Source organism: Apteryx mantelli, chromosome 3, assembly GCF_036417845.1.
Source record: "Apteryx mantelli isolate bAptMan1 chromosome 3, bAptMan1.hap1, whole genome shotgun sequence".
In the NCBI taxonomy this organism is placed as follows: domain Eukaryota; kingdom Metazoa; phylum Chordata; class Aves; order Apterygiformes; family Apterygidae; genus Apteryx; species Apteryx mantelli.
This window is the reverse complement of record NC_089980.1, coordinates 139,460,837-139,532,284: the sequence shown is the minus strand read 5'-3', so window position 1 is coordinate 139,532,284 and position 71,448 is coordinate 139,460,837. Positions and strand designations below refer to the sequence as shown.

The 71,448-nt window shown below is 51.1% G+C and overlaps 1 protein-coding gene across 1 annotated transcript; it reads right to left on the bottom strand.

Moving 5' to 3' along the window:
- Positions 1 to 15,303: 15,303 nt before the first annotated feature.
- Positions 15,304 to 54,521, bottom strand: SELENOI (selenoprotein I). The gene is made up of 10 exons (XM_067294482.1): positions 54,457 to 54,521; positions 34,047 to 34,115; positions 33,593 to 33,701; positions 31,544 to 31,618; positions 30,738 to 31,000; positions 28,806 to 28,914; positions 26,663 to 26,711; positions 26,014 to 26,194; positions 25,029 to 25,211; positions 15,304 to 21,611 (listed from the first exon to the last, which is right to left on the bottom strand). The coding sequence occupies exons 1-10, from the start codon at positions 54,502 to 54,504 to the stop codon at positions 21,495 to 21,497; spliced, it is 1,203 nt and encodes a 400-aa protein (XP_067150583.1). The 5' UTR covers positions 54,505 to 54,521; the 3' UTR covers positions 15,304 to 21,494.
- Between the last annotated feature and the right edge of the window lie 16,927 nt (positions 54,522 to 71,448).

Genomic DNA, 71,448 nt, shown 5'->3' with positions numbered 1-71,448 from the left:
CACCCTCACAGTGAAGAGGGATTTGCTTCTATTTAAGTGCAATTTCCTGTATTTCAGTTTGTGCCAACTGCCACTTGTCCTGTCACCCAGCACCGCTGAGAGGAGTCTTGCTCCCTCTTCTTTACTGCCCTCATTGCACACTGATAAGATCGTCCTGAGCCTTCTCTGCAAGAAGAAGGGCACAGTGCGCTCACTCCATGGGCCTTCCCAGGAGTCTGGAGGCAGAGACAGGGCTGACGGGTGCAGGTTCATGGCTTCCATCCAGGGGCTTGGTGACTTTGGGGAAGAAGAATCCCTCTCGACTCCCACTGACTGGTGCACAAAAATTTATTTGCAGCGGCCCCGAGGGGAGCAGGGCGTCGAGCTCAGCGGGGCGCTTGCTAACGGCGCCTGTGGTCGGGCGCTGAGCTCCCTCCTTGCGCGCCGCAGCGGCTCCTCGCCTGGCGCCTCGCGGGCGCTCGCGGCCTCCTTCTGAGGAGGGCGGCGCATCTGCGCACGGCCTTGCGCAGTCCTCGGAAGGCGCCGCAAGTGCAGCCCGGGCACAGCAGGGAGCCCAGCGCCGCTCTGCAGCCGGCAGCGTCGGCAGCGTGGGCAGCGGGAGGGGAGGGCGGCTGCGCTGGCGGGGGCCAGAGCTGCACGGTTGGCCAGCGTGTCAGGGCCGGGGGAGCCGAGGGCCGCGCTTGGCTTGGACCGCGGGGCTGCACGGGGGGCGCGAGATGCCGAGCTGCGCCTTGGCCTGCAAGCGGGACAGGTGCCCAGGCCCGCTGCAGGATGGACTTGCGGGCCACGTGCGCTGGCCAGTCCATGTGTGGGGTTTTGGGGACAAAGTTGAGCAGCTCGTGATCCTTGCTGAGGAACACGGTCCGCTTGACCCCGAAGCGCACACGCCGGCGTGCTGGGGGTGCCGGTGGGGCTGTGGGGTTGACCAGCTGTCCCAGCACTCCTGCAGGTGTGGGGGCAGTGGGCAGCAGCAGCACCGTGTGTCGGGCGGCAGGGAAGAGCAGGTCTCCGGTGTCCGTGTCCTGCAGGCAGGGCTCGTGAAGCTGTGCAGCGGGCAAGGCGTCCTTGCTTGCGAGGCTGGGAGGGAGAAAGGAGGTGAGGAGGGAGCGCAGGGCTGCGTGTTGTCCCCCAGCAGGAAGCCCTGGTGCCCGCCGTGGGTCTCCCCGTGGCCGTGGGGCAGCCCCCCTGCAGGCAAGGGCTCCGCTTACCCTGCCTGCCAGCTCCCTGCCGGCTCCTGCACGTCTGCCATGAGGAGGAAGGAGGCTGCTGGAAGAGGAGGCAGAGAGGCAGTGAGCGAGGGCAGCCCCTGCGCGCAGCCCCAGCCGGGGCAGAGGGTGGTGGGCGCAGGCAGCAGGGGGGTTTGTGGGCAGGAGCCGCTGCCGAGCACGGCTGCGCTCTGGCACGGGGCTGCTCACCTCTGGGCTCCTCCACGCTGCCATTGCCCAGGCTGCCAGCACCGTCCAGAGGCCCCTACAGAGGCCAAGCAAGCGGTGGTTAGTGGTGAGCAGCCAAGCTGTGCCTGGATCTCCCCTGTTTGGGGAAGGGCTGCGCTGGGAAGGCAGAGCTGAGGGTGGAGGCAGCTCTGGGGCAGGCCAGTGCGGGTGCCCTTGCTGCAGGCGCTGCTGGAGGGCAGAGCGGGCAAAAGCAGGCGCCTCTGCCTGACTCCTACCTTGGGCCAGCGGCTCCTCACGCCCGGCACGAAGACCACCACCATGCACAGGGCCGTGACGATGTTCCAGGCCCAGGGCACGTCGAGCAGGCACAGCAGCAGCAGGCTCAGTGCCACGAGCTCGCACGCGGCTCGCACGCGAGGCTCCATGCCGCCAGAGCGAGGGCGCCTCGAGCGTGCAGCCGGCACAGCGCTCTGTGCCCACGTCCTGTTTGCAGAGGTCAAGCGAAAACAGAGCACGCAGCTCTTAGCAGGGCTCCCCTGGCAGCGACCCTCAGCCTCCCCGCACAAGGCAGGGCAGCAGCACCCAAACTGCTCCGCAGCAGCTCCCTTCCCGTGCCCGTCCACCAACCTCCCCGGCCCCGAGCCTCTGCTCTGCTCTTGGGCTCACCCTGTGCACGATGCTCCGCGCCCCAAGATTGACAGCGTCAATCTGCACCGGGAGAAGCAGCAAAGGCCGCCGAGAGCAATCCTGGAAGAAGAAGGGCACAGTGCAAGGCAAGCGGCAGCGCATCCCTGCGGCTCGTGGGGCGGGCGCTGCCCCCGGAGGGAGCCTGCAGGGGTTTGTGGGCTCCGCGGAGGCCACCCAAGGCAGGCAGAGCGCTGCAAGGGGAGGAGAGCCTGGGCAGAGAGCGCAGGAGGCAGCTCTTACCCCGCTGCCTCTCTCCTGGGTCGCAGCGCAAAGCCGCGCTCTTCACCCGCTCGCTCGCTCGCTCGCTCACGCACTCGCTCGCTCGCTCGCTCGCAGGCAAAGTGACCCCGGAGGTGCCCCAGCCCCACCTCCAGAAAGATTCCGCGTTGTGATGCGATGGCGACAGCACGGCGACACCCCTGGGGCGCGATGGCACCTCCAGACCTCGGCTGACACCGCTGTCCCCCAAACACCAACAGTTCCCAGCGCTGCCAGAACAAGCCCCACACGGCTGCGGCCGGCAGAAACCCCAGCACCACCCGAGACCCGTCACCTTTGCCAAGCCCATAGGAAGGCGGTGGCCTTTTCCTGGCGGTGCCAGACCCCTGTGTCCTGGCCATGCAGGCAATGCCAGCAGCGATGTCTCCCCGAACACGGCGCCCAGCGCCAGCACACCGCGCGCTGCCCCCAGGCTCCCCCGCGAGCGGGCTCTCGTGGCACGCCTGGGTCGCAGTGAGGGTCTGCTCCGCATCCGTGTGCAGCTGAGGAGCTGCCCGGGCCCTGGGGGGGCATGGAGAGGGAGGCCCTTTCCCCGGGGCTCCCCGCATGGCTGGAGAGGCAGCAGGCGGCCCAAGGCCTGTGCGGGAGGCCTGGGAAAGTTCCCGCTTGGTGGTACAGGCACCCGCGACGCAATGCCCGACTCAGGGCTGCTGCCTCCAGGCAAGCACCACCCGGCAGGACGCTCGAGGAGCCAAGGGCACGCTGGCAGCACGCCCGGCTGCAGGGTGCCGCGGGCCCCGTCCTGCTGCAGCTGCCTGGTGCCGAGGGAGCCCGTGTGCCCGTGCCCTGGCAGCCACACGCTCACGCCTCTGCCCGCAGCTCTGCCCGCGCAGGCTCCCTGGCTGCTGGGAAGGCAGCTGCTGCAGGGATGGGCACTGGCCCTCGGCCCCCCGCCACGCTGCGCCCCAGCTGGGTGCACATGGGCCCAGGCCAAGGAGCCCTGCCCCAAGCCGTGCCCAGGAGGCAGCAGATATTGGCCAGGGCAGAGGGCGGCTTGCTTGTGAGCTGCCTGCGCTGGAGGCGCGGGGCCTCCAGTTGTCAGCACTGAGGGTGCTCTGGGGCAGCGGGGCTGCAGGGCTGAGCCAAATGCTGGCCCGGCCACTGTGGGAGTCGGTCTGCGATGTGGGGCTGGAGGCAGAGGCAGGAGAGCAGCCAGCAGCATGGACACGGAGGCGCAGAGCAGAGAGCTTCGCTCTCTCAGCCCTCCTCGGAGGGAGAGCCCAGGCAGCTTTGCAGCTTGCAGAGTTGGTTCCCTCTGCTTTCGCTGTTGGGGAGGCACCTCCGGCTGCCTGAGCTGCCCACAGCCCTGTGCAGGGCAGCTGGTGAGCGCGGGAGCCCCCTGCATGCCTGCGGGGCAGGCGGCAGCTCTGTGGCACACTGCTGGGGGGCTCGCAGGTCTGGCCCAGAGCTCGTGGTGCCTCACAGCACAGGGGTCTGGTGGAGCAGGGAGCATCAGGATGTGGGCATTGGCGCTGTCATTCTGCTGCTCACCTTCCAGGGAGTCTGGAGGCAGAGACAGGGCTGACGGGTGCAGGTTCGTGTGCCTTTTGAGGGGAGCTGGTGCCCACTGCCGTCGAGGCCAGCGGACACTGTGTGCAAGACATGTCAGGGGAAGGAAGGGAAGGGAGGGTGTGGTGCTCTTGAGGCAGGAGCTCTGGTCTTGTACGAGGTTGGGACTGGAGGGCTGCAGAGAAGGAGTGACGCCAGTGGTGGTGGTGATGGTGGGCAGAAGGCAGGGATGTGAGTGGCTGGGCCTGGGAGGAGCGAGTAGACGATCTCCAGAGGTGCCTGCCAGCCTCAGCTGCTGTGTGCCTCTGTGATTCGGTGAGCCTGTGCGGTGGGTGGCCCTGCAAGGGTCTGAGCCGTGACGCAGCAGGGAGGGCTGGGACAGCGCAGGGTGAGCAGGGTTGATGCCCCCGCGCTGCAGCAGTGTGCGGAGAGACCCCCGAGACGGGAAAGGGAGCCCGGCCAGGCCTGACGCCCGACTCCAGAGCTCTCTTGGGGCACCGACACCTCGCGGAGAGACACCGTCTGCTGTGCATTTCGCAGCAAAACGCTCTGGTCTGGTCTGGTCACCGTCGCAAGGAGCGGTGCCTCTTTCTGGGTGTCCCTGGCACCGAGGGCTCAATGCAGCGTTGGGCTGAGGGGAGAGTCGCAGGCTCAGTTGCAGATTAGGGAATCCCAGGACAGGAGTTAGAAATCTTCAAGAAAAAGGCCAGGAGAACTTCCCATCGCCTTAAGTATCTGCAAGTCTGATATTTTGAACCTGGAGGGGAAGAACAAAAACAGAACTGCCGCAAGAACAACCATCTCTGCTGCTAGCAGAGGCCCGTGGTGGCCTTTTGAATTCAGAATTTACTGTTTCCCTGGGACATCTCCTGAAATGTTCTCCTCTCTCCCAGTCTCTGAGCTCATCCGGTGCTTCATTTCTAACGAGCAGAGCCAGATCTGCTCAGGAAGTGCAGCCCAGGTCTCTGGACACACCAATGACACCTGAATCAACCAAACCAGGGTCCCCTCCAGCAGTCCTTCCCATGACAGGCACGCTCTTCAATCCCCACGGGGTTTTTCTCCTTGAGCGCTGAGGCCATGGGCCAGCACTTCTTCATTCCAAAAGCTCCAGCTTTTTCATGCTGAAAAGGATTCCCACCGAGAGGACCTCCATTTCAGAACTACTGCCAAAGAAAAGTGTCTGTGAACTGCCCAAGCATGAACTTCAAATGCAAGGTGCTCTGTGGCTGTTAAAAGCCTTTCTTGCCTCGGGGTTTAGTGATTTAAGGGTTGTAACAGGCCCAGTGGTTTAGCTTACAGCCAGTGCTCTAGATCCAGATCCCTCTTATCCTGCAGCATTGCCCGCTGGAAACGTGCACCTGAATTTAGGTCATCCCTCTGGAGAATAACCAAAAGGCCCCCCTCCCCCCCGAGGCTTCAAGCTGCAATGAAGGGGGCAACCAGGTGGCACCAAGGTCTTGCCCAGAGCGATGAGCACTGGCAACCTGACATCATCGGGAATCCCAGAAGACTTCCCCAATGGGCAGCGCTGAAACCCATGGGAAACTCACAGCCCTTGACTAAGGCTCTGCTGCAGCCAGCACGTGACTGCGCAGCTATTGCTGCAAGGAAACGAGAACCAAAGCAACGTTTTCTCTGTTGCTGCTCACGTGAGGGGTAATTGTGGGAAGAACCGCGGGAGGTAAAGGGATTGAGCGTGGTGACAACTCAGGCAGCTTTTAGGAATGCCTCGGTTCAGGCACACAGCAGAGGGTGCTGCAAACACACGAAGAGCTGGAGCTTGAGCTCAGAAAAGCATCTGCGCTACTGCCTGGCAGTGCTGGTAACAGGAGAGCAGCCCAGAACAGGGCAGCGTGGAAAGAGCCACCCACCGCTGGAGCAGGAGGTGCTTCTCAGGGACCACGCTCCTGGGTCTCCAGCGTCTCACAAAGTCGGGTGCCATGGAAAAACCTCGAAGAGGTTATAAAACACGAGTAAACCACAGAGCTCAAAGAGAAATGAATTCCTACTGGCTTTGGGAGCGGAAGCCCAGCATAAGCTCCAGTTCATCTGTGCTCCACCAGCAACGTTAGTGGCTTCTAAGGAAAGTGGGGTAAAACACCAGACACGCAGAATGGGAAGGCGAGATTAACATTCGTGTTTTTACTGGGTGCTGCCAATAGCAGGCTTTTGTAGAAATGGGGGGGGGGGGTGAGAAAAAGCAAAAAAACATCTTGCAAAGTTTGGAGGGGCCCATAAGGAGGGGAGGGATGTATTTGAAACCACTCCTTGAACGTGGATCACTGGAGGGTTATGAGCAGAGAGGCTGTGAATGGTTTGGGTAGAAGAAATAAGAAAGGAGGAAGTGCTGGCAGGGACCGCTGCTCTGACATTGAAGAAAATAGCTACTCAAGACTGAACACCATTTACAAGCTGCTGACACTTCTCCTTTGTCACTAGATACTCAAATGGCCATTTTAAAGAAAAAGAGCCCTTTCCCAGGGAAATGCGAGCTGAATCAGCAGTTCTGTGGGTAGCTCCAGGCTAAAGGATGCCAGGTTTTAGCAGTTCACTGAGAATAATGAGATAATGCAAGGCAACTGAGTGGGATAAATCACCTGGGATGCTCAGTGAGGGACGAGGAAAATGAAGCTTTCATTCTGCCCAGAAACCAGCATCGTTTCAGGCCAGACATCAGCTGCTGCCAAGAATAAAGCCGAAGGGAAAATAAAATACCCTGTAAGTCTGAGGGATGGTTATTTGCTTTAATCTAATTTCTGCTGACTACTGAGAGAAATGATTTCACAGCCGTGAACATGTGCAGCTCTGCCTGGGACAGAGGAGCCAGGGCAGCTCTGCGTGCTGGCTCTGCAGGAGCAGGAACACTCCGAAGGTTTCTTATCCCACGTTTCTGCGTCACACGCTGGGATGCAGGTCAGGCTCCTGCGCCGTGGGACTGAGCACAAACCTGAGCAGAGGACCTGGCTGGAGGGGCAGGAGGGGACGCTGCTAGCAGCCTGCCTCGCTCCTGCACCTCGCCAGGAGCGTCCCTGTTTGAAAAACAGTCGTTGGCTGCAGTTTCCGTTCTCAAAAACCCTCCTTCGGCACTTCGAAAGCCCTTTTGGCCCTTCTTGGCATGTTCACTGCGGAGGAAAGGCTCAATGCTTGTGCTGTCTCCAGCATCCATCCCATTTCCTGGGGGCCTGGGGCCGACCCTTGAGCTGTCAGCCGTGCCACGGAGCAGGGACCTGCTGGCGCCGACGGCACCGGGCGTTTGGATGAACATCGGCAGGAGGCCATGAGGACAAGGCAGACCTTGATTCCCAGGAGCATGCTGACACGAATAGACTTTGCAAGCTGCCCTGATGCTTCCCTGTGGAAATGGGGGTGAACTGGCAGTGTCCATGCTGGGCAGCATCTCCCAGTGATTAAAATCTATATGTAGAAACCACGACGTCGGCATTTGAGTCACGCGCGCAGCTCGCAGCACCCCCAAGCCCTGTGTCACTGGGGCTGGGGGGTCTCAGTTCCCTCTGGACATATCGACCAAGCCTCTTCAGGACAGTTTCTTCATCTCCCACTATTCAAGTGGATCCCAAGTAGGTGAAATTTTTCACCACAGTAGCTTCTCTCCTCAGAAACAGCTGAATCTGTGACCAGATGTTTCCAGCAACGTAACTCCCCAAGCCCAGGCTGCAGCCCCAGACAGCAGAGAGCGGCCGCGACCTGCTTCATGCAGGAACGGTGCTTTTTGCAGCCAGAGGAGTCAGAGCACCCATCGCCATGACCCAATCTCTTCGACTTTTGACTTCTGTGTTACTGATCGTCCATTGCACTATTAGTGCGTGCAGTCCGTGAGAGATGCAGCCGTGAGGCCTGAGCAGACGCGGCTGGAGGGAGCAGGCAGCAAAAATCACAGGTAGAGGGAGATGTTATGACCGGCTGGTGAGCTGGGTGGGAGCTTCTGCCCCTCGGCAGGACAGGGCTGCAGAAGGAGGAAAATTGCAGCAAAGGAACAAGCTATTAAAGGACAAGAGATAAGCCAGAGTCAAACACAAACCAGCCAAGGACATGGAGCCCCTCTGCTGCCCCTCCTGGCATGGATGTTGGGGCCCTGCCCAGAGGATGCTCCCCAGACATGCTCTGCAGGAGCTGCTTAATGGAGAGAAATCCTCAAAAAGACATGCGATGTGCCCTGGCTGAGTATGAACACTGACACTTCAGGACCCAAAACCCAGCGCTGACCTGCTCCCGAACCTGACCTTGCCAGCCTCATACAGCTCCCGCCTGTCAAAGGTTATTCCCGACTGAATGACTCTTCCAAGGGCTGTGATATTACACCGTGACGCTGCAAAACCCTTGCTTGCAACAAGACCAAATGCCACCTTAGTTAAGCAGCAATGGGTACTCGCTGCTGCTCTTTGTCCCCAGCCCGCAGACACCCTGCCAGACCCTTGCCAGGCAGGTGCCGCGGCACAGGCTCTGATCTGGGCAGCTAGGGAAGGGCTTAGCAAGGGGGAGGCGGGAAAGAGAAGGGCAGTGACAAAGTTTGCTCACAGATTCAAGAGCTTGCTGCAGACCAGGCTCTTTCCTGCACCTGCACATTGCCCTTAGCCTGCAGAACACATGGCCAGGCAGGAGGCAGAGGGCTCTGGTGCTGGACACTTGGCCCTGCTTGCTGGAAGCAATGCCAAGAAGCTATCAATCAATCAGTCAGGTGAGTTTGTCCTCCCTCAACAGCTTGAACTAGGGATGCAGGATTTGCTGTCTGTCACAGGCACCTCTGAGCTGCACCCAGAGCTGCAAACAGCTCTGCATGGAGAAGGGAGCACAGATATGCTCTGATCTCCCCCACCAGGATACGTTGATCCCCAACAGTGGGAATTACTCAGCTCCCACTCTCCAGTGTTCCTGGAGGCAATAAATAACCTTATCAGCACTTGCAGCCGCTGCCCTGGATGTGCACCAGTGAGTCCAAAGGTAGGCAAAGGTGCCGCGTGGCCGGGAAGAGTTCACTTCGTGGTTCCTGTGGCACGGATGGTCAGACAGGGCTTCCCCACCAGCTTGCAGCCTGCGCCAGGCAGCTAACATCTGCACAGCATCTTGGGCGCGCGGAGGACTACCGAAACGCTGTTGTTATTAACAATCCCTTAAGTATGTTACACCTACCACAGCAATCCTCTTAGAAGAAGCCCTCAAGACAGCTGATAAAGGACAAGTCGTCGTTTAAATGCACCTAGGCTTTAGCCCAGGTTTAAAGAGCGTAGCCTAGAGCATGGGAAGAGGCCGCAGGACTCCTGGTTTCTTCTCAGGGTTTTGCCACCAGCCTTCTTTCCTCCTAGGACGGCTGTAACCTCTGAGTCCAAGCACAGTGCAAACAGGGGCAGCACTGCACACCTCACAGCCCTCCTACTTCATGGCCTCTCTCCCAGCAGCTCCCTCGATCTCCTCCTGCTCTGACACTGCATTTCCCCATGCAATAGGAAGAAATAGCCCTTCCTGGGCTCCCCACTTCACCCCAGCCCAGTCCCCAGGCTTCTTTTCCGGATCTCCTTACCAAAGGGGGAACATGCCAGTCTCCTCCTCCCTGCTCTGTCTGCAAAGCAAAGCCAGGTCCTGCATCCATGGCTCATGCAGCCCCCAACACCCTCGATACAACCCTGGGTACCCTCCAGGAAATCACAACAGCTTCCACCTCCTGGCCCAGAGTCAAGCAGGACATGGCATTGCATCTGCATCAAAGGACTCTGCTCTGTTATGGGGTCATGCTAGCAGCAAACTGCAGGTTGACTGATCATGGGCCCTGCTATTCCTATAGGCACCATATCCTATAAATTCCTTGCTCCTGTATAAGAGGAGTTTGTCTATGCATCCCTGTGCACTCCTGGAAGAAATCTTGGCCCCTTTGTCCTGGCTTTTCATCCTCTGCACAGGTTGAGTCCGCATCCTTCCCACCCTGCGGTGGGGAATGGAGGGGGATATGGACGGGACAGGCAGAGTTGGTGACTGTATCCTGGAAAGAGTCACCAACAGGCATCAGCAAGCAGGGTTATAGACAAGCCTTGGGGGCCTGTCCAGCGATGTGGCACCTCTCAGTCTTCCTGCTCTGGTCCTAGGAGAATAATCCACCCTTCCGTGCTCTCTGAAACAGCAGTGTCCCTTGGAAAGGGCTCATAGGATCATGAGCCACCTTTGCCCCAGGCCTCATCGCTTCTAGAGACCTTCACACAGACCCTTGTCAGTCCCTCTTCTCCCATGCAAGCATCCCCAGGGAGATGCATGCTCAGACAGAAAAGGGTGGAGGGGGCTAGCACCAAGGATTCAAGGTTTCAAATTCAAGGATTTAATTTCAGAAGGTCAACTGAGATTTAGCCCTTGGATTCAAGCTTATTCAAAGGCCCCCGGGAGCATTCCCAGCTCTTTCTCATGATCCTCCATCTGCGGGTACTGAAGAAGAAAACAGGAGTCCTCAGAGGAGAAAGCACATGATTTCTCCAAACATCGAGAAATAGATGAACTATGAGGGGGTGGCACAGGACAAGGATGCCATCAAAGTTCAGATGCAAGGGTGACTGGGACAGCACTGGGAACAGAGGGACCTGGCAAGGAGGACTGTAAGTGCTGGACTGCAGCAACCAAACAGCCCCATCTCTGCTCCTACCCAATAAGACATGGAAGAGAAGATGTGGATGAAACCTCCTTTGGTGAGTGCTGCTCCATTGCCCTCCTGGGAAATGCAACGGGGGGAGATCCTGGCACTTCCCCTCTCTCCGCTGAGAGATGCCAGCAGGGAAGGGAGACGGCCACGGAAGCACCTGACTGCCACCCTCCCTGCTCAACGCAGGCTGGAGGAGACACCAGACTGTGGAGGGGGACAGGCACTCTGGCCGATCCAACCCCAAAGACAGAAACTGAGCCAAGGCCCAATCTGGGACACAGCCCCATTGCCCCAGGGAGCACCAGAAGATGCAGTGCAATCAGACACACATTACATTACACTTTTCTCAAGAGAAGAAAAGCCAGATGTGATGGGAATGTGGAAAAGTCACTGCGGCAGCAGTGGGACTCAGGAGCATCCCAGCAGGGGAAACTCTGCGTGACAACAGAGCTGGGGCAGAGCAGCACCTGCAGTCCGGCCAAAACCAAACCTGGGTCAGCCCTCCAACATGAACGGCACTCAGCAGCCTGGGTAGGTGCCCACAGACCAGGGGTTTCCAACCCTCTGCTGGCTCCCTGCAATTCTCTGTGAGATTAAGGAAAGTACAGTGAAGTTTCTTCTCCTGTGATCACGTGAATCCAGGAACATGAGCTTGCAGGAAAAACACCAGGCCATGAAAACGCATAGCACAAAGTGAACCAGCGGGGGAGCTGCCCTTGCTGTGCCCAGCACCTCCTTCCCAGAGAACAGGCTGGGAGCCAGGTGTCACGAGCAAACGTGGGAGCCCTTGAAAGCTCAGGTAGATCTGCAGTGGTGGCAGATTCCATGTGACGTTGTCTGCAGGGCTGCGATGTCCCTGGCGGGGGGAGATGGCTGGCAGTGCACCAAAGGGCTGTGGGATGCAGAGCGGCCTCTTCTCTTGGGGAGCAAAACGGCTTCCTGGGACTCTCTCAATACCCACAGCTTCATCGGCAGGAGATTGTGGCTCCTGCTCCAACAGCACCATCCGTCACACACCTTTCTTTAGAACAATTCTTGTTATTTTAAATATAAACCCCAGCAGGGTCAGCTGGCTCCAGGAGGTCACCAGTGAGTCAACGCTGTGCCGGGGTGCAGAGCACCACCAGCCCCAAGCATCCAGCCTGGTGACTGACCCTGCAGGAGGCCAGCAACTCGTCGCTGCTTCCTGGCGTGGGGACTTCGGGAACCCACGTTACGGTGACCGGACACATGCCGAGCAGAGAAAAGCAGAGCTTTTCTAAGGGCAAAGCAGCCCCAGGCACGAGAGGACCAGTCTGAACATCGCCAGGCACACAACGTAAACTGCAGCAGGGGCTAAGGCTGAGCTGCAGCTGAAACCCCCGCGAAGACAAACCTTGTTCTCACCTCTGCTGAGCAAACAGCATGGGACCTCACCTTCACTGCAGCCAACAGCTGGTGGAGGTGGATTTTAGGGCACAGGATAGACATCCTGCACCTCACCCAGTCAGCTGGGTCCTCCATGAGTTTCCAGAGTAGAAGTAGTGCTTTCTGCACTGAGACTGGAGACCTCTTTGCCCTGGCCAAAGGCACCACCAGTCTATTCCTTTCCTTATAGATTTGTGCCACCACTGAACCTTCCTGGGCATGCTCAAGCTGCACACACAAAGCAGCAGTTCAGGCCTCTGGGTCTGACTCATCTGTGATGCAGTTTTGTGGTCACGAAGCATGATGCGCTCAGCCTCCAAGGTATGTGTTTGGAAGGGGGACAGCAGCTCTTCTCCTCCCTGTGGCTGAGGCTCACCGGCCGCTCTCCTTCATCCCTATCACAGACACAGACTAGCTGCGATTGGAAGGGACCTCTGGAGATCGTCTGGTCCAGCTAGGTCTCCCTTCTCTTTAACTGCCTCCCTCCAGTTCTCACCATTTACCTAGGTCCTTTTTTATGCACATTGGGCTGTGCCTGAGCAAGAACTGTGTCTCCCAATCATCTTCCCATCCCTGCCCCAGCAGAGTCTACCCGATCTGACCCAGGCCAGCGGGTCCTCAGCAGCCCTTGAGGACGCCGGCTCCACTCCCTGCCACCAGGATGAAGCGGGGTTGTGTCTTGCTGGGATATTTTCCCCAGTTCATGACCTCAGTCTCCCCAGCTAAAACAGGCATCTGCAGTTTCCAGCCCTGAGCATGACAGACGCGGGGAGCAGCTTATTCCCTTGTGCGAAGCTCGGTCTGCTTTTGCGTAGCGATAAGACTTGGATCACCCCGATTAGCGCTAAGGCACTGACGGTGCTGCTAAAGATCGCTGTGACCACGAGGAGCTTTGTCCGGGCAGAGCCAAGTCCTGACTTGTCTGCCTGGCTTACTAAGAGGATCGAAGCCATCAAGTTGTCACCAGGAAAACACCATTTCTAGTGTTACCCAACCTCTTCTTGGGGCTCGGAAAAGGCTTTTTTTTTTCCTGAGGGTAGTTGGGGTGAGCACTACAGATGTGACTGGGAAGGTATCTGGATGAGTGACCATGAAAGCAGACCACGACCCCTGCTTGGAGAGGGCAGGGAAGGGTCATCTAGCAAAATTCAGCACCTTTGTCCACTGCCTCTTTCAAGCCCCTCGCTTTGGAGCAGAGCCGTCCCCGGGAGCACCGGCAGCCCCTTCGCAGAGGCCCTGCGCAGTCGCCGCGCCAAGCGAGTGTGAGCGCTGACGGAGGGGGCAGCAGCGCTGGCTGAGCCCTGGATGCCGTCCATGAAAACTCAGCATCAACTGTAAGGGCTTTTTAGAGATTTAATCACTTGTGTGGGGCTTAGGGCTAACCCCAGGCACGTGTGTCGCAGAGCAGGTCATGCAGCCTGGAGAAGGGACAGATCCAGAGCTGCCTGTGCTCAGCAAGGCTGGGGCCAGCACCCACGCACGGGGCAGCCTCAAGCAGGTCCCACACCATGCAAGGAAAGGAGGACCTCTGCGTGCAGGGCAAAGCCCAAGAACTGCCCGGCTTTTCTGCTCTAGGAGGGCTGTGACCCCCAGCACGACCAGCTTTGCTTGCTGCGGAGCGAGTTTCCATGCCTGCATCCCACCTTCTCCCCCCAGCTTGGGGGAAGCAACATCCGCAGAAGAAAGAAAAGCTTCAGCCAAGCCCAGCAGAAAGAAAAGCTTCAGCGGCCTTCTGCAGTGGCTGCTGGTCCTCGTCCAGCCAGGCCCCTCACTCCCACCCCCTCCACCAGCGCAGCGCAGCAGAGAGAGGTTTCTCCCAGCACTTCTTGTCCCTGCGCCCTGCCCTGGTGGGAGAGGAGCAGGGCACAGTGCTTCCCAGTCCTATCGCCTTTCACATGCACATCCCGCTTGCCTCTCTGCGATAGCTATGCCCACACAGTTAGCTCTTACCCATTGCCTCCTCGGACCCACAGCTAACTGCTCTATCCACCTCGCAGCAAAGGAGGAGCGGAGGATCAGCCAGCAAGGAAGAAATCAGCTCTGCACATTGCCCTGGAGGTCACGCTCCTCTGCTTCATGCCACCATGTGTGCACAGATCATGCTAATGGGTAAGTAATAACTCTTACAGGGACCTAGGAGTTAATGCTGGAGCAGGGGACTGGCTGCAGAGGCAGAAAGGAAGAGTCAGAAAACATAGGCACTTGCTCATTGTACAGACTGTGGAGCTACTGAATTCAGGGTGCCCATCTGCCTCCTATGATCCTTGCTCTTCCTCACCCTGTCCCAGCTCAGGCTCTCCATCTCCTCCAAGCCTCCTCCCCAGGAGTGCAGCCAGCGCAGGCAAGCTCCGCAGCGGAGCCGCAGGGCTGCAAAAAGCACCAGGAGCAGAGGGTCAAGGTCTTCAAGCAGCAAGGATCTCCAGGGCCACTTGCAAACACAGCCACTGCATTTGTCCTCTCATTTCTCCAATTACTCTAAATTCAATTATTGTTGGAGCCTGTTCAGGCAAACAGGTGCCACTCTCCTCACAGGTGCAGACACCCCTCAGTGTTTGATAGTAAGTGTGACAGAGCAAAGGAGAAAAGCCTACAGCTGGCAGAGCCACTTCACTCTGGTGGGATCCGTATGATGGAAGAGAAACTTGCTTCTGCCTTGGAGAGGTGGGAGGAACCTGCAGCATTTGGCAGGCGGCTGTGCTAGCTCCCAGCCAAGACCACCTTCTCCTCCACTGCCTGCCACGTGGATTTTCAACACCCCCATCCTGATAGCCAGGCTGTTAGTGCCATGGAGACTGAGCCAAGCTACCAAAGCCCCCAGCACTTGGTCTTCCCCATACAGCACAAGAGCTGCTCCGACCTCCCACAGCACCAGGCTCCACACTCATCTCTCTCCCAGGAGAGGCTCATGTCTCAGCACAGCCAACCCACCATCATCTGCAATGATGCACTTAATGCACCAGCTCACTCCAGCGCCTTTCACTGCAAGTCCGTTGGGATGGCAAAGTTTCAGATAACAGGCTATGCTGCACCCACCCCGTACAAGCCTCCGTGCCCATGTTCCACCTCCCAGGCTCTCTGCAGCTCCAGTTAACACAGGCAGGCTGCCACCAGGCTGTGCGTGAGAAGGGGCGAGCAGGGCACAGGGGCAGCACCGCCTTTTCCTTGCAGAAATCAGAGCCCACCAGGAAACGCAGCCCGGTCCAGACAGCTCCCTCCCTTCCTTGCAGCAGCGTGTGAACAAACAAATATTGTTCAAGTTTCCACTTGCTCCCTGGCAAAAGCAGTTACTGAAAGCGAGGTTGCCAGGAGGAGGCCCTGAAGCCAGCCCCCTCCATGCTCTGCCCTGGGCACACAGAGAGGATTAATTGAAAAGACAGACAAACACCATTAAAAGGCTTGGAAAATTTTATTCTTTAGTGAACTTTAATAGATTTTTGTTTGCTTTTTACACAATAAATATCTCAGTAATAGCATTTAACAGACTGGAATTCAAACCCACTTCAGTACCTAAACTCCCAGCAATGGGACGACTCTGGTGAAGTGATCAGGAACCCCTAGGACCGTAGCAGCGCCGAGAACTGCTCACGGCTAGGTCTGCTTGTTTGATCAGTGTTTTATAAGGGAAGCAGACGAGCTGGTCCCAGCCCAGGGGTGGGCAGAGTCCGGCCACAGCCTCCTTGTACGGCACCTACAACCTAGCAGTGCGGTGCCCAAGCCATGCCAGTCCCCTGCTGACGGTGGCATCTCAGAAAGGCTCAGTGGGGAAGGGACAGAACCAAACCAGAACACCAACACAAGGACCAAGAGCTTCTTCGCACGTGTTGTTTTACGGTCGCCCAGACCAGGAAGTGGGACAGCAGACTGAGCCTGCGCTGCAGCAGCGACAGCCGGCCAACCCTGTCCCTACCCAACAGCGGGTCCGTGGGAGAAGGCCAGGCTGTAAAGGGCAACAGGTCCAGGTAATGACTCACTAGGGAAGTCTTTCCTCCCTGTTCGCTCCATGGAGCCCTTCCACAGGTTTGCTTAGCCTTCAGCTATAGGGTTACAACTGGAAAAGAGGCTTTGATACAGCGCTCACTCAAAAGGAGACCTGGGCTGAGAATATCCTTGCATGAATAACCTTCCCCTTCCAGACAGGGCTGGCAATGAGAAACATTAATCACTACTAAAACCAGAATGCATTTCAGTAAAAAGTTCAAGAAACAGTACCAAGCAAGTCTCCCCGCACAGGGGAGGCAAGATTTTGATTGAGGAGGGCCCAAATCTTGACCCACTGTTACTGAACGGCCACTGTGGATGCCGTTTGCCGAGACAAATGGCACCTTCTGGGGTGGTTTTGCAGCGAGTTTCGTTGAGGGCTGCAATCCCCTCAACACCTCCTTGGAGACCAGCCCGGAGATGCTTCCAGCCAGCCAGTGCTTTGAATACTTGCTCCCCGCAGACGTCGGGAGGACTTGCCCAGCCAGGACCACTGGAAGTGCCTCGGCAAGTGGTACCTTGTGGGTTTGTTTTGTTTTGTTTTAAGCCCAAAAGTAACTATACCAAACCAACAGCTACCACCAAAGGTCCTGGCAGACTAAACAAGGCAAGTTCACATCTTTGAACGAGGCCATCACTGATTTATAAGAAAAAAAGAAAAAAAAAGGAAATATTAGTGAGCTTGCTGGAATGTAATCGACACAGCCACAGCTCTTCCTAGGGATATCCTGGGCTTGGGGCTGGCAAAGCTCCTCTGCCTCTGCAGTCTGAGCAGTGCTTTTCTCTTCCCTTCCCTGCTGCTTGGGGCAAAGGGCACCAGGTGATGCTGACCACACCTGGCTGGGCCAAAGGATCATCTACAGACTAACAGAGGCCTTTTCCATAAGCAGGAGGTTAGTGCAGCGTCCATCTTCGCCATGTCCCAGGACAGCACTGAGCAGTCCGCACATCGCCTCGGCCATTGCTCCCGCTGCAGCGCTGTGAGGTAGAACAGGTGGGTAAGGCAAGCAAGATATTCAAAGCTGCAACTCCATGCCAGGGTTGCAGATCTGTGTTAGAGAAGCAAAGAGCAAGTGAGCTTTAGGCTCCATCTCAGCTCGATCAACCCTACTGACCCACAGAACCTAAGCACAACTGACACTGCACTAAAAGATTTTCGGATGGGGGTGCGTAAGGAAAGGGATCCTTCAGCACGCAACAAGAATTCCCACTTTCCAGGTAACTGATGCAAGCTAAGCAAAAAAGGGACAACTGGAAACAAGACTCTGTTTCAGATAAGTGACCTAAATGCAAGTTTGAAAAGGATACAAAACCCCTATGCAGTTTTGCCATGAGCTATGATCACCAGAGCTTTAGCTAACTGCTTGCATTTGTGCACAAAGCAACTGTTCTCTTGGATGCAATAGAGTAAAATAATAATAATAATAATAATAATAATAATAATAATCTTAGTTTCAAAAGCAACAATTCTCTAGAGGAGACTCTCCAGGTCTATAACAAGCAGGTACAAACGCTCTCCGAGGATAAGAATTTAGGGGCTTTGCTAGAACTGACCTGTTATTCAGAGGCACAGATCAAACCAGCTCTCAGACTAGAAACTACAGGTACTCAATGCTCCTGAAAAGTAACATCAGGCCAGCTCTATTTAAGGAGCTTAAATATACGTTTCAAGAGCCTTAAAAGCTCATGCTTTTAACATTCTGCTCCCATGACTCTGGCAGAGCTGCTTTTACTAGATTACTGACGTTTCAGAGCCAGAAGAGACTGTTACCAAGATCCTGTAGCAACTGAGACAGAAAAGAGGACTTAATTGCAGTGCAGACACATTGTGGGAAAGGAACCAACTAAAACCACAATACTTAAGTGCCTGATTTTCAGACGTTTGCAAGCCCGCAGGTCAGCTGCGGTATTTGCACTCGTAGGATGTTGGCAGTGTGACAGCCACCTTTACCCAAAGAGGTCCCAAAACCTACACTTCACCTTCAGCTCTGGCCCCTCTCGTTAATTCCTGAGCTGGGTTCCTGGATCAGCTCAGAGGCAGGAGCTGCAGATATGAACCATAAAACTGAGTTAAAAAATGGGTGGATTAACTCAGCCTGGAAGCGAGGCTGCCTCTCCACCTCGGCTACAGGATTCCTGCAGTGACGCTGGTTAATATGTCCCAGGCTTCCAAAAAAACAAACAAACAAACAAACAAACAAAAAACCCTGCTTCAGGTCAAAGGACCAGCCACAGCGCTGTAAGAAACACGAGCTGCTGGCAGCCCCAGCCACCTCTTTCCACAGTGCTAAGACGTGCCTGGAGCCCAAGGAGAGGAGATGGACGTCCCAGCAGCAGGACTCTGGCACAGGAGCCACACAACATGCACCGGCTCCTCTAGCCAAGGTCTGGGGCCTGAAGGACTGCAGCCCTCAACACCGTTCCCCAAAGCTAGTCCTGGCAATATTCTGGATAGAGATAAAATGTGCAGTACTGAAACAGATTTAGGAAAGCATAAAACAGCTTCACTATCAGCTCAGCAAGTTCTTCAGTAATTAAAGAATTTAAGAATTAAATTAAGAATTTAAGAATTTAAAGAAACTGCGCCTGGAAGAAGAGACAACACAGACCAGCTCTCATATACACGATAAGAAAAGTAAAAGGGTGAGTGCATATATTACCAGATCTGAATACGGATTCTGTCCGTTCCCAAGAGAGCACCATCATGCCAAAAGGACTGTCCATTAACAGAAAGAGAGGAGATCTGAAGACAGAATCTAACCAGCAAGGCAATTAAGTACTGCCATAATACAGTTACCCTCAGATACTGTTAGTGAGAAAGGAATAAATTTATTCTTAAGACTTAAAACAAAACCATTATTATTAATAAATAGTTTGTTTCTCAGCATGCCGCACCCCATCATGGCAAAATCAGTTTGGTCTTTCTATTCAAGTATTTCCATTCACCCAGAACCTGTGAGAAGCAGTCATTTAGTTTAAAATAGCCCAAACAGAAATCCACACAGCTTCGCAGCAGAACGTGTCAGGAACAGAGTCGGATGTGCACCGAGATCCAGGTCTGCTCTCACCTCGCTTTGCCATAAGCCTGCCTTGTGATAAGCAGCACTAGAGACAAGCGAGCCCGTTTTCCAGCACTGATTTTTAGTAGATATTTTTCTAGTTTGAAGGTGCAATAAATTAAGGCACCAAAATCCAGGACTCTCCAAAGATAAAGCCTGTGTAGATAGGAAGTGGTTCCAGATTTTAAGAGATGTCTTTGTCTCACAGCATGACAAATATTCGCAGGATTTTAGAGAGGAAGTCCTGCTTATGTTTAACATGTTTAACTTTCAGAAACAAAGGGTTTTGTTTTTTTTTTTTTCAGGGTATATTCCTATGTGAGCACTAGCCCACAGGTAGGTGAGACAACAGACAAACTGTGCGTTAGGGAGACAAAGTGACACCCCAAGATTTAAGATCAGGCATCTTCTCGCAGCATTAGCACTGGCCCAGTCCTTAGGGCCCAGCAGTGCTAACGAGAAGATGCAGGACAACACAAGCTCCAGCCTTGGGACCCCAGAACTCAACCGAAAAGTTGAGGGAGCAGCTCAGTTGTTCCCTGCTCCTGCAAACACCTAACTAGAGAGAAATCATCCAACCTCCACTTCGTGTCAGTGCTGCTAGCACATTTTTCCTATCTGAACACGTTCCATATATAACTGTTGTGTCCCATTTCAAAGTTCCCTGTAGTTCTTGTGCAACTGTGATTTAAATCTCCCTCATATTTCATTAAATAGCAAGAGTCAAAATTCAAGCACAGCCCAATTCCTCCGTACACTTAGGTTTTTTTCTGTACAATGTCAGTAAAATACATAGAATAAGCTACTTTATTAAATAAACTCTGAAAACCATTTGCCCCCTCTCCCAGATTAGACACCCTTTTCCAGACACGTAGCCATACAGACACATGAACATACACACATTTAGTCTCACATTCCCCCACCAAGCCCTCCCCGCGACGTTACCGCAGGTGAACGCTCCAGCTCTCTCCTCGCGGGGCGTACCGTGACCGACCAACCATGTTTTCACACATGACAACACGCAGAGCAGTCACGCTCCATGTACAGTGAATGCCATGAACCAAATTCAAGATTTCAAGTCTCGTAGTCTGCATGACAATGATTCAAATTTACAAAAGAAAAAGCGTTAAATAGTAGTTACAGTTTGAAGGTTTCCTACCGCAGGAAGATTCTTCACCTGCAGAAGGAAAATTTGGTGACCAAGCTTCTACAAACCACGTTGCACAATAATCAGTGTATAAGCAACTTTGTTCCCATGGTAAATTACATATGAACAATCTGTTGTGCTTGTTCGCTTCCGGATGCAGCCTTTCCAGAGCCTGGGTTTAAGCTACACTCTTCATTCAAGCACAAATCTTCATTAAATAAAGTGAACAAAAAAGAAAATCAGCATTCAGTCTTCACCACCCCACTCAACTCAATTGAAAAAAAAATTAAAAAATAAAATCAATGAAAACATGCCTTTTACAAATGGACGTTAAACAAATATATCCCTGGATGAGACATGCAGCTGTTGGGGACAATGGTATTGAAAATAAAGTGGTATTTGAAAAGGACCTCACCCCCCACACCGGTGAGCTTTCTGAAAGTGAACATACACGCAACCAACACAACATTTATTAAGGTGCTTTTCTAAGCTGTGGATTTGCTGCTGATGGTCTGGTGGGAAGGGCTATGTGCAGAGCGGGCCTGGCTGTAATGCTACAAAACAAGAGGTCCAGGCAGCATGTAATGACCCCATGGAGTTGACCTTGAACAGCAAGTTCATACTGGCATGAAGGAGGAGTTTGGCTCTATGTTACAGAGGCTGTTTTAAGCCACTTTTTGCCCTAACCACTGCCAATTGGAGCCCACACCCCAAATGCCAGCCAGGGAACACGCATGGACAGACAAGAACAGTGTCGAGACATGGTCCTAGGTACCCGCAGCTGGATCAGGGGAGGGGGAAGCTGCCTTCCCTCTTTTAAATGAAACTGAGTCCTGATTCCTAAGCCCCCCACGTGGAATACTGCTAGAAATTGTTCTTAAGAAGTCGCAAGTATTTGCCTGAATAGGCTAGTGCAGGAAGGCAGGACAGAACAAGAGAACTGTCACCAGCTGTTCCTTAAGTACTGGCTCAGGATAATAGTTGTCTGACAGGATTAGAGACAGAGAGGAATCCCCCTACCACCAGGATGTTCCCCTGACCTTGTAGAAATCAGTTGCTATGCTGTTTTTGGCAACAGGTCGAGATGCTTCGCTCAAGTAAAGTCATCTGCGTCCCCGACCAGCTTTATCTGAGCAAGAACTGGAATCTGAGGTTTCACCGGGAACATTCAGCTGGTCTAATATACAGTAATAGAGACCTGAAAGGCTACCCTCCTTGTCCAGTTTCACCAAATAACCGTAGACTTGTGTTCACACAGCAGCGGGGGCCATTCTGTACCAATCCTGCCCTGGCTGCACTGGAAACCATGCGTACTTTGCCCTGATGTCTGTCCAGAGGATAGGTTTAGATCTGTGGTGATGGTTGAAGTATTTACAGGTATTTGCAGCAGTTATTTACAGTACTTCTGCAGACTGCAAGCTGATTTTCTCTTCTTCCACTCCTAGTCAATCTGTTGTGGGCTTCTTTAGCGAGAAAGGCCGTATATTGAAGTGCCTGCTCAGCTGGCTCACCTGGGGACAAGGCAGACAAGAAGACTGAGTTAGTGAGGCTCAGACAGTTGAGAAGGAAAGTGGGCAGAGAGCTGGACCAGTTCCTTGCCACGATGAAAAGGCCCTGCCACCTTCCTGCACCCATTTTCTCATCATTGCCCACTGTGTTTTGCATGGTCCCAAACTCTTGAGCTTCTCCAGACCGCGCACAGAAGCTAGCAGGTCCTGCCCTGCCTTCCTCCCATGTGCCAACTTCTCCCACTGCACCAGGTGGGGCTGAATTTCTCCACCCTCTTCCCCAAGTGGTTTTATATGGCAGGGTTTTACAGCAGTTAAATCCCAGATGCTGCTGGAAGAACAGCTTTGAGGAACAGAAGGAATAGCTTGGCCTGTCCAGGTGTGTGCTCACCTCCATCTTGCCCTCCCATCAGGGGAGAGAGTCAGAACCATTCTGCCCCAAACCCAGGCACTCAGGATTTTACCCTGCAGCATTGCTCCCTCTCTGCTCCTTCGAGCAATATTTTTTAATATCTTGCCTAAATTAATTCAATAGTCTCAGATATCTATGTGGAAAATTGCTCCCCAAATCCTTCCACAGTTAGAACTGAGAGTCAAATATCTCGCACTGAATATGAAGACACAGAAGGGTTATAACTGTACTTGTACAGTGAGCAGGATCAGGCCTGCTCACAGATACATATCACAGCAAGGAGACCTAATACAGGTCTTCACCCACAGTACTGGACCAGCCCTGCCAGCCAAACCCCTGTGCAGCAGCACGAGGCTCCCCAGATAAGCACTGCTCACTTAGGTTGCAAAGAGAGCAGAGCCCAGCCTCCTTCCCCCAGTTCCTTCCCTGTAAGAGCAGCCTGCTCACAGCACTCTCCACGCTGCATGGATCCACACGGGACCGTCCAGGGAGGCTGCTCCCCGAGACGTGCCGATGCAGGCTGCACGTAACGCTGTAGGAGCTGTTCAACATCCCCCACAAAGCCCCCTTTTACACCAGCCTTAGAAAGAAAGTTCTCACTGCCTCTTTTGAGGAAAAGAGAAAAACCACACAGGATTAAAAGCTTCATTAGGAAATGTGCTTTCAGACAAGGTTAGGCAAAGAGTCCCACCAGGCCATTAGCCCCAGAAACACCACTTACTTCTAAGTGCTCTCCAGCTGGCAAGGCACAGAGCGATGGATGAACAGCCAGGTCTCAGGGGGCCTGCTCGCCCTGCTCCCCAGCCTCACCGCTCCTTGCCTCCCCCCAGCCCGTCCAAGGCAAAGGGCTTCTCCATAAGGCGCCAGTGGCACCAGCAAACACAGCTTCTGCCCAGCGCGGGGCCAGCAGCCAGACATCTCCAAACAGCACAGTTTGGGGTGTACTGTTGCTGACAGCAGCGACAGCCCTTAGGTCTGCATCACACACAGAAAGATGCACAGCTTCATCACCTCCTCTCCCACTGCTTCCCTGAAGCCTCCATACCAGGATCTGAGCTCCCTGCCCTCCCCTGATCCCACACCAGCTCAGTCCCCACTTCCACCAGCCATTGCAGTCGTGCAGAACCAGCCACGGCTGGGTCTGGGGTGCGCAAAGTGCTGCCGAGCATCAGCAACCGCTTGTGAGGACATGAGTCCACCCAGGAGAATTGGGAGGAGGATGCTGTGACCGCAACCCCTTTGGACTGGTTACAGTTGGCCTCCCATAGCTTAGAGGCTTCCAGTTTACAGGATGAAAGAAGTTACTCTGCTTCCGATATCTGGCCTCTTTCTTTCCATATTAGCGTGAATTAGCAACAACTGTAGAACTACAAAGAAGCAGAGCAGCAGACAAGAGGATAAAAAGCATAGTGCAGCACAAGCATTTGATGATCATAAAGTAAAAGTCATTACAAGAATCAGAAGCAAGCAGTGCTGAACAGCACCAGACACTGAGCTGGGCAGCAAGTCAGGACAGAGGATTTATTCCAATTTGTTACTCCCAAGTCAGGAATAGTTTGGTATTACATGCTATTCAAAGAGCCTTAAAAGACTCTTCAGCTCAATACAGGCTCTTTTATCCTGGTAGAGGAGACTGTGTAGATGGGCCTGGAGTGGGTGGATGATGGAAACATAGAAACTCAGGTGAGCAGAGCACTGAGAAACTCACTGCAGGGGTTGGGCAAGCACGGGTAGATAGGAGAATTACACCTTTTCATCAGTCCCCCATCTTCAGCTATGATTCCAAGACCAAATTTATTTAAGCTATTCAAATCCTACTTGCACAGAAGCCTCATTACACTAATTGGAAAGGCAAGACAACCTGGGAATTGCTTCCTTACTATAAGTACAGTTCAGACTTGACTCTGGAGGCTCCACATTAGACCTGAAGTTCCTAGGTGACAGGACTTTCCAAGGAGGGGGTACACACATGGTAGCAACCAGCTCTGCAGGGAACATAGGGTCGCTTGCCCTAGTTTCTCAGCAGTGTCCTGGTGTCCTGGGGCATTTCTAATGGGACTCCTCAGAGCTGGTTTTCTCTTCTCTATTAATCAAAGCTCAGGGAGCCAGGCAGCGTTTGCACTGAGCAAAGGGAGCAAATCAGTCCTTGGATCTCCACACAGCCCTTGCAGCAGAGGTGAAGGCCGAGCAGTTGCAATGTCACCGTGTTCTCTGCGGTGACACCTTCCCTCTACAGCCTGGATCTGCCAACAACATGCGCAGGGCATGCCAGGAAGGTCACAGACCGAGCTCATTAGCCAGAGTAACAGTAACAGCAGTTTAGTTTTTTAATACTAAAAATCCCAAATTAAGAACTCCTGCCCGACATCCAGACAACATCTACCCACTCTGGATATCTACTGGAACGGCCCTTCCTGCTGCCTGAGGTTCTGTGGCAGGGAACCCAGCCTCAGCCAGACATCAAGGCCTACGCGGCACGTGCCAACACAGACGAAGTGCCTGGAACTCAGCCTCACACCCCTCATCAACCACCGCTCTGTGTCACTGAATCCTAATTTGTCTATAGCCACAGCCCACATCCTGGGTCCCAGCGTGATCAAGCTTGTTTGACCCTTAATACAACCCCTGTGATCTTTCTGGCAACCCAACTCAGCTTGCATACAACCGCTGGTCTCTAAGCTGCAACTGCCACCAAGATGAGTTAAATACTTGCATCTCTGCTGCCGTGTTTATTTCAAACCAACCTCTGATACAACAGCCCCCGATCACATCGTGGAAAGCTTGTTTCCAACCTACGCAACAGCCCACACAACCTTGCAAGGAAGTTGCCTCAAGTTTCACGTGGTCGCAGATGGTGTGAAAGGAAGCTGGGTGGCCCCAGCTATTTTCACCAATATTCCCATTTTTAACCAGAGTATTCTCCACCCCAGGCAACCGCAACACCCATGTAAATCCTATGATCAGAGCACAGCAGCTAAGCCCAAAGCCTAAACACTGAGTTTACGTACCACTATCACTCCGTAGTGGATGTGCGCCAGGGTGAGGAGAGCAGTTAACAAGTAGAGGAGAAGTGTTTCGCCGTTCGGTGCGAGTCCAGACATCACCACAAAGAGCACCACCGCTATGGGGATCAGCATCCAGTTCAAAGGCTGGCAGCGCGTGCTGCTCATCTGACAGACAATCAGCTGGCACTGCAGGAAGAGAGAGCTGTCAGAGGTACCCTGGCTCGCATCCGGTACTGCCTCTGCAAAGCCAGAGCCATCCATCACGCAGACAGGAAGGTCACGTATGTACATGTACCAACGTCTGCGCTTAAAACTACCACCACTGACTCCCCCCCAGAAAACTCAGGATCTTTCTTTGCATTAGAATTCCTTCAGGGCACATGAAGCAGGGCAGACAAGTCACAGGAGACAGGCATCAAGGGCATCTTTCAGAGAAAAAGGAGCTCCCTTGAGTTGACCAAGCCTCTCCAGCATTATCTGCAGAAAATCCTGCCAAGCAGCAGGCTCAGCTGCCGGACCCAGAACACGGATACACAGAGCTCCATGGCTGCACATCTGAGATGGCAAGCACAGATGCCTTTGTTTGCTCAGGTCTCAAGCAAATACAAATGCAATATGCAGCTAAATCAGATTTTGACAAAAGCTTTAGTCCCTCCCATTTTAAGTTAAGCCAAAAAAAAAAAAAAAAAGGCAGGAACTCCCTCTATATCAGCAGTCTGCTATTCACAACATAGAGGATGCATGCAATTTAACTATTTCTCTGGTTTCTCAAGAGCGAGAGCTGCAGTACAGAAATGCCGACTTTACAACCTCTGCCCACTTTCCCATTTGTTCTTTCAGTCAAGGCAAAATAGAAAAGCTGTTTTAAGCTAATCTTCATATCTCCCTTCTTTCTTCCAGTTGGAACTTGGTCTTTTTCTTCCTGCCACCCAAGCACCGTGAGACACTTCAGTTTCCCAAAGGACAGACCAGAGCATAAAGCACTTACAGAAATGTTAGCAAAGGCTGTTCCAACCATGAAATAGAAGAGCCTGGGATGGACCTCCAGGATGTCCATCGGTGACACAAAGATCCAAGTGGTGCAGAGCACGAAGAGCAACACTGGGGACACCAGTGGTAGTGTGATTTCATACACAGAGTGGTGCTTCAAGGTGTTATTTTTATAGGCCCTGAAAGGCAAGAGATCAAAGAAATGAAAATACCTGGAACCACAGCTGCAAGTTACCTGGTCCCTTTCTCCACAAGAGAACTATAAGATCTTGTTGGTCACACTGCTACCCAAAGCTGTTGATATCAGTCCATAAGTGCAGACACACAAGGAAGACGTGCATCTTGCTTGTTAACGTTGTTAAAAAGCTCCCAAATTACAGAGGCGCCTCGTTGGTTTTATGGCTTGTGAACAACAGGGCAAGCCTTCAACAGCTGGTGGCCCTTCTGCAAGACCCTGTTCAGCAGGCTGCCAGCCCACTCTCTGTGGTGGGCCCTACAAACTGGGACCTTCTGATCTGTAAGAGCCACCTTGTCACACTAAAGACAGTCATCCAAAAACTATTAAGAAATCCAAGTTATAAGAGGGTTTGGGGGTTCTTGCAAAGGTGTTAGCATGGGGAAGGAGACTTGCAGAGGAAGAAACTTACTTGTAGAAGTTATATAGACTCATTGGCAGCGTCACAGTGAGTGCACAAGCTGGAAGAGAAAGAGCCATGTTACTGCCCCACAGTAGAGGGAATCTCCGTCATGTGCACCTCGGGAACAGACAGATGGTTGCGCTCTGCTTTAAGTTGCTTGCCACAAAAATAGCTCAGAGGCGCAGCAAGAATAGTCTAGCACAGTTAAAAGTAGGCAATCATAATTCTGGTTCAAGAGCTGTAGTTACAAGTTAAGGTCTGCTATAAATTAAAGACTTCTGAATTTTAAAAAGTTGCATTAATGAGCCCAGCCTTATGTTTTAAACTGTTACAAGGTTTAATTATACTGTCTTTAACTGAAACATGAGGTGAGTTCAAACTCTACAAGTAGTCACACTGCTGTGCACTAAGGAGTTTTCAGTCTTAATATTGAAGCCAATTTGCTATTTTTCCCACTATGTACAAGCATTTTCAGTTCCCATTTGTGGAATAAAAAAAGTTATTTTGAATTAACTTGAAAATGATACAAAGAGCGTAAATGGTGTTGAAAACTTCAACCTCATTAAGAAACAACAACAGCTACACTCAAACCTATGAGAGTCTATCACAACTTCTTCCTTGTTTATCCAACATTATGTATTTTAATAGAGCTGCACATAGTATTTCTGCTTTTAATAACCCAACTCCTATCCAAGTGCACAAATTTGGTCAGCAAATGCGTCATGCTCCATTTTCCACATAAGAAAATGACTAAGTGCATTTATTATTCATCTATTAAATTATATGGCTGCCAAAGCAAAGCTCAGATATCCTCCTGATTAAGAAAAAGTGCAAGCATTAGATTTAAATGTAACCATTCAAACATATTAACTTGAAATTAAGCAGAGATAATTAACCCCTAAAGAAAGAAACAGATATAGATTAAGAAAAATTAAATCGAACAAGAACTTCTGAGTAATCAAATTACATCAAGCAAAAATAGTTCTCCCCCTGCTAAGTTTCACCCATGTTATTCCCCTGTTTGCCGCAATTTGTTCTGAATGAGCACCGGAGGGAAAGGCCAGGCTTTTCTGGAGGAAGGTTGCACACCCTTTTATTTAATTTTTGGATGGGTGAGTGGAAGGCAGGATTTCCAGAAAGGAGGGTGCATTTTCCCACCTCTTCAGCTAAAACTTTCCTCCCTGCAACAGCCCCGGGCTCCCAGCTGCATCCTTTGGGCTCTGGTCCTGCTCCACAAGCGCAGCCTGCCCGAGGCCATTGCCAGGTCTGCGCTGCAGGACAAGACGCGGCCAGGCTCTCCTGCCAGCACTACCTTGGCGGAGGTTGCTCAGCTGGACAGAGCCTCAAGCAGCAAACCAATCGCCCTGTGCAAACAGCACGAGCGGTCCCCAAAACCATGCACCAACCTGCACGCAGGCATGCCCACCGTGGGCAGGTCTGCACTACTGCATAGTCTAAAAACCTTGCAACTCTTCCCGAAAAGAAGCTGTGCTTCCCCTGGACAACATGACACCTGATGTTCCTGCACACAGGCAACTCCTTTTTCCACCCACATGGGTATTCAGAGGAAACATGCATTCACACGCTCGCAGATCCCAGGCTCGAGGGAGCCTCATATTTACCACCCGCGGGCCAGGTCTCAGCTCCAGCAGCCTCCCAGCCGGGCAGGCAAGCCCAGCCTAGAGCAGAAGTCGCATCACTTTGTCAGCTCTAGCTTAACCCTCAACAGCTCTCATTTGCTCAGGCTCAAATCCAGCTACGCCGCTCCAGGCAAGGAACCGTTTCATGCCTGTCTGCACAGCACCTTAACCCCAGCTACGCGGCACCGGGCTAATCCCTGGAGCAGCAGCATGCACTTCCACCCTTGGGATTAGCACAAAATAAATCCAAAGGCATGATCCCAATATACACAGTATTTCCTTATCTTTCAATCAACACAGACCCAGGTACACCAGGGCTAGTTAACTTCTGCCAATTAATTAGGCAGAACAATCAAAGGGCAGGCTGCAAGAACATCCCGATTAATCAATTCATTAACAGCCTACAAGAACTTTCATTAGAGCAAACAGAACAGCATTACAAAATAATTCAGACATTCAGTTTGGGTAAAAGTTGGTGTTTAAAAGACAGGCTTCAACATGGAGTTTCTTACCAATAATCATTGCAGTGAATAGGTCTCTATATAAGAAATTAAACAGGAAAGGTGCATACCAGGCCTCAACTCCCACAATGGCTGTCACTATGTAGACGATTGAAATGGTCTGAAAGAAAACACAGAACAGAAGCAGGCGTGAGTAACCAGACGGACGAGTCTGGTGGCATGGGACTTGGCAGAGCGAACAGGCCTGCCAGGTAGCTTCAGGGAAACGCAGCTCTCCCAGTACACTTTAAACTACACAGTGTTCGTTTATCCCCACCAGCATTGCAGGGAAGGTGGGGGGAAAACCACACAAAACAAAAACCAAAACACCCCACCCAAAACAACCTTGTGCTACAAGACTAAGTCTAATAAAAGTCTAATAAAAACGTAGTAGCTGAGCTGCTGAAAACTACATAGGTCATCATGTTTTTCTAGTGAGAGGAAAGCAAGCGCAAAGGCTGTTCCGCACAGCATGAGCAAAGATGCCCTTGCACAGCTTGAATTCACAAGATGCTTAAAACAAGAGACAGGTTTTATACTACAAGTTGCAATGACCAACTCTGATACACTTTCTAGGAGTAAACTACAGCCTTGGAGGGTTTGTTCAGGGACCCTTTCTTATACCTGTCTGTTGAAGCAATATGGAAAAAAACAAAAAAAACAAACAAAAACCCACAACGTTATAACAAGGCATGCTTTTTAGTTTAATAGTAATAGTAGTCCTGAACTTGAGTGAAACACACTGCAGGGTAGCTTAGTCCTCAACCCTCCACCTTCCTGTGGAGGTCAGAGATCCAAAAGCTTTAGGGTTTAGCCATGCTTCTGGAGAAAGGGGTCAGAATATAGCTAGTCAGAGGAGACCAGCTAAAGGCCTCCTTTTACTTGTAAAGATTGTTACTGCAATTAATACTGCTGCACCTGGTCACTCTCCTTCCAAATTTTTGCATTTCTCATCCAGGATCTGATAAGTCAGGAGACAAATATTGTGCACTGCTTAGTGCTGTAAGACTACACACTGGCTAGGAAAGACAGTTTCAAGCAGTAAAGGTGAATTTTACTCATACAGAACTGCATCTCAGTTCTGATGAACTCTTCCAAAGGAGTTTCCTTCTCAGAAGTCCTTAATGATAGAAGGTCATGCTGACATACCAAAGAATTCATCGTTGTTAATAAAAGTCTTAACATCCACCATCCAGTTACCACGGTACAGACAGAGCAGCACCTCCTGGAGGAACCTTTGATCCAGGCAGAGAGTGATCAACATGCCAGTTAGTTACTCAGCTGCATTTTGACACACATCCTGCTAGTGCAGAAAGGCACCTCAAACTTCTTGGACTTCAACATACCCACACTGATGCAGTGTAGGAAACTAGAGCAACAATTCAAGTAGCTAACGCACGAAACCTTAGCACAGCAGACAGAAACCAGGCACAGGAAATCCAAGTCAATATCCATTTTTCAAGGCTAATTTCTTTCCCACTAGTACAGAAAGTCCAAAAGAAAGCACAAAAGCTACTCATAACAGAAAAAGCCACACCGTACCACATAAACCTCCCTGGACTTTGTTTTTGAGAAGCTGGATTTAAGGCCACATGACACTTGCTCATTAAAGCAACTGGAACTCAAAGGCATGCAAGGAGCCTGCTCCATTCTGCATGCAAAGGACTCAGTGCCTCACCTTTGAGAGGGTTCCCAGTGCTGAGCTGCTCAACCTGGTGCACATCAGGCATGTGGCTCAGAAAGCGCTCCTCCACGATGCCTTGACACAGGCAGAGCACACTCACATCCAGACAGCATTGCAGTGACTGATTTACAAGGTTTTAGACACATAACAGAGCTACATGCATCTCTCAGACACTTCAGTGGGCGATATTAGCCAGACATGCTTGCAGTTTATCAAATTTCTTCTGTTGAAGTAGAGAAGTGGCTGTGACATGTACTTACCACCTGGCTGATGTCATATCCCCAGGGAAGGAAGAGAATCCCTGTGTTATATTTCTCCCAGTGGGAGAGGATGAATGAAAACAAGACCACCCATAAGAGGAGGTACAGAACGAAGACACTGACGCCCGTGGAGCCCCGTCCAAAGGTGGAGTAGACTGTCACAACAAAGTACACGCATGCCCAGCTGTCCAGGCCATGATCAAAGAGCTCTCCCAGTGGTGTGCTGGAGTTGGTCCGGCGAGCTTGTTTCCCATCAACACCATCTGGAAAGAAAGTAAAGAGAAATATGGAGTTGCACTGGAAATCCCCATGCAGAGCAATGGGCCTGCTCACAGCTGCTGAAGTTATCACAGGGAGTGAACACCAGCTTCCACTGCCTCCATCCTCTATGGGGAGTGTGTTTTTTCTGGTTTGGGGGTTGTTTTTTTTTCCCTCCTCTCTCCTTTTTTCCTTCCCCTCTCCTTGCAACCAAGAAGTAGGATAGGAGGAAAGTCTTATTTACAGGTTAAGATTATATTTAACATTGTCCAGAGCCAGAATTTCACAAATCATCTCAAAGCCAGTTCCAGCATCTGCCTTTTGCATCCCTTGCTCTGAGCCAACTTGCTTCCATCCACTTTGCAAAATAACTTCTGGAAACTGCTCTAGTAGCCCAAGCAACAATTAAATCAGGGCATGGCAGAAGCCCAGAATCAAAGAGTTTCTCAATAGGCACGGAGATAAGACGACACACAAGTGCAGCAAGAACAGATGACTGACACATCACAAACTGCCCCCCAATCGATTGCGACTAGATAAAGTCTTACCTAACGTATAGGCCATGAAGTTGAGGAGACCCACAACGACCCACACTCCACTTGGAACGTGCTGGTGATCAGGAGCTGCAGAGATCAGAAAGACCCAAGACAGGACAGCTCAGTATGTACTTTCGGTAGGTTTGTTTTGGCACCAGAGGCACAGCAACAAGGACCAGTGGCTCACCAATACAAAGCACTCGCACAACTGAAACAGTGAAAACGAGACATTAGCTTCCCAGGACGCAATGGCAGTATGAAACCTGGTGAAACCAGGTGAATAATGTGAAAGCAGGTCAGTGAGAACAGGAGTCATAGGACTTCATTTTCCAGGACCTACTTCTCCTCTCTTCCCACTTCCCCAAAGTCATAGGATCAAAGACCTAGTGACAGCAGCTAGCAACTGTAGTCCAAATGCATGACAGGAAAGTGCATGCAGATTAGACTATCCTCCATCACTTGCTAATAGAGCCAACATCGAGCAGAGCTACTCTGCCGGACAAGCGACTACACCCTTCTTCTCAGACACACAGGGAATGCCTTCCCAGTCTCCAGCCTGTATCCTGCTGATCAAAACAGTTCTCTTCTGAATATCACCTTTTCCTTCAGCATCGTTTTGACAGCTAGCCAGCTTAGCTTTCTGCAACTCTAGGAGCCAAAAGTTTGCATTTAAAAAAAAAAAAAAAGCAAGAAGAGACACAGACTCTTTGCAGCAGCCTCACAGGGAGGCACGTGGAGGTCTTCTAGGAGGAACAATGATTCCACATAAGGGTGCCTCGTGTTTCCTTAGAGCAGCATAAAGGCGCCTTTCCAGTGAAACTACTCACAGACGCTGCAAAGCATCTCAAATCTACAAAACTGTCCAACAAGGAGGGAAGGTACAAGCCTCTGGAGGCCTCCTCAGCAAAAGAAGTGCTTTTTCTCCAGGTAGGACATGTGTAACGTACATAAAAGCATGAGTTCGTTCTGCTGTGCCTCTGGCAGAGCCAAAGTTTCTGGACATCTGACCTTCCAGGGATCCTTACACTGAGCTTTCTTCCTTGAGCTATTGTCAACAATGCTACATACGGCTCACGGACCAAAAAATGGTCCGAAACTTAACTAACAGGGCCACTGGTGCCACTCAAGTTTTTGAAAGCCTGGTGTATTAATAATAGTACCTGTCTACCTACAGTCAAAGTCAATCCCAAGAAACCAGTATTTTTCCACACTGAATTGTGTTTTGATGATTGGCCCAGTTCTAAAAGAACTGGGCAAACTGTTCTGAGACCTAAACTAAACCTGGCAGGGGGAAGGGGAGAGAAAAATACAGAAATTAAGACAATCAGTAAGTGACAGGGAAAAAATTAATACGGCATGATAATTCTCAGACATCTCCACAAGGGGGGAAACACAACCAAACCTTCAACCCTTGGCGGGCAGGGGAGAGAACGGATGGAGAGTACTTGGGGAGCACATTGCAATTTCCACTCTCTTAGTCAATCTCTGCTGTTCCGAATCCAACAAAAAGGCAAGATGAAGTTTTTAAAGCATGCAGTTAAAAAAAAAAGTTGTGTGCATCCTTGCAATATGCAAAATGTTAAAACAGAGATAGAGGGTTCTGTCTTTGTTAGTTTGAACATGGTGCTGGCTTGTTTTTGCAAGGGGGAAATTAGCTGGGATACAAACAAAGCTCTATTTGCTGACTTTCAGGAAAGCAGTTTCACACTGCATACTGTTTGGTTTTAAAATGAGAGCATTAGGTTCTTAACTCTGAAAACAGAGCTGCTTCCTACTCAGAAAAGTTTGGCTATTTCCTCCTCCCTTACCCACATACCCCCAGCCAGGCACACATCCACCCAGCAGCTAGAAGGAAGGTGTCGTATTTGGGCAAGTCTGGCATGAAGCCCAGCAACTTTCATTCTCAATTCTTCAAACTGTCCTTCCTCTGACACAGCCACCTGGCTCTGGGAATGCCCAGATTAACAAGGCTAATCAGCGAGCACTGGCAGTGGCAGTAGAGAAGTTAAGAGATTTTACCACTCTGATGCTTTACATCCAAACAGAAACAGGCAGCCTTACCAGAAGCATAAAAGTCAGGGTCGAAGTATGCCATGAGGAAGAAGTTGAAGACAAGCAGCAGGAAGCCAGAAAACGTTATCAGATTTGGGGCCAGCCAGGTAGGGAAGATCTATGGGAAATCAGCAAAAGAACACGTGAACTCATTAACACATGTAATAAGGACTAGACGCTGCTCTTGGCCATGGCAGAAGCCTGGTTACAATCACGGGCGTTAGAAAACGCTGCTTAGTCACATTCGACTTATTGCAGAGCAACACAAAGCTTTAGGCTATGATGCAACGAGCTCTGCGCAGGCTGCGATCTGGAAGACCGCACCCTTTGCATTAGTCACACCACAAACCGAACAGGTCCTTTCCACCAAAGCAGATCCTTTCAGCTGACAGTGTTTTGTGCAAAAGACTTTGCAGAGACCAGAGTTTTGCTATCCCCACTCACATGGCACATGAGGTCTCACCTTCACTATCGTGTTCCAGAACGGATGCATGACGTACAGAGACAGGGGGTTGCTGTCCACGGCGCTGTACTGGGAATGAGAGAGAAAAAACAGCAGTTAAGGCTCCAATAAATCTTGCAAGAAGGCACAGTTCCTGCATATCAAGCTTACCCTGGGGATACTTGTTACCCGGGCCCTGGCATTGCAAAAACACTTGAGTCAGGGATGGAATTGTACTAGGGAGGATGCAGAACAATCCCCAAAGTGCCTTCTAAGTCCAGCAATGCAGGCCACTAACCCTAACACGCAGCCCTCAGAGAGGCACGTTTTACATCTGCATACCCTTGCTCCCATTTGCAGGGAGCAGCCACGCCGCCAAGCAAGAAGTGCAGGGAACATGCCCACCACAGTGATTTTTCGGAAGGTTTTGTTTACAGGGCAGGCAGGAAGAGGCTTGAGGTCATGCCACCTCCTTTGCAGCCAACCCTCCAGCGGGAGCTCTCCATCCCCAGACAGCCACGCTGGAGGCCTGGGAACACTCTTTGCAAGTTGGTGCACGGGGCTAAGATTTCTCCAGAGGGTGGCCAGTTCCCTTCCCTTGCTGTATTGTGGAACTGAGGCACAGAAGCAGCTTAATGTAGTCCCCATCTAGCTATTGGCTGTGTTTAAATCCTGTTGAGTCCAGCCCTAAGTTTTCAAGGCCAAGAAGTTCTCTCCCAAATTAGCACATCCAGGGACCGTCTCGGCTCAGCACCCAAAGGGCACGATGTAGAAGGGCAGGAAGACTGCCCTGCAAGCCACGAGACCTGGGGCCATTCCTATGGCCCATCGGGCCTCCAGGCAATTAGCTCACACACTTGCATCCTTTTGCCAGGACAATTATAATCCCCCTTTGTGGGGTCCCTACAAGTGGGAGACTCTGTTCATTGACTGACAGGTCAGTAATTGCTTGAGGGGGCCAGGGCTAGAGGGACACATTTCTGCACTGAGCTCTGAGCAATTCAAACACAACCAGTGACTGCTCCCAGAGGTCCTGGGCAACAGCTTGCTCGTTTTGGTCACAGATTAAGCCCATGAAGATGGCAGCTATCACTATTTCATTTACATTCAGTCACTTGGAGGAGATTTGCTACTTTCAGAAAGATGGAAGATATTTACATGGTCCTTAAGTAACAAGCCCCTACTTTAAAAACAGAAGAACCTACAACATTGCTGCACAACAGAAGCTCAAACAAAGGGGAAAAGAGGAGATGTTCAAATCCCAGATCCAGGGCGGACCCAATGTTTCACTGCGAGCTGGAGGGTAAATAAAAGGACTCTTCCAGCACCCCAATCCCTTGTCCCACAGGATCTGTGGATACTTCAAAATGCCATATAAACTACTACACCACTATGCAACCCATGCATGACTGCCTCCAAATCCTACATATGCCATCATAGTTTAAAATGCAGGGGCCATTCAGCATTAAAAACGCAGGAGAAGTACAGATAGCAGCTTCCCGATGCAGTGAGACAGGCGCAGGCTGGGTTGGTTCATTGGCACTGCACAGCGTAGGACTCCCAGCTCAACTCTCAACCTCACCACAGCAGGTGGGGACTGAAATCGGAGCAGGCAAGGGAACACAAAGAGGCCGTGGTGGGACGGGCCACGGATTTCAGCATTTGTCTCAAGTCACACCTGATACTACAGAGGGGAAAACAAAACAGCCAAATGCCGCAGAAGTGCTCACAGGGTGAGAAAAGGTTAAGACAGCAATTTCTTTTCTCTGTCCTTAAATAGAGGCAGCTGGAATACAAGAGGCTAAAGAACCCAACAGGAAGATTTTTCCTTAGGCAGGTTTTGCGTTCACTGTTTGCAGGTAGGACCCACACCATTACTTTTATTACATAAAGACAGAGTAGTTTAACATGTCAGTGGACCTCTGCTTCAAAGCATCAGCATCTCATTCCCAGTCCATTCCCAGTTCTGCACTCCAGCAGGGCTGGGAACTGGAGCTCATGTTTCCAGAGGGAGACAACTGGTGAGCGAACATCAAGATGCCCTTGGGTATCTTATGCAGGACTGCTCTTAGAGCACTGATCAGAAGGGCTCCTTTTAATTAAGGAGCCAAGATTTCTGCAGAGGCCGCCACTCTTCTTGGGAAGTGGGGAGCAGGAGTTCTTGCCCCCCGCCCCAAAGATTTTTGGTCATTTGAGGGGAGGGGAGAGGAAAAAAGACAACCAAACAACAACAAAACAAATACAAGATCCAGACAAGCCACAGAACAGTTTCCATTTAGAAAGTTAAAATTTCACATCATTGGCTCTGAAGAGCACCACAAACTTATCTGTCTTCTACCTCATGGCCGTTTACTAGCAGAGATTATCTTGTCTAAAGTCATCTTCTCCAAGTAACAGTTTGATAGAGTCCCAAGAAAAATTTCATAAGCTATAAGATTCCTCCGCTCACATGCTCAGCGCCAAGCACAGAAACCTCAGGCACCCACTCACTCTTGAACAACAAGCCCAACAGCCAGGACGCCGAGACACAACACTTGCACAACTCTTCCACCACATCAGACATTGGTCCCTACCTTCACCCCACACTATGATCAAATCCCAGGGGAAGGCTTAAGAGCAGTGTTGCTGAGAGCAATCAAAGCCTCCACCTCTCCCGCAGAGCCACAGGTGTAACCTATGCACTCACTGAGATAAAGAGAAATTCCTTGGATTGTTAAAAGACGACACATCAGCAGAGATGATGCAACTACAGATCCCCACCCACCCCAAGACCTTGAACCACTAACCAGTATCTCTTAGTCAACAGCTTGTCCCTTCCTCTATTCTCCACTCCTTCATTGGAAATCCCATGGAAATCCCATTCCTCGGGAGCAAAAAGGACATTTTGCTCGTTTCTGAAGTTGGGAAGAAAGAATGAGTTGTCATTCCAGATTGCTGTCATGGGAAAGGGAAAAGCTACAGCCCACAGAAGACATGCTCACGTGAGGAAACGGCACCAGATCCAGCCAGCTGCACACAAGGAAGTTCATGCTCCAAGCGTACAGACTAAGAGCAGTCTCTCAGGGCAGTGGGGAGCCCCTGCTAACTTGTTTTGGGGCTGAGGTGCTTGAAGAAGCAGAACATGCCTACTCTTCTAAAGATCTGCGAAAGAGGCATTCACATAGGGCTTCATTAATGCCAGATCTGTTGCTTGCAGCTCTGAACACAAGCCTGCAGCGCGATCTTTCAACAAACGGGTGGAAGAAAGCCCACCTACTTTTTTTCCCCCAATCATTACAGCATTTTTAACATTTTATTCCCAAATCCCCAATTGTGTTGAATCCCATCCTTGGCAGACATTTCTTTATCTCCCCCCTGCAGATCTTCCCTGCCATCCCTGTGATGGATCCTCCCATATTGTCACACTATGTGTTAGCTGAACACTGCTTATTTGCCCATTCCAATCTCACCGTGCCAGTAAGTCTGTAGGAGCTGCACAGTTGCAATGCTGGAGCGAAACCCTGAACTCTGATGCTTTACAGAGATGAGGTTTAAACCATGAGGAATTTCCATCCCAGCTTAATGTAATTTTGAAAGACAGAATTCCAAATGCTTTGCAAGATAATAAGATTTGAACTCATGTTTAGGGGAGGAGGAGATCTGGAGACCAATTAAATCTCTATCTCCATAACAGCCTGGAATGAGAAACCAAATGGCGCATTTGGAGCAAGCCAGAAGAAGTACTTTGAAGTTTATATGCATACGTTATTAAGGTACTTCCGTGAAGTTTCCCCAAGTCCATGTTGTGGGCAGCTTTCCCCTCCTTCCCCCCTCCCATGTTTGGAAGATGGGGATAACAGGCAATAAGCACCTTTTCCCCACGGTCACACACGTTCCTGTCTTGCATACAGAACTCAAAGCCCCTGAACGACCCATCTCTCAGGGGGAGGAGGAAGCCCTTTTGCAGAGGTTCGCTGATACGACAACCTTGCCGTCAGCCAGTCTGCCGGAGGCACACATCTTCGCCTGCTGAGCAAAGAGGGCAAGTGCTTTGCCAGCTCAGGGGACACCAATAAATCAGAAGGACAGAGCTGCAGCTGGCTGCAGCACAGGGCTGCCTGCCACGCCAAGGGAACGGCGCTCCTGGGGAGCCAGGAACCGGGCTGGAAGGCTGCTCGCCCCGACTGACAGCACAGAACAGCCGCTTGCAGCAGGAATACCAACAACTCGCCAGGCATTTTCAGTTACAAAACTTAAAAACACGCTGCACACCTAGGCTCCCTGTGACTGCTCTTCACCTGGCTTCCTTCCTAGGGACTCTGTCTCAATCTACCTGTTGCCATACACTTTGCTCTCTCCATTTATATATAAGGAAGGGATGCTTCACTCTGTCGCTTGGAAGTAGCGTGAAACAGAACCTGCAAGCAGAGAGACTGTCTGGTTTCCAGACACGTGCAATAGGGTCTACCGTGTTAATCCCTGCCTCCCTGCATCTCGCGGTGATTGCACCCATCTCGGAGCTCCAGACAGTTCCCAGCTGACGGAATTAATCCAACCGCATTAGCTGGTCAGTCTAGCCCAAACATTACCTTCAAGTATTAGCAGGAGCCACTGGAGCTCTGGAAGTAAACTCAGACACAGTTTAAAGCAACATGCTACTTTCCTTAGCATAGCTCCTTTTTATTTATTTATTTATTTTAAGTCTTTCACATTCTAGTTTCTTTCCTAAAAATTTTGTGCCTTGAAGCAAAGCTAAAAAAGAAGCACAACAGCCCATTACAGCAACAGGTTGAAGAATGGCCTGTATACCTGCAAAGTTTGTCTCCTGCTCAGCTGGTTCAGCTGTTCTGATGAAATACTCTCAAGGCTGTAAACATAGTAGAGTTTTAGCTTGCCACAGCACCAACTCTATCATTCAGTCACCTCATCCTTGCTGCAAATTAGCACCATCTTTTCCATTTTTTATCTCTACACCTTGAGCTAGTGACTAATACATGCAACTATTAGTCTTCTCCAAGCCAGTTTTCTAACAAGGCCAATGACTGCCATCAATTAGGGCTGACTTCTCCCTCATTTTCAGGGAGAGAAGGTCAAATGAAAGGTATGAGTGCAGGGAAAGAATTTCACATACTCCAGAATCTCCTTCCCAAAGCAAACAGACATTTGTAACGGAGCCTGCTCTAAAATAGCATCACACAAACAGATACCACTTCTTCTAATGATTGCAGGAAGGAGCCAGCCTAACCCAGACAGTCTCCTGAGGATTCGGTTTTAAACTCCCTTAGAGAAGGGCAGAGCCAACTTTGCAGTGACAGTCTCGCCATTTGCATCGTGCAACGGCAGCCTCTCTTGTGCCCTGTCCATGCCAGGACAGCCACGGGACGTGTTCCCTGCCCAAAGGGCAGTTTAAGAACAGAGACACCACCCCAGATTTATATAAAGACACCCAGAGAGGGACATTTCCTCAATGCAGGGAAAAGCAGGATACAGCCAGAGTGCATGGCACAGAGAATGTCCTGCCAGCTCAGACCCCTGCTTGCTCCATCCTGTCACCCTTTAGAGACAGATCCCACCTGAATCCATCCAGCTTACACATCCTTGACAGCTCTCCCCTACACACCCCTGAGCCACACGAAGCCAGACTGCGTTAGCATGTGAACAGGATATATCCCATCAAGGCCAAAAGGAGGTTCACTCCTTGGGAACTTTTTCCAAATGAAGTGGTAACTCGTGCTTTTAAAAATCCTTACACACCGCGACTTTCTTCAGCTCGGGTTCACAGGCCTGCCACACACCCAGCAAGGCTCTTCCATCCCTGCTTGATAACATTTTAAAATGAAGGTAACTATTCTTACACACAGAAAAAGCTGTTAACAAAGTGGTTTTTTTTTTTTTTTTAATTTCAGTACAATTTAACACTGAAACTCTTTACTTGGACACTTGAGCTAGCCAAGATGCACCGATTTATTACATGCTCTTTGCACAAGCTAATGACTACAGCGGACACAGCTACAAACCAAGGGAGGCTGCAGCTTTGGGGAAGGAACAGCAAATGCACACGTGCTGAATGCATCGGATCAATTCGGCAAAGGAGTCCCACTCCACCAATTCTTGTTCAGACAGCGACAGTGCTACGCAGGAGCTGATCAGAAATCCCACACTGTACATGCTGAAGGATGGCATAAATTACTCTTCTTCCTTGCCCGTACAAGCTAGCTACAGGTTTTTGAGACATACTTACAAAAGCAAAGCCTGAGCCCTGCCACGGGAAACACCTTCTCCCGCATGCGCTGCGGCACCCTGGCAAGGGCCTATAGGATGAGCCAGCAGGACAGCAGACAGCTTCAGCGCCATTGCAGGAGCAGCACCCAGCCGACCCGCTGTTACGGGATTTAGAGACACGAGTGGCTCACACAGCTTAGAAGAAATGTTAATCATGCAACCGGGACAACTCTGGAAGATCCAGTTATGTGTCCAAGTGGGAAAATACAGATTTATAGCCCAGATTCTACTAATAGCTTTCCTGTCCAGAAAAATAATGCAGCTTTGAAGTAATTCAGTTACCAGGAGCCAGAATCAGACTAGAAGGTTGTTATACGGGTGCTGTGTACATATCAAACTTTCCAATATGATCTGGGGCGGGCTGGGAGGGGGACAGCGCTGGTGGCAGACCGAGTCGCGTCGCTGGTGCTGCCTAGGCTAAACCTCTTCACTTAACACAAAGACAGAGCCCATGCATTAGGGCTGATGCCAGCCTAAACCCAGCGGAAGAGGGCTGGCATTGCTAGTTACTTCACGTCTAAAAGCCTGGCTCTATCCCACAGCACATGTTCCTATTTACAAACACTGATCTGCGCCACTTCCCTTTTGGGAAAGGGTGAGAAGAAAAGGGGGAAGGTTCCTCGGAGATGAAAGCCTACAGCGCAGAAAACCATATTTTCCACTTGTTAAACAGTCACACGCTCATTCCTTGCCTGATTCAAATGGATTTTGAGAGTCCAGGCCCTGGTGGGGGGTTGGTGGCATTACGGCCACTGAGGAATGAACGGTATTTATTCCAGGAGAACATAATCCTTTCTGCGGAAAAACACCCACAGCCACAGATGGGACAGAGCTGAAGAGAGCAGCTGAAGACCTATTTGTATGCCTGTTTTGCTTACAGAACTAGGACGCTCTCAGGACTCGGGCCAGGTGCACTTCAGCCTAGGCTACGCAGACGCGAGCCCTCAGAGAGCCTGCGTTTCATCACCTGCAGGTCTTCCCAACGCTTGCAACCAGGAACAGGGCAGAGGGAGTCTCGGCAGCGCAGCTCCAGCAAGTCTGTAAGGCCGTTTCCTATAAATCTCTAAGTACGAAGAAGGCACAAGGCTAAGAACATTTTCCCATGAGGCCCGAGACAAGCCTGGAGGCAGTGAACTCGACAGTCCCCGACAACCACAGCCGAGCAGAGCCGTGCCAGTGCAAACAAGTCACGTTTGCACTGTGCCCACGCACTGCTGATGTGTTAAAAGCTGCGTCGCGCTTTAATGGTACTTATTAACTTGAGTTCTGTTTATCTTTTCTAAGGTCATTTCTCAGCTGGCATGACAATGAAGTATTTTGACAATGGTAAATCTGCAATCACCACAAGAGCCAACAGGTTTTACTCCCACCAAGAGCAGCAGCGCTTCACATTCACAACAGCTTGCCAACAACAACAAAAAACACGGTGTAAAGGATGCCCCTTCTGCCTCCTGCACAGCAGCAGGGAGAGACGCACGGAGCAATGAGACACCAAGGGAAGGCCGAGACCTGTCTGAACAGCCAGCATTCCTCAAACACCACTAAACACTGCAAGTCTCCATACCCACATCACTTTCCTCCTCTTGCCCATTTTTCATTCCCTACTGTAAATGTTTGAGACCTCTAGCAATCAAGAGATGCTTCAAAACACAGCAGGCAGCAGATTTCACCCAGGTCAAAGCCCCTCTCCCCCAAGAAGAACTACTACGCCAGCTAGAAGCTTTGTTTCAGCTCCACAAACCCCACAGGATGTAAATTTGTTGAGGAAAAAAAAAAAGATTTCTTCTCTGCCAACACCCTGTCACGCTCAGAGCCTCAGCTCTCCCCAGCACCATCTGGGAGATTATTCCTATCTTCTGCAAACACAGACATGGGACCGCTCCTCCAGCAAACTGCTGGTGACGAGCGATTGGGAGAAGTTCATTCTTCCTTGCAGGCAAGGGCAGTTGAAGAGGCCGCGAGCTTGGTGGCTGGAGAAGGCACAGCAACGGCCCTGCGCCGGCAAGAGGGAGCAGCCGCAGGACGAGCTCATCGGGATGACAAGTATGCCTCAAAGCAGATGTACTGCGGAGTGATAAAACCCACTTGGATACAAAGCACCAGCCAGTGCTCACACGCAGCACATCTCTGCCCGGCTCATCCCCAACCTGGCTCCCCTCCGCGGGGGAGTCTTTTTCTGCAGCACAGCAGCTCATTAACGGTCCTGCCCGTGGCCGCTCCGTGGACACAGGAGCTCAGGTTACAAAAACAGAGCCCCACTCAAGTTGCTCCTTGGCTATCTGAGCTCTAGCCAGCGCCTTCAGACAGCTGCAGCTCCGTGCTGGCACCCGTGTCACTCCGTGGCGGGGCAGAGCAGGCAGCCACCCTCCTGCTGTGTCCCAGCCCCATCCCACCTCTGGGGGTGGAGGGAAAACGTTTCCCCATGGATGCGTAACGGGAGCCTGCTCTGCACACTTTGCTGCTCCACGAGCGCAGCCTGCCAATTTCTGCTGCACCCATGAGTGCTCTCTCCCTCTCTCTGAGAGCTTTAAATATATATGAATATGGGTCACCATCGCTTCCGCTACAGTTCAAAGCGATCAGCTGCAGCAAGGATACACAGATGGCAAGCACAGGAGTGGGAAAGGAGAACTTAAGGGGCCCAAGGCAGGGATGCAGTTAGAGGAGGATAAGCCAGAGACCAGCCTCTGGAGCGAGAAGCCAGGGATCGGAGTAGTAACTCTGGAGAGGAAAGACTGAGGGGGGGGAAGACACACACAAACAGGAGACCTGTTACAGTAATGTCATGACAGCCAAGAGACTTTCTTACTCCTGCCAGAGCTGTGTCAGACTCAGTCCAAGAGGACTGAAGTATCTGATGGTAAGGATCAGAGCTTGAACAGGCAGTTTGCAAGTCAGGAAAGGGGGGAAACAGCCTTTTAATAGCACTGAAGGAAGGAGAAGGGAGGAGACCAAGAGCATGATAGCAAAACCCAGGAAAGATGTTTTGCTCTCCCAGAAGGCTCCTGCTACAGTTTTAAGCAAGCTGACGGCCCACGTGGCAGGGGAGGAGAAGAGGAGGTGCCTGCTCTTGCTCTGCTTCTCCAGGCACACTTCCACCATCCACCCTGTGATCTCCTGAGGTTCCTAGCAGAAGGATAACCCAAAAAATCTGTTTCCTGCTGGATTAGTGAATTGGCCACTTGCAGGTTGGGCTTCCCCTTTCAGGGGCAGCGAGCCATCAGAGAGGTGCAAACACTCACAAGACTGCAGCCTCAGCCTCCTCTTCAGATGGCCACAAGGCTGGGGCAGAAGTGCACTGAACCCAGCACAGAGCTGCATTTGATACCAATCCCTTTTGGTTCCCCCAGGAAAGCATGCAAGGCCATGCAAGAACAGAGAATTCATGACAATACCAAGAAAAAGAACGAGTCAAACTTTTAGGTATACCTATCAAAGCAAAACCCAAACCCCCACACGTTAGGAAATGATTACAGATGAAGCAAGGTACTGCAGGGGTGGAGGGGGGAAGATTCCCTTTTTCAAGTTCCAGCAGAGCCTATCTGAAAGGAACAAATAAAACATTTTTTTCCAAAGCATCTAATCCACTACAGAGAGTGAGGCACTGCTACCTAGCTATATCGCTCAATCCTCTCTTGAAAGAAGAAATTTGCAATTAAGACAAACAGAAAAACAGGTGTTACTTCATAAGCCCGAACATCCTGCTTCGTGCAAGACAAAGCGCAGCAAGCCAAGTCAATTATACAAGCCCTAATAATGCAGCCATTTTCTGAGCCAGACACTGGAAGTGATACTTTAATTTCTGTAATGGACTCAGGTTCTCTTCCAAACAGTTCCACCAAGCCAGATACTCACTGCTAATTAGCAGAGAATGGCATTTATGATGGGGTTCATTGTAGCCATGATTCAACACTCAACAATAAATGTTACAGTAGACTTTCGGTCCAATTAAAGAGACTCGAGACACACTCTGATCTTATCAGTTTCTTCTACCTGACAAGAGAAAAAGAATGTTTTTCACCATACGCTCTTGAGAGCGAGCAAGGCCTCCTTGGGAAGCTATAAACCCTCAAAGTTCATTACAGTAATTTCCCAATATCCATTCCTTGCCAGACAAAGCACGCTGTTCATGCTGTCAGAGCACATGGGGGAAAATTAACTTCTAGAGAGCTACTTATCCGTGTAGAAAACAGCCCACTCTATTTAAGGCTGTTGTGCAAAGCAGTAACTCTACACATCTTGCAACACTGGGCCAGCACTCAAGGAAGAGCTGCAACACAGCTCTCTGCTGAACACGATGTGCCAACCTTGCCTCTCCTTCCCTTCTCCAACAGGGCTAGGAAGGCTCCTCCAGCACACACAAAGGACTCAAACAGCCAAATATATCAGCCTGGATACTACTGACACCCACCTTACCTAGTTCTTCTTCTTCACATCCTTGTAGCTGGGAGTTTTGAGATTGTTTTTTTTGTCGACCCTGACAACATGGGTAGGAAGAACCCAAAAGAGCCAGGGGTGCTCTGCCAGCTGCCTGCTTCCTACAGAGAAGGGCACAGAAACACAGGCAACCATCACAGCAGACTCCAAGCAGGACAGCAAAGATGGAAGGTGCACACGAAGATTTCTTAGATACTCTGCATTTTTGCTTTGGATAAGAGACAGATTTTTAAAAGGGAACCTGAAGAGCAAAACACTGCTGAGAAGTCAGCTCTGCTTCCTACTCCTCCACTGCACACACTCATGCAAAAGGTACCTGATTTTAGCAAGAGATGTCCCCAAACACCAGCCAGGGGCAGTAACCCATCTCAGCATGGAAGAAAGGCAGAGAAGGGGGTAGCAGTCAGCTGGGCAGGACAAGAGCTGCATCCTTCACCTCCACAACAAGAGAAGAGCTGGGAGGGCTCCCACTACGGGACAGGACAAGGACTCCACTAGCTGCATCTATTGCACCCACAGGCTGCCCAGTTCAGGCCTTTATGTGTTTTTTGTTGTAGCCCCTAAAACTAAGCAGCAATGCACAGGCCAAAGGCAGCTCCCCTCCCCAGAAAAAGGCAGAGATTGCTGGCCAGCAGCACAACTGTTGGCCCATGAGTTTTACAACGGGCCACCACACAGAAGAGCAACCTTTGCCTGACAGTCACGCTGATGCATCTGCTGTTTGGCAGTGAACACAGCCAAGCTAAGTATTCCCAGACAAATCATCTTCTCATACAAAAACCCACAGAGGTTTGATGTTCCTCCCAGGCAACCCTGCAGGACCCACTGTGCACTGAAGTAGCACTACATCTTTAACCACAAAGGGATTCCAGTACTAACCACAGCCACTAAGTGACTAAAAATGGAGAGACTGGGAAACCCCCACCAAAACATAGTTCGACATCTTCAAAATCTTGTAAAGCAGAAGATAAAGCCCAGAAAACAGACCTGTGACAGTAGCAAACAGCACCCCAAGCTGTTAGCAACATTTACAGGATTACTTGAGATGAAGGGATGTAGGCACACACAGACCAGGTCCTGGGAAAGAACCAGCTCATCACAACTTTACAATACACGTCAGAAGTGTTTCTAGAAAGGAAGCTAGATCTCTCACTCTCATCTCATTTCTTAGCACAGAGCAAAAGCTTAGCAAAGGCTCATGGGGCAAGCTGCCTGTTTCCAGCTAATCTGTAAGTGCTGCTACTGTCTCCTCCAACCAAGACAGCTGGGCAGTTTTCAGACCACAGGAGCTGCAGGAGACACTAACCTGGGCAGAGGTTCAAACCTTGAATTTAACTGAAGAACAGGAGAAGAAAGAAGAAACCCCCTCTCTATCCTACAGCTGCTTGTCTTAAAAGTCATGAAATCTAGGAGGCCTTCTAGGCTTTCTTACAGCATCCTCTGCAACACTCTGCAGCCTGAGCAGCACTTAAAAAGCATTGCATTGCTTAAAGGTAGCCGCAGCGTGCACACACACACAGCCTCTCTGTTTCAGAGCAATTAAAGGAGCCTTTGGAGAAGGAGTTAGCAATTCAAGAACAAGGCTCAAAGGCTTCCCCTCCTCCACACCCTTCATCCTAAAGGACCCTGAAGAAGAATGCAAACTATTTGTCTGGAGGTGGCAAAGAGTGGCCTTTTATCATCACGGCCCCAAACCTCACATCCACACTGCTAACATCAGAAAGCCTTCCTTTTTGCTGCTTCACTACCAGTTTTCTTGTTTTTCCACTGGTCTGAAGAGTCACTGACACACACTGATCTTCCAGCACTCTGGGGAGCCAACCCTGAAGAGGTATCTTTACGGACTCATATTTCCTGAGAAGCCTGAAGACAACAAAAACAAAACAAAACAAAAAAAACCAACATCCTGCTGAAGACAACTTCCATCCATTTGCTTGTTGCAGCGTAGCATCTGTAGCCTTGCTTTCCACAGTAGTTTTAAGTGTGCTACTCTCAGCAAGTTCAGAAGTGCTGAGGAGACAGCAAGCATTTTCCAAAGCCCACGGAAGGAAAGAAGATTTCTTGAGGCTGTTAGAGGGGAAGAGCACCCTCTTCCTCAGGGATAGAGGCACAGAGAGGAGACAGTCTGGAACTGGCAGTTCTGTTTCATGCTATTTGTTTAACAAACCTATAGAATCTGCTCAATCAGCAGCTGAAGAGTGATGCACGCACAACACTTGGATCCGTATTGCCCGGCATGCTCTGCAGGTCGGTCCTGCCCGCTGCTGACAGCCCAGCCTCAGCGCAGGACCTGAGGAGCTCTGACCTGGGGGAGGGTGTGGAAAAAGGAGAAAAGCATCAGGGAAGCAGGCAGTTTATGCACACGTGCACACAATCCTTCAAACTAGATGTCTAATCTTTTGAGACCTGTGTGTACACTTAGTACATCAGGCTTACCAAGTTCAGGTCTCATCCGACACTGCAGGACAACCACGCTTGACAGACGCTACTGCAAACCACGTCCACCAAGCATGAACCTCCACAGGGACCCAGGGTTCACACACTCTCAGCCAAACAGCTATTCTAGTACAAGACCTTTTTTCCTACCCTCAGGAATAAGAGGTTGGAAAACGGCCTTCATTTCGCGAGGCAAAGCAGGAGATACACCCTTCACTGCTAAAGCTGTCCTGCAGCAGCTGCTCCGGGCAGCAATATGCCTGATGCCATGGTAAGAGCACCTGGAAAGCTCAAGTAGGAGAGCTGGGATCTGCCAAGGGCCTCTGTGCTGGGAGAAGGGCACCAGCTCACAGCCCTCACAACCAGCCAAGATAACCAGCCAAGCCCTCAGCCCAGCACGGGTCACTGCAGAGAGAAGCTGCGATGAGCAGCGAGTCTGGACACTTCCAAACCTAGCACATAAGCACTGCCAGCCTCTCCCAGGCTCTCAGGCCACCAGACACCCAGACGGCTTCGTTTTACTGCCCACACAGTTAACAAGACAAAGACTTTCACAACAGCTATGAGCAAGAGTGGGCTGCCAGTAGCCTCCTTCACGCTGCTGCTCATTGCATGCTACCCTTGAGCAGCAATCACGGCCTCCTGCTCAGAAGCCAGGACGTGGAAATGGAAGGATGTCAGAGCCCCGTAGTTTTGCTACAAAAGACCCTCTCTCTCACTTTCCAAACCCCAGTTCACTCCTTCTTACTGAACTCACGTTCGCTCCCAAAGCCTTTGGGGCAAAACACCAGTCTGTTCCACCCTTTGGACCCAAATATGATACGCGTCATCACCTTTCCTTGCACACAATAGCTCGATACCTCTCACGCCACATGTGAGGGGCAGCACTCCAACTTCCTTCTTTCCTGGTGTTTCCTTTAAATCATTACTTGCTAAAATAACAAATACCCTTAAGGAAAGCCTGAGGTCCAGTCACTCACAGAAACAGTCCCAAGGCTTTTACTTGCACTTCTACCCAGCTCACAAGATGAGGAAAACACACAAGCAGAGATCAATTACACCTGTGTCAAGAGCCTCCCTACATAACACTGTTATTGCATGAGGATTTCCTTTGCTTCTACGCGGCTGTTTTATCCAGCTTATATAGTGAGGGTACATCTGGCTGTAGGATGTGGTCCAAGAATAGTTATCAGCGACTGCATCACACTGGAAGGCCCCACTGTGGTGCAGGACTGCACATGGCATTGCTGAATAAAATGAAGTAGAATTGCAATTGACCCAGACCACACAAGGCAAGGAAAAGCTGCAGGAAGTTTAGGGCACATGCCTGGAATCCAAAGGGACAAACCAGCGAAGCTGGCTAACAGACAGGATGCATTAAAGTTGCAGTGCTCGGCCTTCGCTCAGTTAGTCTCACTTTCTGCAATTGCTCTCCGTAGTGTGGCAGCTGGTTTACTGAAAAGCACAGCCTCCCCGATGCACTGCAGTGAGTCACAAGAGTCACGATGCTGCAGAAAGCAGCACGCATCTCATTGAGACATGCGAACACAAGTAATAGGAGCGCTGTATGAGACACACAAGCCATCCTTCCACTCTCCTCTGTGCTGGCAAGGCTCCTGCTCACACACCGCACTCAGCTTTGGGCACCGCATCTCAGGAGAGGCAGAGAACTTGCACAATGGAGAGTTATTTGTGTTGCTCTGTGAAAACAGGACTTAAGGACAGCCTGGAGGGAAGAAAGGGGTGGGTCTTCTTCCTAGAGAAAGCAATGTAGGTGCAGACTTAACAGGCAGAAATCCCTGTGAATGTTCCAGATGGTCTCATTCTCCCCCCTCCCATAATTTTATAGAACAGAGCTGTCCAGAAGTCTGCCAGGAACTGACTTCCTATCAACTGACTTGGGGAGGAGAAGAGACAAGGCATACTCGAGAGGGATGACAAGAGGCCGTTTCCCTGTACACATCCGCCTTCTAACAGACAGATTTCTAAGAAGCAGAGTATGACCTTTGGCATACAAGTGCAAGGTTTATGCTCCTGTACAACAGTGTCTGACTACACCCTTTTTGGCAGAGGACATTCAACGCTGAATGGTAACAGAGTCTGTTTTGCTTATGTCCTCTGAAGGCCAACACATGCATCCTGCTCTACAGCTTCGAAACAAGAGTTTTATTTTTGACATCAAGAACTCTGTCCTGCCAGAAACATCAACCATGTGCGCTGAACTGACAAGTCAGTGGAAATGCCAAGACAGACACACTTACTGGTCAGGGAGCCAGACACAAACCTCAAGTACAGCATCACTGCATGGGGAAGCCTTATCACAATTAAGCCAGACAGGGGTACAATGCGTTAGTTAGAACAGATGTATTCATTCCAGTACAGAAGCCCATCCCAATTAAATAACCCATTTTAGGTTAGTTAAATTTAAATTGTCTCCAAAGCTACGTAAGCTACACCTGAATAGCAAGGTCTCCTACTGAAGGAGTATTCACACAAGAAGTTACAGAGGTATAAGTAAAGGCGCTACAACAACACGGCACTTTTTGCTGCACAGCTTCCTTGCACGGACAAGCTCTTCAGTATTTCTCCAAGAGCAGATAAAGGACTGTTCTCTGTACAACAATCCCACCAGCGGGAATTGAGCAGGTCTGCGACAGAAGGAGCGCACACCTACTTCTCCCACAGCCAGCAGAAACGTGCGCTCTACAAAGCTAAAACCATCTGGCAGCTCCTGACTCGCCGCTTTCCATACCCGTTCCTGGCAGCAGCACAAGGAACAAACCAGCCAGAGCTGTAATTGTCAGTGGATCATCTTGCACGAAGCTCTTCTGCTCCCATTCCATCGGCTCCAGGGACACCAGCTCCTCTTCAAGAGCAGCGATACATTCCTCCCCTTGGATGCATGTTGCCGCCTCCACCTCACCCAGAAGTTGCTTGCTGTCCTCCAAATCTATTGTGTGTTGGCCTGGAGAGCTACCACACGAAGGCCCAAATTAAAGACAGAGGCAGCGTCAAGGGCAGCAGAGACAGCTGCAGTAGGAACTGACAGATTGTTCCTGTTCAGGATGTTGTTCTAACCATGCCTCACCTTTTCGGTTTGTCTCACCTAAGAGCAATCACTTGTCCTATGCTGCTTTCCAGCTATGCTGGCTTTGGGTACATATTCAGGTTACAGTAACGTGAGCACACTCTCAGGGGGCATCCTGCGCAGCTGCCGTGTATTTCAGGAAATACTTCTTCCCCCAAGGTTAATGCAAGCCCACCTTGGCTACTAGGCAGAGAAAGCAGCTCACCGACATATAAGTTACCCTTCTCTTATCTTGTATTACTACCACCATACATCCCACACCGCACCTTTCTTGCTCTATCCATTTGGGGCGACAGCTTACACTGTCACAGAAGTTTTCTGGGTAAGAACAGCTAGTATTCAGCAATGGAGCAGTAATGGATCTAGATTCATACATTTGTGACATGGAAAGGGCACAGTAGGCCAAGTCTCACAATGTCTGAAGCCAGGCTGGAATCTGTGACCCAGTATCAGAGATTCATGCCTAGATCAGCCACTTTCTCAAGACTATAAAAGCAAAGGAAAAAACCTCTCTAAGCAAACAAGGAAGGAGAGCACTGCAGAGAGACTATCTGGGGTTTCATTAACCCTAGAGCAGACTCTTGTGTCAGTATTAATTGCTTTTCTCAATAAAGTTTATTGCAATCCTCAGCAAAGAGCTTTCACCTAGAGGTACTTACACTGACAGCATTACAGAGCCCTGACAAGCGCACGACAAGGTATCAGCATACACCAGGAAGGACACTCTTTGAGCACTAAGGGTGAACCTGTCTGCTTTATCAAAGTTCCTATTGATTCAGTAAAACCACAATCTCTCGAGCAAAGCTACTTCTGCCAGTAAGACCGCACTCATGCCTCTAGGGCACACACAGCTTTATTGGCCTCCGTTCATTCAGTTGCGCCAACCAGGGAGTGATTCCTCCGTAAGACACCTACTTACAAGTTTCAGCACCATGCCATCTCAAACCAGTGCTAGGAAGTGTAATGCCAGTGTGCAGTTGGCAGTAATAAGCAGCATGTTGCCCACGCATGCTGAATGAGACTTCCTACTAACAGGAATGAGTCCTGTTAGTAGATGCAACTCAGACGTGGTTTCCATCAGAGGTGTCTCCAGGAAGACCATGACCTGGGACCAGGTAGCTAGTATCTGTTAAACAAGAGAGAAGGACACTGCGGTTGTTTGGACCTTACCAAGTTCAACTCCCGTCACCACCACAGGTTCCTGCTGTGGTTGGCCAAGCAAATGCCCCATGTCCAGAGCAAAGAGACCCTCTTTACTCCCCAGGTACCGCCAGGAAAGGTAGCAACACCATGAACCATTCAGGCACTGCTGGAAACAGGCTTAACACACTACAATCTCCCTCCTTAAGCAAGAGCATTGTCTTCACAAGGACAAAATTAGTCAGCTCAAGAGAGCCGGCTCAAAGCTGAGTGTGTTCTCCTCACCCTTTTTTCCAGCACCCACACAAAACATACATCTTTCACTGCCTTTCTAAACACACTGAGAATTTACTGCTGCATGCATATACAATCTGTCCTCTACGGGGAACCTCATGCAATCTGTCATGTTGATCAAACCCACACTACAAAGTTCATTTATTTTCAGTACATCAGCTACAGGTGTAGAAAGGGAGGGCAAGAGCAAGCCCTGATCACTCCTGCCTCCACACTACTCTAGGAGGAGATCCAGACCAGCGCTGACAGCATGAGCTGACTATACAAGAAGGCACTTTGTCTGCTTTGCTTCCTGAGCACATCAGGCTTGTCCTAACTGTCCTGCAGGTTTAAATGACACCCCAGGAACCCCCAGAAGGGAGGACAGCAACATGGCCCAACGTGACTGACACTAGAACAAGAGCAAAGCAAGGAGAAGGTGAGATGAACCATTTTAGTTTCACTGCTGGTGTGGGAGAGGTAAAAATACACCCACCTCCACCACACACACCAGTACTCCCCTGTACTAAGAATGCCACGTGCTTTGGCCCAAAGCCAGTCTCTAGGGATTTAAATCACAACATACAGCAGAGTCTGTTAGCATTTACAGCAGCGTCTTTTGAAGGGGTCCAGCGTTTTGGAACGAGACACAGACCTGGCACGCTCACGCTAGGAGATGAGGATGACCTGCAGCACGTTTCTGTGGAGTGGACTGTCTGCATGGAGCAGCCACGCAGCAGGAGCAATATGGTCCTGAGCTAACAGAGCAGGGGGAGCCCCTAGGACTGGGCCATGCTCCTGCCACAAGGCTGGGATGCGGGAAATCCCAGACACTTGAGTCACCAGGCTGACCCAACAGCCCCGTTCAACAGAACAACTGCAAATTCTCCCTATCCTGGTGACCAGCACAGCTACAAAAGGTTGTTACCATTACCACAACCCTGCAAGAGCCACAGTCAGGTGCCTGGGAGGCAACCTGGGGAGAGAAACACCTTCCAGACCCAAGTTTGCACGGAGCTGGGATGGCAAACCTGCCGTGCTCCAGCCCCGCACAATAGGTCCTGTTTGCTGCTCGCCTGCCTCCTTCTCCCAGCGAAGGGAGGTCCTAGGGAAGGAGATCACCCCCAGAAGGACCCCTAAGCCCTCCTTCTCCCAGCTGAGATGTCCTCTGGCCCTGGTGGGAGCCTGCATGCACCCCGAGCTCCCTCCTCGGCCCTTCCAGCGTGGGAGCAGCCGCAGCACAGCCTGGCAAGACGCCCTCCTTGCTGCATGCAGCGACACGCCACGAAGGCCTTGCTTCACCCCATTACTCCCAGTCTGGCCATGGCGGGGGAGTACAGGCAAGCTGGTGCAGCGCCGCTCGCGACGACACCTGCACCGCATGCAGCATCGCCCACTCCCGGGAAGGGACTAAGGGCGCGGGCTTTGTACGCAATCGCACCGCACAGCATCACGTTGTACCGTGCTACACTGTACCACACACATCGCGTCCCCAGCCCAGGGAAACGGCTGGGGGGGGCACAGTTTGTATGCAATCACGCTGCCACTGCCTTCTGCTGTACTGCACTGCACGCAGGGGCTCCTCCTTCTCGGAGGGGCACACGCTTCACGCACGGCCACATTAGCATTGCAGGCAGCGCAGTACAGCGTGATCAACACAATATCCCCCCCCCCTCAGGAATGGCCTGGGGGTGCACACTGGCTGCACACAGCCACGCTTACACAGCGCAGGATCACAGCGCATCGTACCACGTACAATATTCTCCGCCCCAGGAGCAGCCCGGGGGCGACGGCTTTGCCTGCGACCACGCTCACGCCGCAGCACACCGGATCACACCACACAGCGTGGCCTCCCACGTAAGGCACGGTCTGTTGCGGAGGGAGGGAGGGAGGAAGGGAGAGGCACTTCCTACACGGCCACGCTCACCCTGCGCTGGATCACACAGCGTCGCGCACGGCGTGTTTCTCCTCCGCCCAGGGAAGCGGCCAAGCGTGCAGCGCCGATCACCCTGCACTGGACCCCGCTGCATCGCTTCTGCCCCCAGGGGGGCAAACGGCCCCGAGGGCACCCGCTTTGCATGCAGACACGCTTGCACTGCGCCGTGCTGGACCCCATGGCACCGGACCTCACTGCATTGCACACAACACTCCCCCCCCCCGCCCCGAGGAGACCACCGGGGGCGGGGGCAGGACTTTTGCAGCCACCTTTGCATTACACAGGACCCCGCTGCACACACTGCGCCCACTCGGGGGTGAAGGGTGGGGGACACTCCGCACGCAGCCACACGGCACCGGACCTCGCTGCACTACAAACATCCCTGTGTCCCCCCCCGAGGGGGAGCAGCCTGGAGGCTCCCGCTTTCTATGCCCTCCCCCCCCACAGACACACACACACACTGCCCCGGTCCTCACTGCATTGCCCACGGCGTCTCGCACGGGGAAAACCGGCGGGGGGGGGGGGCACTTTCATGGTGCCAAGCTGTCACTGCACAGGACCCCACGATCCCTCTCCCCACGGGGAGGGAGACCCGGCGGGAGGGGAACACGTTGTAGGCAGCCACCTTCTCACTGCATTGCACCCCCCACGGCACCGGGCCCCACGGCCTTCCCCCGAGGGGCACCCTCCCACCGCCTCCCCCCCAAGGCCTACCCCCCCAAGGCCTACCCCCGGCCTGCCCGCCGCCGCCGCCGCCGCGGGGAGCGGCCCGGGGACACGCGTGGCACACGCAGCCGCGGGCAGAGGACGGGGATGAGCAGCCCGGTGCCTCCCCCACGCCGCCGCCGCCGCCGCGGTACCTTGTACTTGCTGAAGCCAGCCAGCTGCTCGGCGCTCACGTACTCCATGGCGCCCAGGGCGGCCCCGCCGCACGGCCCCCGCCGCCCCGCCACGCCGCCCGGCCCGGCACGGCACAGCACGGCGCGCGCGCACCCGCTCGGCCCCCGCCGGCTCCCGTAGCGCCGCTCCCGCCTCCCACCGCCTCCTCAGCGGCCCGGGCGGCGCGACCTGACGTCACCGCTCGCCCCGCCCCCTCCCTCCGCGCGCCGCCATCTTGTCGCGGCGCGCCCCCTGCCGGGCGGGAGGGGCGCGTTAACGGCTGCGCGCGCGGTGCTCGGCGCTGCACAAGATGGCGGCGCCGCGGGCAACGGGGGGGAGGGGTGAGGGGGGGGCTCTTGGCCGTGACGGTGCCAGCGGGTCCCCCGGGGAGTTGCGGCTTCCCGGCTGGCTCGGGATCCCCGGCCTGCACGACAGTGTCACACAAAGGATGCCGAGAGGGGTTCAAGCGCAGGGAGATTGATGAGCAGCCCATAGCAGAGGGCAGCCGTCAGATCTACAGAGTTACTTTGAGGGAAAAACAGAAATAATAAAAAAGGAGAGGGCCCCTAACGCGACCCAAAAGCTACAACACGCGGAGGGAACAGGGTCTTTGCTTGGCTCTTTGCTCTGGGGGGCAGAAGTCTCGGAGCACCGTCGGCCTCTGAACCGGGTGGTCTTGGCGGCGTTTGTAACCTCTCAGATGTGCGCAGACGCACACACACGCAGCCCGTGCGCACATGCCCCCCCCCCCACACGTACACGCACACACGTGCATGTACACACGCATGCCCACGCGTACATGCACACCACCACTAGGAATGTTTTATCTGGCAAACTGCTACCCATCAGTAAAGAAACAGAAGGAAGAATATTCCTGCATTGCAGCTCCACTCATCTTCAGTTAACTCGTATTTCTCCACATTTTTTTTTTTTCTTTCTGGGATCCTACCTAGGTTGATCCTGCATCCAGCTCTACTGGTGTATATTTGGACTGACTCTGCTGTCTTTAGTAGACTTGTGCCAGGCTGACATCTTCCCTGCAGCAACTCTCTGCTGCGATTTTGTAAGCAGACGTACGGGCAGTGCTGGTCACTGGGCTCCTTCGCTGAGTGAACAGCACTCCCTGCACCGGGACGGCCACCACACACGGTGCCCGACCTCATCCAGGAGCACTCCCCGTGCTGCATCGACAGGGAGGAGGTTGCTTGGGGGAAGACAGTTCCACGTGGAGCCCTGCTCACGGTGCATCCTAGAGCCCAGAGACTGGTGGGGAGGTGGGCAGGATCCACGCAGCCCCAGATACTGTACTGGCCATGTCACCGCAGTAGCATCCTAAGCTGAGTAGAGGAATGCCACTGTGGTCTCTGAGACCCCAAAGGGGACTGCAGAGAGGAATGAATTGCTGTGGATTGACCACCTTGGCGTGGTCACGTGTCCAGGGAGGTCTGATGACAACGTACCATCACAGACCTGACTCAGTTTTCCTTTGTCTGGATTCCTCCAGTTATATATTCTATTGACGAGTTTCACTAGCACACTGAGGTCTCATTCACATGCATTTTCTCTAATACCTTCTTTTTAAGCTTTATTGTCCTTGAACTTTCTTGTTTTAGACCTTATATTTATTTTTATTTACTTAAACCTCCTCTTTGGGGGGCTCAGTTCAGAGAAGTCCAGCAAAAGATCAGTTTTCTCTTTTCTTCCCCCAGGGCACTCCAGATGGCACCAGCTCTGCTGTTCAGGTCACTAAATGGAGTCCTGGATCGCAGACACGTGCCACACAAGCTCAGACCAAACCCTGCCATGCCATCCTTCCCGGGTACTCCAAATCACTGTAAAAAAGAACACATACAGGGATTGCAGTGTTTTAGAAATGCTGAGGGGAATTCACCTGAACCTGCTGGGTTGCAATGTCGGTCCTCAGCAGGTTTGCTTTACCACCCTCCTAGCAGTGGATGAAGAGCAAGTCGAGAGCTTATGGCTAAGGATTAAAGGACAGGCTAACATGGGTGACACTGCTGTGGGTGTTTGCTACAGGCCACCTGATCAGGAAGAGGAAGTTGATGAGGCCTTCTACAGACAACTGGAAGTAGCCTCACAATCCCAGGCCCTGGTTCTCATGGGGGACTTCAAGCACCCTGATATCTGCTGGAAAGACAACACAGCCAGGCACAAACAGTCCCGGAGGTTCCTGCAGAGCATTGATGATAACTTTTTGACACAGGTGGTGGACGCAATCCTGTGCAACGTGCTCTTGGTGACCCTGGCTGAGCAGGGGGGGTGGACTAGATGATCTCCAGAGGTCTCTTGCAACCTCAACCATTCTGTGATTCTGTGATTATGAAAGGACCAGGAGGGATACCCCATCCCAATTCTCCCCGGTGCCTGTATTTGCCACCCAGCTGGAGACCCGTCTCATCTAGGCTATCCTTTGAAAGCATCAGCTTGTCACCATTCCCAACACCACTCCCATACTGGTACAGGAAACATACCTCAGGATTCCCCTTTCTGAAAGATCCCAGATGAGGGAAAAGCCAAAAAATAAACAAAAAAGCACTCTCACTTGAGCTGAGACCAAAGAGCAGAGTAGCAGGGCAGAGGGCAGCTCTTTGTCTACTGACCTGGCCTTTGGCTCCAGGTTTCTGGAGCTGGTCTGGCACGGGTGATATATTGTTCAGTGACCAGCCAAATAAGCCTCCTCTTTGGCTTAGATAGGAAAGCTGTGCGCCTTGGTCAGATGAGCAGCAGCTCTTTGCGACACGCTCAGCATCACAGCCCTGAAGAGCGCGTGTTCTTCAGCCTGGGGAGGGAGCGGCAGCTGCTGCTGCTCTCCTCCAGAAGGGCCCCCGGGTGCCGAGTCCTCTGCTTTTCCCAGGCGCGTCCCCTTTCCTGGTGCTGCTCCTCACTGTGCATTTCTTCTTCAGTTTGCCCCAGCACCTCTTAGCGCACTGCTGGATTCCTTTCAGCAGCGCATGGCTGCACCCTGAGCAAAGCAGGGGCTGCAAGACAGCTCTCCAGCCCCCGGGTTCGCTGGGAGGGCGGCATGGCCGTGGCTGTGGTGGCGGGGGTGCTGTGGGGGGCGAGTGTGCAGGAAAGTCCCTCTGCCCAGCGCTCGGCACAGATCTCACGTTCCTGGAGGGAGAGCGTGCTGCTGGCTCCTTTGCACGAGGAGGAGTCCTTTGCTTCTTCCCCTGCTGTCCCTCGCTCCTTCCCTGTCGCTGCTGCCGCGCTTGCTGCATCCCCCAGCTTCCTGTTCCCTGGCCTCCATCTTCGGACAAAGATGATGCCTTCAAGCCTCTGCTGCCCCCAGCGTGCCCCTGCAGGCATCTGGCAGGCCCTTCCCCATTGGGCATCTGAGGGCCGATGGAGGGGGCAGGTCCTTCCTGTTTCGGCCTCCGTGCCTCCGGAGGCCTCCGGAGATCCTTGGAGCTGTGTCTTTGCTGTGTCACGGGAAGGCAGGAGGGACGTGGGGGCTTCTCTTGCCCTTGTGCCTTTGGCTGCCCGGGCAGTGACACAGGCAGAGCTCTGCCTTCCCCACTGAGTGGGACAGGGCCAGCTAGAGGGAAAGGTTCCCCAGCCACTGTTGGTTCCGGGGAAAGGTGGAGGATGGACTTGCGTGTCACGTGTGCTGGCCAGTCCTTGTGGGGGACTTTCGGGAGGCAGCCCAGCAGCTCATGGCCTTCATCACTTGACAACACCGTCTGGTCTGCACCAAAACGCACACGGGTCTGCCTGTGCAGCGGAGATGCTGGTGGGGCTGGTGGGGAGGTGAGCTTGCCCAGCCCTCCGGTGGAAGTGGGAGCCACCAAGTGCGCGTTAACGGGCTGCGGTTGCAGAGGGAAGACCCAGTAGGATCTGCATGTCTTCCACAGGCAGCTCAGCAGGTGTCGGATGCTGGGCCAAGTCTTCTTATTCCTGAAGCCGGGAGGGAGAAAGGAGGTGAGGAGGGACTCCCGTCTGTCCCCAAGCAGCAAGCCCTGGGGCAGGTGGCCCTGAAGGGGCCCGGGCTTTGGGCAGAGAGGGCCTTGGGGCTGGGCTCCACCAGTGGGCAAGGAGAGAAGCGGCTGTGGGGTGTGTGTGAGCAGCAGGCTTCAGGCATCTCCTGGGCAGCCCTTGCATTTAGGCTGGCCCTCCCAAAGCCATTGGCCTCTCTTCATGACCCCCAGCACCCATCCCTTCCTCGGCCTCTGCAGCTCATCAGGGCCATGCACAGGGCTCGGGCTCTGTGCTGCCTCCGGCTCTCACCCGCCCTGCGCCTCCCCACCGTCATGGGGCATCTGCACAGGGCGCAGGGACCCAGGAGCGGTGTTGCCGTACCAGGGGCTGCCAGAGCGGCAGACCTCTGCGGGCAAGGGCCCTGCTTGCCCTGCCTGCCGGCTCTCTGCGGGATGCTCCCTGTCTGCCGTGGGGAGGAAGGAGGCTGCTGGAAGGGGAGGCAGAGAGAGAGTGAGCGAGGGCCTTGCCTGGGGCAGAGGGTTTGGGTGCGGGTGGCAGGGGGATTTCTTGGTGGGGACCTGGTGTAGGGCCCAGCTGCGCTCTGGGATGGGGCTGCTCACCTCTGGGGCTCCTCCTTGCTGCCTCTCCACTTGCACTTCCTCTCCGCAGTCCCCTACGCATGCACAGAAAGCACCCGGTTAGCAGGGAGCACCTCCCACTGCCAGGATCCGCCCCGGCCCTGAGTAAAACTCCCCCAGGAAGGAGAAGATTAGGGGAACTGCCCGGGAGGCGTTTTGAGCAGGGCACTCAGGGCCCCATTGCTGCCGGACCTGACAGAGGGCAGCAGGGGTGGAAGCCAGGGATCATTCTTTACCTCGGCCTCGTCCACTTTCCTCACGGCCATGAAGATCACCACCAGAAAGCAGGGGGCGGAATAGCTCAGTCCACGGAGGAAGGACATGGCTAGCACCTTCCAAACCTCCATGGTGCCTCAAGGGAGCACACCTGCTATGGAGACATTGATTTTCCCTCAATCTTCCCTCCGCTTTAACACTCCAGTCCAAAACGCGAACAAGCAGCTAAGAGGAAGAGTCCTCACACACCAACCCAAACACTCCCAGTGCAACCTGTCTCAGCAGGACAGAAACACCTCGTGCAAAATGCAGTGAAAAAGCCCTCCAAGGCCTGCCTTTGCTGATGGTATGCCAGGACGCTCCCTTGTCTGACACAGTTGCTCAAAATCTACCCCTCAGCCTTCTGGGCTGAAAGTAGGCCTCAGGTTGCTCGGCGCTGGTACTCCCAGCAGGCCTGGGAAAGGCAGGGCAGAGTTCAATCGCAGCCTGCAATCCAAGCGCCAGCGCATCCTCACAGAGTTCTTTTGGACCGGCGTGCCACAAGGAGGGAGCGTGCGGTGCTTGGTGGGCGCCGGGGAGGCCAACAGACGCTGGGAGACCACCTCGAGGGGAGGAGAGACTGGGAAAGACCAAAGGAGCCAGCTCCTACCCTGCTACTCTGCTCTTTGGTCTCAGCTCGAGTGCCACGCTCTTCACCCGCTCGCTCACTCGCTCGCTCGCAGGCAAAGTGACACACGCGCCTCCCTCATCCCGCCTCAAGAATGGGCCCGTGGTTATGATGCCGTGATGACATCACTTCAACACACCTTAACCTAATGCTCTGGCATTCCCAGAGCTGAGCTGAACCAACGCTTATGATGCAACCAGGACATCGCTATGACGCACCTCTGCCCACGATGGCACGCCCACGGCTGAGCCGAACGTGGTGTCACCAAAGCGCACAGCAAGAAGAAGCCCAAGTCGGCTCATACCATGAGAAACCCAGACAAAGCCTGAGACCTTGCACCGTCAGGCTGGTGAAAAGGCGATGCTGCTTGGGCAGCAGCGCCCCACTTCTGCGTGCTGGGCCGCACTGCTAATGGCACTGCTAATGGCAGCAGTGACGTCTCTCTGACCATTTTCCCGAGTGTCAGCTCACTACACAATGCCAGACAGCTCTGTCATGGTCCCTGTTATGGAAAATCAGGCTCGCCGGCCTCCATAACAGGGTCTTACCCTCGGTTCCTGCTGAGGCAGAATTTCGAAGTCAGATTGGAGAGAAATAAAATTTAATGATACACGTGCAGTAATTACAGCTCGAGCTGGGTGCCTCCGAAGAGGGACCCCGAACAAAGAAATCCCTGGGCAATTATACCCTTACAATCTAAATTCCCCACCCCTTAAGCGATAGTTTGGACCAATAGTAATAGCTAGGTCTGGGGTCTTCCCCTTCTTCACTGGCCCCTTCATTGTCTCTAGGCAGGCTGCTTCTTATCTTCAAGGTTAGCTACTCCTGCCATCCGTGCAACTTCTTTATCTCTCCAGCTTGAACCAGCTCTGGGGCCCCCTTTTACTTATCTAAGTAAAAGTTCACAGCCTGAGGCCTAAGGCTTCAGCAACTTTAACTACTAATGCTAAGCAAGTTATGCTAAGCAATTAATTCTAGACAGCTTCAGTCTGATATTCTCTAACAGTCCTCCCTTTGTTTTTATTAAGCATCCCTGCTAATATGTTAAGCAGAGTTCTCGAAGCCTTTCGAGGCATAGTATCACTCTTCGTAATCTTATGTACCACATGGTTTTAAAGCAATAGGCATAACATGGTTAAACTTAACACAACTACTACTGGGTGCAACATGTGATTATAGATCCCTGTTGCGATTGGTGACCATCCCAGAAGAGTCTCCCACCAATGATATTCTCCATCCTTCTTCACTCTTTCCAAGATGTGGTGTATCTCTTCTGTATCATGATGAACAGTGATTAGAGTTTTTTGTCCATTGTTTCAGATGCGTTTTAACAGTTGACACAGGTCATCATGTTGTAGTAGTTTCTGTACCAATGTAAGATTCATTCCGATGGGGGTAGGCGATAAATCTTGACTTAAGGTATAATTAGATTGTAATAATTGATAAGACACAACAGGAGCTGAATAATTAAAGCCATATCCTATAATTTTGGTAAAATTACAAACACCAATATTTGAGTGATTACTTTTGTCTACAGTAATGTTATCTACAAATATAAGATTACAGAGGGTTCTCATACAAACACATCCTTTTCCAATATATACAAGTATAGTTTCAGGGGTTTCATCAGGATGTATTTCAAAATGACAAACATTTTGTTCAGTATCAAGACAAATGTCTTGAGCTTTGACAGTGTTTATCTCACAAATAAATAAATAAATAAATAAATATAATTTTAAGATTTGCAAACCTTTTTTGCATACCTAGAACATACTGGGTTAGCTGTTCATCTCCGTCCAACAGGCTGGTCTTAGCTGGGATATAAGTTCCTGTAGCCAACTGATGCCCAAATAAGACTTCTGCTGGGGATAATCCTACCGGTTGTATAGGGGTTGTTCTGATTTCCCACAGCACTAAGTTTAAGGCATTAGGCCATTTGAGACTTGCCTGTGTACATACCCATGCTAACTTGTTTTTAATAGTTCTGTTCATTCTCTCAATTTGTCCTCAAGACTGGGGATGATAAGGTGTGTACAATTCTCTATGAATTCCTAGCATTTGATATCATTTCCCTAAAACTCCTGCTGAAAAGTGCGAACCCCTATCTGAATCTACAGTTTCTGGAACTCCAGACCTAGGGACAATTTCTTTTAACAAGGCTTTAATCACTGCAGCCGTATCTGCTTTGCAGGTAGGAAAGGCTTCCACCCATCTGCTTAGTTGATCGACTATCACAAGGAGATGTTTAAATCCTTCTGCTGCTGGCATGTCAGCATAGTCAATTTGTAGACGCTGGAATGGAAAATAAGCCCGTGGGCGGCCTCTTCTGTTAATCTTTGGATAAGTATCGTTAAATTTTTGGCAAGTTGGGCAGGTTGTTGTTATGCATTTCGCAACCACATGCACTCAGGAGCTGCCCAGGTTTGTAGAATACATGAGGCGACAGTCAATGCTTCTCCATGTCCACGATCATGATATCACCTAACCACAGAAAGTAAATACCTTAAGGAAAGGAGGGGCTTACCCCTGATAGTCCAAATTCCTTTTTCGTCTTGAACCGCTTCACGCTTTTTCCAGTTCTCTTTCTTCTTCTGTGGCATATACACAGTCATTGGGTGACCCAAAACTACAGGTCGTGTTTTCTAATAAGGGCTGCTGTAGCTACTATCGCTCTGATGCATCCTGGAGTGCCTTTGATTACCGCATCTAGCTGGCTGAAGTAATAGGCCACTGGCCTATGGTAAGGACCTAGTTTTTGACCGAGTACTCCACTTGCTACTCCGTCGTTCATGAACAAATAATTCAAATGGCTTACTATAATCTGGTAGTCCTAGAGCCGGGGCTGAGACCAACACCCTTTTTACAGATGTAAAAGCTTTCTCTTTTTCTGGAGTCCAGGTCAAGGGCTCTGTCTCCTCCATTTTTGTTGCCTGGACCAAAGGTTTGGTAAGCTCTCCCAACCCAGGAATCCATGGCTGACAAAATCCTACAGCTCCTAAAAATCCCCTAAATTGCTTTTTTGTTATAGGACGGGGTATATTGACAATTGTCTTTACTCGTTCTGGATCAATTAATCTGTGTCTTTCCTTCAAGATAAGCCCCAAATATTTTACCTCTTGTTGACACAGCTGGAGTTTGGATGGAGATGCTCGATGCCCTTTCTCTGCAAGGGCGTTACATAGAGAAATAGTGTCTTTCAAACACGTCTCGTAATCTTTACTTGCTAATAACAAATCATCCACATATTGTATTAACACTGAATGTCCTGGAAGTTTGATATCTGCAAGATCATTTTTAAGTATACGTGAAAAAAAAATCGTCAGAGACCCAGTAAATCCCTGTAGTAGCCTAGTCCAAGTCAATTGTTGTCCCTTCCAAGTGAAGGCAAAAAGATCTTGGCTGTCCTCAGCTACTGGTATACTAAAAAAGGCTGCCGTTAAATCAGTCATGGTAAAATAAGTTGCCCAGTGGGGTATCTGTGGTAATATAGTTGATGGGTCAGGAACTACTGGATGTGGAGCGATTACATGTTGGTTTATAACTCTTAGGTCTTGTACAAACTGATACTCTGGATCGCCATTTAGAATCCTGCCTATTCTTTTTAACTGGCAGAATCAGGGTGTTGTATGGGGATTCACAAACTCTAAGGATACCCAATTTTAGATAGTGATCATTTTGCTTTTGGATACTCTTCTCTGCTTCCTTTGGGCTAGGGTATTGTTTAACCACGGGAGGTAATCCCCCCTTTGTTTTGATTGAGACTGGACTAGCTGATTTCAATAACGGTCCAACATCAATTCCTGAAGAGCTCCATAACTTTCCAGGAACTGATTCTAAACCTGTCGGAATTTGCAGATTAGTTAACTCTGGTTCTGGTGTCTCAGCCAGAACACACAAGCCCATTATTATTAATTTCATCCCTTCCGTCTGTAAGCAGATCTGAGTATCCAAAGCTTGTAAGAGATCCCTCCCTGAAAGGCAAAAGGGTGAATCCATAGAAATTATGAAACATCCCCACACTCCTTTTCCTCCAAGAGTGAGCAACAAGGGCTTAGTTAACGTTCGTTCACCTTTTCCCATTACTCCCTGTATTGTTATTTTACCTGATGACTTACATCCTTTAGGCTCAAAATTCAGAAGAGAAAGGGTAGCTCCAGTATCCACTGAGAAGGGAATTTCTTGACCTGCTATATTTGCCATTACCTGCCCCCTGAAATCCAAATCTACATCCCATGAATTTACCCCAATTCCCACAGTATTTTCTGGGTCTCCCATCTCCTGTCATTGTGGGCTGGCTGGGAATTGCCTGGTGTCATTCCCAGTACTCGACTGTCTCATGCTGTCCCCTCTCTTCCTGGGCATGCGGGGCTTCACTGGGCATTGCCGCTTCCAGTGCCCTTGTTCCCCGCAAGAATGGCAATAATCATTAACTCTTAAGCGTACAATACGTTCGCTTTGGTTCCGCCTGTCTCCTCTGACCCTTGCTCGCCCCCTTCCTCTAGTTTCTTTAAACTCGTCTCTTAACACAGCCGCTAACACACTCACTTCCTCTTTCTTCTGTCGTCTCTTTTCTTTCACCTTTTCTTCATCTTGACCGTTATATACAAATGTGGCTAAGCGTACTATTTTGTCCATAGACTTCCCTGGCAAGTCAGGAACATGTTTAGAAAAATACTTTTTAATGTCAGAGGCCGTTTGATCTACAAATGTAGAAACCATTAGAGGCCTGTTAGCCTTGGCTTCTGGGTCTATCCCCCCTCCAAACATTCTGATTTGTTTAAATAGTCTGGAGAGGAAAGCTGAGGGGTGTTCCTCAGGTTGTTGCTGACACTCCCTTATTTTAGACCAATTTGCAGTCTTTTGTCCTGCCAAACGTATAGCTTCTTCTAAGCCTTGTCTGGCTAATTGCAACTGCCAGCAATCTGCCTCTACATTATGATTCCACCCGGGGTCCACAATTGGCCAGGCCGTTTGAGCAGCCAGAACACTCCCCTTTCCTGCCCAACGACGGTTTACATCCAGAATTGAGTGTTTTTCATCTGGAGTGAACAAGGCTTCAAGGAGCATTTGCACACCCCCCCCCCCCCCCCCAGGCAGGGTCATACACTCACAGTATTCCTCTTACAATTTGTAACACTTTCTCTGGATCTTCCCTAAGCCTGGGAGTTTGTTGACTCCATGCAATCAAATCTTGGGGCCCCCAGGGTCGGTAAATTCGCGTTGTAGCTACCCGAGGTGCCCCGTCCGGACCTGGCAGGGGCACTCCTGGCACAGGAACGACATGCAAAGGGGCTTGAAAGGCAGAGGGGGAAGGCAAGGCGGGGTATAGAGAAGTTGAAGCAGAGGATAGCGCATAGGGTGGAGCAGTTTCCACAAGCGTTTTAGCAGCTGCACTACTTTCAATTCTCTGAGAAAATTTTTCTTTGCCCAACTGTCCCATACATACCAATAATCCATTTGTCCGGGGAACCTATCCTGCAAATGGTGACGCAGGAAAGTTAACTCCTGATGATCAAAGGTTCCCTGTGGTGGCCATCGTTCTGCCGGGTTACCATCCTTTGTCAGGAACAGCCAATCCTCCTGACACAGTTGGATCAACACCCCCCCCTTTTTTTTTTCCTCTTAGGTTCTTGGTACCATCAATCTTACTCTAGTTTTGCAGAATTTCGGCTAAGGGCGTCCCCTTTTCTATGCCGAACTTATTTCCCATATTGAGTTCCTGAAAAGCGCGTCTTATGCTGATCAGGCAGCGCACTTCCTTATAATATACTTTCTTTTTTTTTTTTCCCCCCTCCTCAGCAACACCAGAATTTAAATTTTCATTACCCCCTGCAGCCGGCATGTTTACACTCTCTTTCTCTCTGTCACGCTGTCATGCTATGAAGGTTCGATAGCAACGACTGAGACAGTAATATAATAATAATAAAAAAAGATGTTTATTTCCTCACACAAGTTCTTGGATTAGTAACATCCATTAAAAGAATGCGATTACTAATTTAGGAAGGATAACACAAAACCATCAGTTACTAATTTAGAAAGGATAACCTGAAACCGTCGATTACTGCGTTATTAATTGGAGGGACTGCTTATGCCTACTTGAAGGTTTTCTTGTTCACTCTCCTAGTGAGAGGGCTCTCAACCTCGAGGAGTTACCTTAACCCAGCGTCCCAGGAAAAGGTGGTGGTGGGGGGCATACTCACGGTCCAGCCGGAGAGGATGATCAGGTCACGTTCCCGTCCCTGCTCCAACTCTCCTAGCTCCCAAGTCTCTTTTTATACGGCTGGGGCTCTGGGCAAACACTGCTTTTGCTGACTTTTAGCAAGTTTCGCAATCACAGGACTGTCTGTTTGTCTGCTTGGGAGGACCCTGCTAGCGAGGCAAGACCACAACACCTCCGTATTGCTTCTTCCCTCCCTGGGGGTCCGTGCAGATTCCAGGTGGCAGACCTCTTCAGTCTTGTTAATGCTGCCATTCCGCAGCCTTGCGCATATCAGTCCTTGCGCATATCGGTTGGTAGACGACTTTAGTCCTGTTAAGTCCTCTGTTCAACAGCTTTGTGCACGTCAGCTCTTGCGCTCTCACTTCTTCTGCATATCAATTGACAAACTTCAGTCCTGTTGACTCTTCACTCGCCCGTCAGTCCACCCCGTGACCAGAGTCACAGCCGTACACCCCCCCTTTTTTGCCCCTCAAGGACAATCATGGGTTTGATCTTGTTGTTGCAAAGGCAAGTAGCCTGTGTTTAAAGCATTTACCTTAGCAAAGATTGTGCGTAATATTAAAGCTTTCAAGCGGACAAAAGCAATACCTATAATGATTATCATGAGTACAATTATTATGACAGTTTGTAAGCCCGACGCGAGCCAAGCTGATACAGACAGTCTGAAATTTTGGAACAATTTTTGCAGCCGATTAAACCCGTTATCATTATGCTGTTTAATGTCCAAAGCTAGGTGTTTAAGGTTTGTGATCTCCCCTTCAATCGGGGTCGAATGGTCACTCAGGTTGAAGCAGCACATGCCTTTGAATTCTTCACATCCATGGTTGTGTCGTAAAAGAAGATAGTCAACTGCCGCTCTGTTTTCTAATACACCGGCACGCAAGGCTTGCACATCTTTAAGCATTGCTGATAAGGCAGCAGAAGTGGTGTTGATAGTTTTGGCTAAAGAACATGCGCTCTTTTTTATAGCTTGATAGTTCATAGCAACTCCCACCCCAGGTGTAAGGAATGCTGCAGCTGAGATTTGTGATGTTGAGAATAAGATTACTTCTGAATTACATTCAGGGTTGAGGGATGAGGCCTCCCTCCTCTTTCGTGTTTGATTCCCAGCTATTTCCTCTCTCTCTCTTGTTTTCTTGGCATATAGATGCTCAGGCGACCTATGGTACAGGGGCCACCAGTAGCATTGGCTGGAATGGAGTAAGCTTTTACCCCGCATAGCCAAAACATTCCTGTAGGGAGCACAATATGTGCATAGTTGAAGGTTACATTGGTTGTTTGATTACATTTAAGAGGAGGCCCATCTTCCGTAAAATTGTGGCACGGTTGGGTTTTGCTGGTACAATTTACCATCGTAGCACACTCAACCGCAGGAAACATTCCTTTCACCTTAATTTCTATCATTGCTTTGTTATACTGTGTTGTGGTGGAACCCCATCAAGACATCTGATTAAACGTATTAGTTACTTTGAAATTTGCTAGTATTGCCTTGTTTCGCACTGTCTCTAGGGGTATAGGGAACCCAATAGTGCAAGTGGTGTAAATTTGGGCCGCCAACGTTCCTCCTTCTAGACAAAAGTGAGTGGTATTTAGTATTTCCCTAGCTAACTTTTCCCAAATATTGACATTGCTGCCCCATGGGTTTGAGATCAATGTTGTCACCAGGGCTGTCGGGAGTAGGAACACAAGTCTCCACATGGTATCCTGTAAGAGAACACATTTAGGTTTTCCTCGAGGCAGGGTGCCTCGGAATAAGTGGTTAATAATCAGGAATTATCCACCGAGAACTGATTCGATGGGTTTTTTTCTGTGGCATCAAGTGCTTCCCATGCAAGGGGTCCTCGGGGTTTAGACAATGTTAACGGGACTACTCCAATTTGTGGTAGTTTTACCATCACAGGCTGTCCTGGTTTACCACGTGCAGGATCAATGTCAGGATTACCCTTAACGATGCCCATATCGATAGGGCAAAAGGCCTGGGTTCTGGGACTACCAAATGTTCCCCATCGATTATTAAGTAGATGCACAGCATGGTTAATGCGTAGCTCCCAACTCGCTTTTTCTACTTGAGCATATCTTTTAAGTAAGCCATTGGCCCTTTCCACCATCCCGTTTGCTTGGGGATAGTAGGGGGTGTGGAACGTCCAACTAATCCCTTCTTGTGTCGCCCAGTCCTGTACTACGCGGGCTGTAAAGTGAGTCCCATTATCGCTTTGTATTTCCTTTGGTACCGGTAATACGCTGAACCATTCTTGTAATACCTTAATGGTAGTTTCTCCATTCGCAGTTCTGACGGCTGTCGCTCGGAGGAGACGGGAGACCACCTCGACTCCCACTAATATATATTTTCTCCCGCTTGATGGTTTAAGAGGCCCTATATAATCAATCTGCCAGGTTTGCCATAATTGTTCTTTATCACTGATATGTAGTGGAGCTTGCTGTTCTGGATGATCCCTTTTCAATCTTAGTTGGCACTGAGGACAGGCTGTTATGATTCGTCGTGCAGTTGTTATATCTATGGGCCATCCTCGAGCTCTACTTTCTTTTACTAAATCCTTTTCCCCTGAATGTCCTCGCTGTATATGTAGCCATTCTCCTATTCTGTCCCACTCTACTTCGCTTACTGTTACTGCTCTTACCCTCGACAACTTGTCAACTATCCCGTTCCATTTAGCTGCCAGACTTCCGTCTGAGCTGTGGGCTTTCACCCACCCTATCGCAACAGACCGTTTCCTTCCTTCTTCCAACAACTCTTCCCGGTCTGCTTGCTGCCATACTGGGCACCTATTTATTTGCCATTTATTACATTCCCAGAATCCTGTCCAGTCTGTGGCCCCCTTGAATACTGCATATGAATCGGTATACACTGTTGTTGCTCCATTTCTTATGGCAAGTCGGACAGCCTTGAGTTCTCCTACTTGGGCGCTGCCATTGCCTTCTTCTATTATCGTACGGCCTGTGCTTATTTCTAAGGCAACTGCTCTGTATTGCCACCCCGTGGCTATCCTATGTGAAGAGGCATCGGTGAACCATACCCCATTTAGGTCAGACTTTTCAGTGAGTGGTTCGGCTACCGCAATGGGAGATCTTGGGTAGCTTGATACTGTTTCTGGTACAAGGCTAGTTAGGGGTAATTGGTATTTGGTTATCTTTACTGGTCCCTCCTCTATTTCCAGGCTGTCTTGGATTCCTGATAGATACGCATACCATTTACGAACTGTTTGTCTCTGGGCTATACCTTCAGGGGTGGTGTTTGTATCCCCGGGGCAGCCGAGTGAAGGTATATTGAATGCCTTCCCAGGTGAAAGCAAATTTGTCTTTACCTTCTTTTATTAGCAGGACCATGAAGAACATATCTTTTACGTCTAGTGTGGCCATCCAGGGGTGGGCTGCAGTCCTAAGCTGACTCACCAGTTCCGCTATATTGGGGACCGCAGCCGTGAGGGGAGCGGTATTAGCATTCAGTCGGCTATAATCTACTGTTAATCGCCCTTCTCCATTTGGTTTTTTGACAGGCCACACCGGAGAGTTATAGGGGGAGTGGGTGCGTTCTGTAATCCCTTGCTCTTCTAGGTCTCTAATGACTTTGCTTGTCCCGGATCGTGCAGCAGATGCTAAAGGGTATTGTTTAACATTAGTTATCTTACTAGGTGGCAGCGCGGGGGAGGTTTGCAAAAGCTTGATGTTAGCTGTTCCAAAGCTCCACCGGGTACCGTTTGGGAGTATCCAGTTTCTTCCTCGTAATACATCAAACCCCAAAATGTTGTCATTTCCCTTTGGGTTTATTACTACCTCAAATTTGGTAAGACGTTTGTCTCCCAGGAGCCAGGCACAAAGTCTTGCCAGAGGACAAGATTCAGCAATTCCTGTAACTCCCTTTATAAAAATTGATCGTCTAGATGGTTTGATATTTAACCTATTGGCTGTCCGTTTGTCCAAAACACTTATCTGTGCACCAGTATCAATTAAAAAAGAAACTTTGTGTTTTCTAGCTCCTACCGGAATCACAATCCGGGCTTCTAAACTTTCGGGCCGCTGCGCTATTGATAGTACTCGGGTCGGTTGGCCTGATTTCCGACCAGCGCTACCTAGTTTTTTAGATCATGCAACTCTTCTCGTAACTCTGAGAAAGGGTTACTAGGCTTAGATTCTTGTTTGTTGTCTTGTGAGCCAGGTGGGGCAGATGGCAGAGTCACCCTTTTCGCTTGTTCCAGTTTGCTCACTATCTGTTCTATGTCTTCTGTTTTCTGGCTATGTAGCATGGATCGTGGAACACCTAATGCCAGGGCGTGTCGCCACAGTCTATTTCGTTTCTCCCTGTCTTCTTGTTTAGTTCCCATTTCCTTATTGTGCCGCCTGGGGGGGGAATGTCCTCTCCTCGGGGCATGTGAGGCAGTAGCCTGTCTAATGCGCTTTTCCCATGGTTTGGTCTCCATCCCCGTCTCTTGCGCAGTTCGATGCACTTCTAACAAGGTATCCGCCCATGTCGGTATTGGCATGGGGGGGGCATTGAGGTTATTATGGTTGTGCGCCTCTGCAGCTACAATGCGATCTCGTATTGCTTGTTGTAGCTTCAGCTTTAACACTGTAGGCAATCCCCGTATTAAAGGTGTTAGGCTGCTTGGGCTTACCGGGGCTTGCATGGGGACGTCGTAGGCTCCCCTTTCGTACATCTGCTGTACGCAAGCCGCCTTTTGTATGGCTTCTGTAAGCTCACTATGGGTATTTATACCTATTCTCAGAGGTTCTCCTCTGTTCCTCGGGTCTTGTCCCCCTGCCCAGTAGGCTACTCGGGAGGTGAGGGAGCGATTCCCAACTCTACCCGTCAGGAAAACTCCTGGTCTCCAATATCCTGATGCCTCCTCTTCACTTAGTATTATGCGATCACCTCCTGTTAAGGATACCCGCCACAAATACTCAGTTTCTGTTTCTGTAGGTTGCCTGCAGTATTTCTCTTGCAGTTTTCCCATCTCGTCTCCCGAGTAAGGGGTAGTTCTAACTGTGGTTCTAGCGTTACCCCCATGGGGTCCTGTTGCGGTTTCGCTTTTTACAACTGGCCGCACATCCAGAGGTGAGGGTTCTGGAGGGTACAAATCACCATCGTCCTCTGAACTACTGCTGTTTCCCCATATATATCTCCGTCCCAATCGTCCGGGTCCTCCACCAACATTTTTCTAATCTGAGCTGCTGTGGGGGGCTTCCTTGCTGTTGAAAGGACGAGTTCTAACTTGTTTTGTAATTTCTGATTTCGCTCTTTCTCTAATTTCAGTTTTCTTTCAAGATCTACACACTCCTG